Here is a 72,089-nt window from a genome sequence, read left to right as displayed (position 1 = left end):
TCCTTATAATGTTGAATAATAGCCAGAAAAGTTAGGATGTCATGACTATTCAACTAGGATTAAAGACTGTGTGCTAATGGAATATGCTTCCTTAAAAAACTGAAATATGTGCACTTTAAATATGAATTTCTCTGAACGAGTATAAAGCCTCCTATTCTCAGTAAACCACTTCAGACATACTCAGTAAACAGTTCCATGTACATGCACATGGGCTTACAAATAAGAAGAAAAGAAAAATCAATGAAAATGTACTTTACACTTGAAGTGGTAGAAAGAGTCAAAGAAAACAAGACGAGAATCAGGACTCATGTCTGATGCCAAGAGGAAATACTGCTCATCTAAAGCTAAAATTGGCCTTACCAGAAGTGCTAACGCTGGAACTAAAAGTTTTGAGCTCATGAGCCAGTTCTGATATTTTTTTTCTAGGCTAAATGAATTATTGATATGAGGTCACGGCAGTATGAGATTATACTAAGAGATGGTGGAGAATCAGGGAGCTTAAAACAGAATACCAAAGCTAGAGAGTGTCTATAAGATGTATGTTTGTGCTAGTTGGGAGGTGAACCTTTCTCCACTCTGCTTCACTCTGTGTAAAACAAATTAAAACATTCAAACAATTTCTGTGTTTTTCCTTCTGATTTACTCACATAAATCTGACCAAGTGCATTCAATGTTTGCGCAATGAGACTGTGTCGACTGTCCTTAAAGAAATTACAGTTACCCTGCTTTTATGTAGATGCTGTCAACAGCAATTACAGATTTGAATATATAATTGATTTTTAAAAATTGATTTGAAATTGAGAAGATTAATATTCAACTGTGGGAGGAGAGGAAAGGAGCTTAAAATCCCAAGCCTGGTTACCACCAGAAAAATAGTGTTGCTGTGAAAAACTGTGCTGCTGGGGGCAGTTAATGGAGCACTACCTACCCGCAATACTCGATTTAGTGAGGCAAAGTTGGAAATACTATGTGTAGTAGATGTATGCTTCAAATCCCTTGTTGCTTTGAGGAGAGATTAGTTAGTGAATGATTTCCCCAAAATATTTAGAGAACATATGTGGACAGATATCAGCTAAATAACTAAAGGCACTTGGTTTATTTATATTTTTATATTTATACAACTTGTGAGTATTAACAGTGGGCATACCTTAATTACAGTAACAGCTGTTTGTGTTTAAAACATCATATAAACATAAAATTCCTGTCGTGGTCCACAGATCTGATCTGGGTTTTTCCTGGTTTGCTGGGTTGTTTAGATGCCCTATTCTGGCATTTTAAGTTTTGGATAAATGTTTTTATTTCCTTATTATTCTATTGTGACATCACATTACAGAGCCTCTGCTGGGTTTAGTTTATGCTTTTCCTAGCACATGAGTATATTTCTTGGCATTTTCTGGTTCATTTTCACTAGCTGTTTTTAGGCAGACTGCTCTCTGTCTTGTTCTAAGTCCTTGTTCGTTCCCTTTGTGTTGCCTTGTTCTGTACATTTTGTTAAGGATTAGTATTCATGTTAGTACTAGTTTCCTTTGGTGAGTTCTTGTTTAATTTTTATTCAGTATTCCCCTGTGTTTCTTATTCCTCTTGAGTAATTAGTTCTTTATGTGTACATATACTACTGTGTTTCCTTTTGTCCTTTGTTGCATCCTCTGCTTTATTCAATCTGTGCTATAAATTATTCCTGGACTTAGAGAAGAATGTGTGTCTGGACTTGTGGTATAATTTTGGGTGCGGGGTCTTTGTTATATTTTTGGGCTGGATTTCAGTATTAAAGTTTGCCTTCTGTTCTGAACTCCTCCTGTTGAGTTGTACACTTTGGGTCCTCGACACTGTGACAATTCCCCATTGCTTTGACCAATGTGAAGGTCATTTTAGACCTGGAATAATTCAACAACAACTGTGTGGTAAAGATGGCAACCCCTCTCAGCTCCAGAGAGTGCCATCCAGCTTGGAAATACTTTGGATTTTGATCAGTAAACAGCAGAAATGTAACATTGCTGACTGAATAATGATGAAGCTAGTGGCAAAAGCTTCATGCATTGCAAGTCCCTGATAATTTGATTTCCAAGTTTCTTGTTGAGTAAAAAATAATTGTTGTTTTTCAAAGCAGAGGTTTTATAACCCAGTGGTTTTAAAACTTTTTAAAAAAATTTGTTGCCCAAGGCACACCGGAAGGCAAGACAAACATTATGCCATATTGCTCTAATAGTATCACGCAGTTGCTGCAGATCTATCAGCTGAACATCTATGGTGCAAATCTCCTGTTCTACCATAGCCCAAAGGAGCTTTATTAGAATTGGATCTGAGATCAGTTTGATTACAGTGAAACCGTTCAGTCATGTTCAGGAAACCAATTTAAGATTATTTGAGCTTTATGACATGGCGTGTTATCCTGCCGGTACAGCCATCAGAAACAGCATTTCTCAGGTAGGCTGTGGCGGTTGGATAATCCTCAGATGATATCCAAAGGACCCAAAGTATGCTAAGAAAATATCCCTAACCATTATACCCCAGTACCCTTAAACATTCATACAAAGCAGATGGATCCATGCTTTTATGTTTTGTATAGATTCTAACTCTGCAATTTAAATTGCTTTGCAGAAGTGGAAACTCATGATCAGGCAACAGTTTTCCAATCTTCTGGACTCCAATTTTGTAAGCCCAAGTGAATTATAGTCTCAGTTTCCTGTTGTTATTTGACAGACTTTTCTGCTTAACTTGGTTGTAAGAATTTGAGTTTCTTTTGCATTCTTATTAATTCAAAGCCACCTGGTCATCCTCCTCCTACCTCAACAAGGCATTTAGACTGAGGGAATTGCTGCTAACTGGATATTTTATCTTTTGGGGACAATTTCTATCAAGCCTAGACATTTTTATCTCGGAAATCTCAAAAGATCAGCATTTTTGGAAGTACTCATTCTGGAACCAACTATCATTCTATTTTCAAAATCACTTAATTCACCTTAAATCACTTAAATCACCTTTCTTTACTATTCTGATGGTCAGTTTGAATTTCACCAGATCATTTTGAACTTGTCTGCATAAATGCCTCAAGATGCTATTATGCGATTGGCTTAGTTTTTGCTTTGAAGAGCAGTTGATAATGTGTATCAGTAATAGCACAATATATAGTTCTTACAAAATCTCAAAGCACACATACATATTTTGTAATGTATATGTTACAGCTTCTAATAGGCATGTTCATGTTGAAATACATGTACCTGTAGAAAGAGTAATGTCTCTCTCAGTAATGCTTCTGCAAAACACAAACAGTGGAGCTCTTGTTGCTTTCAAGAGGCATGTTGTTCATAATGTAATATATCCATGTAGTATATCCCCAGACCTGTGCTGAACACATCTGGGGATGTAGATGATATTGGAGTTTCTACCTTAGTGCCCTTCCTTGAATTATACAGTTTAAGTATACATCTAGAAAACACTGGCAACAAAGAAGTCAAGATTCTTATGAAAAGATAAAAAGTCAAAATAATTGTGTAAAAGTCAGATGAGGAGCATATTTGGACACGCGAAACAAAGCAGGAAGGCACAATTGGTACTGGTGTATCAAAACAGTTTGAGACCATTTCAAATATTCAAAGTTTATATGTACTAAAAAAATCTATATTTTCAACAACATTGAATTGTAGTTTGTACACAAACTTCTAACTGAGAGAAGATTTGGTGCGTGAAAGTGTGTTTGTCAGACAGGGATGTGGAGTAGAGTGTGGAGGCAGTGTAGGAGGTGGACAGATGTTTGGATATAAGCATGTAAACCTTTAGGAAGCAGTCATCCATTTGAGCCCATAGATTTTCAAGCATAATTTCATCATATTCACATGACTTGACTGGACAAAATCCCACACTTTCGTCAATGTATGCAGAAAAATTACTGCATGAAGGCCTGCAAAATTAATTTTGTTTTGGGTTTTCTTTCAGTTTGTCTGGTCTGGAACATTGAATTTCATAACCTCTAAGTGAGCACTTAGGGGTTTTCCACTCTAAATCAAGACCGGCTGAACAAATATTTCATCTGAATTACTTCTTAATACATAATTTGGATCCATAAAAACTTATTTCAACAGTCTTTCTTTTAACCACAGTTTGAAATTTTTAAACATAAATCAAAAGCAGGGCTCTGAATGATGAATTTGTTAACATTATTTAAAGAGAAGCACACCTGTACTTCCACAGCGTGGTGTTGACAGAGAGGGTCTTGAATGCAGCCTATTTAAAAAGTAATTTCCATGGTTGAATGGGTCTAAAATCAATGATTTAAAAAGATTGGTGTCATTTGAGAAGAAAACATGTAAAGCTGCAGTGGAATAATTCTAAATGTTAGCTTCAGTATGCCATTTAAAGTTCAAAATGCATAATATCTGTATTTATTTAAAAAATGAATTAAAAAACAAAAACAAAGCATAATTAAATTAATTGTATTCATTTCTTTTAAGCATTTCTGTTTAAAATATTTCACTTTATGTGGTTCTAACACATTTTTTGTTTATTTGTTATTTGCTATTAGCTTCTTATGGTCAACGTTTACAGTGCTCGATCTACTTTTGTACTTAAAGTTCAAATTTTATGCTTTGTGACCATAATATCCACTTTTTTTTATAGTGCACCTCTGCAAATGTCACAGAAGATATAATAATGGGCTTACTAAGCCATAAAGGAAATGTACCGCATTGCTGCGTTTGAGGGTGCAATTGTTTCAAATCAGATAATCACTAGGGCTACCAAATGTTAGAAAGCAGTGAAAAGGGTCAATTACCTAATATTCTAAAGTGGAAGTTAAGTTTTTATACAGCTATCTTCTAAAGAGTTTAAAAGCCAAATATTCAGTTTACTTTTATATAAGATAATGAAGAAGTATGGTCTGATCCTTTGTTGAGAAGTGCTTACATGCTTCATCCATTACATTTTGATGGAGCTGGTGGTAAAATTATATTAGAAATAGAGGTGGTTAAAGTGAAAGGTGGTCTTACAAAGCGTATTACTGCGACACCAGAGCCTGAGATGTGCACTGTAAAGTTACCCTGACACAGCAGGGTAACGTTAACCCAAGGTGTCACAACAGTGGTTCAATACTGGGCTGCCTCGTCAAGGTAACTTGAGGGGCTGTGCACCGATCCCTCTCTATGCATGGCAAGAGACTGTGGAAAGCTGTTTAAAACCTTCTCAAAGAAAAATATTGACTAGAGCAGTGGGGGCTGCTTTTCTGTATTAAAGCACTTGTTGACCTTCTAAGATTTCTAAGGCCTCTGTCGCACAGGCCTAGAGAGTGGTTAGTGACAGCCTGGCAACTATGGGTTGCTAAGGAAAAGTGTGTATTCCCTGGCTGCCACAAGCCAGAATTGGTTGCAAAGAGGTATATTGTGCTTTGTGTTAGCAGAGCTTTGATTGCTAACAAACTGGTAGCAACAAGTTTGGATAGAAGACACCAACTTGTTGGCAAACAGTAGCCAATTACTCCCTGATCCAACATGGACCTTGTTTCATTTTGGTTGAAGTGATAAAGCTCAACTTTTACTTTAAAGGTCAATGGGCTCCTTTTCCAGTTTCTGTTGCAATTTTTATTGTTTCTGTGGCGGGGCGTGGTCTGTGGTGCCGTGCAGGGAAGGCGGATGCATCTGCACAGCACCCTCAATCACGCCCTGCCAACTTAAATATTGTACTGGGTTCTGTGTTGGGTTGTTGTTGGTGATGTGTGCAGCTGGCAGCAGGAGAGCTGCGGCCGTTCGTGTGGGTTTAACAGCAATGGTGAAATAATAATAAAGTATGCTGAAAAGCATGTATGTGTCGCCGGGTCGGCCATGGTTATATCCCAGTTTCACTAAGGACTTGTGTGATTAAGACCTAAACCTCTTCAGTGGTTTCATTTTTATTTCATATTTGTTCTTTACTTGTTTCAAGATCATTTAACCAAACCAGGGTCACAACTGAAACAAGAAAAGCTTGTTTGTCTCACTCAAGATGAGAAACTACCTAACAGATCGATATGATATGCCTTACAGTCATTTTGAAAAGAATCAGAATACTTTATTTATCCCTAAGGAAATTATGTGGTTACAGTTGCTCCAAGACAATAACAGTAACAAACTGAACTAAATTAAATAATTAAATATATCACAAAGTTAAAAAATATAAGAATTAGCTCTAATATATACAAATACCTCAATTATTAATACCCACAATATTACAGAGATTAAATATATATGGTTGACATTTTACTCTACACTGCAAAACTTTGTTATTTTCACTGTTGAAGGTGTAACTATTGCATTGTGTACTGTACATTAATGCATTTGGGTAATGTCCTGTCTCTGGCCAGAATGTCATGGAGTGGGTGGGAGGTATTGTCCAGCATTGTCCTTATCTTGGACAGCATCAGCCTCTCTGACACCACCTTAAGGGAGTCCAGCTCCATCCCCACAACATGTCCTTGCAGATAAGTTTATTGAGTCTGTTGATATCTGCGACCCTCATCCTGCTGCCCCAGCAAACAACAGCATAGAGGATGGCACTGGCCACAACAGACTCATAGAAAATCCTGAGCATTGTGTGACAGATGTTAAAAGACCTCAGTCGCCTCAGAGAACAGAGACGACCACGACCCTTCCTGTAGAGTGCAGTGGTGTTTTTAACCCAGTGCAGTTTATTATGTGTACTCTGAGGTATTTAGTCCTAAGCATGTTAAGTCTTCCACACAGTTTTCTCCCCTAGCTTGGGCTACAGCAGCTGTGTTCCTTGTAGTCTGTATTACATCTTGACTTCAAGGCACATCTTTAAGTATAGTTCATTCTTTGTGTGAAAAACATGCATATCTACACCTGTCCAATTTTGCAGCTGGTCATGCGGTGAGAACGTTCCCATTTTATGTCAGTGTAGCTCCATTCAAAATGCACAGACTTGGTCATATACCAAGTGAGTCAGAAGCAGTTTTCTCATAACTTCCTTATGCAGTCACACAAGTCATCCCCTTCTGCTGGCTTTTACAAGGAATGCAATAAGGCTTCACTTTTCAGACTTTTTTCATAGTCTATATACAGTCCATAGAAAACTTGGCTTGACTTAAAGAGTTCATAAACACCATGAGGCTGTTTAAAATAATTGTCAGGCTTAGTGAAGCCAGATATTCTGGGGATGTTAAACTTGTTTTGCAGTATAGACTTCCTTGAGTTCCTAACCAGACTCCCATCTGTAGTTTACCTTTGAAGACAAATTCATGTGAACATTTATTTGGACAATCCTATAAAAAAATAAATTAAAAAAAAAAGGGTTTTCAATAAATTTTCAGTGACATGCATTTCTGGTGTGTTGACAGATGGTTCATCCCAATACCTGCTCGGTATCTTTTTGAAAATGACTCCCTATGAGTGTCATTTATCCACAATCTTTCTTCAAATCTTCCATTAATATGCTTCATGCATAGCTAAGTAACCCGAAAGCTTCTCAAACTACATCTTGTTTTTCCCCTCAGGCACTCTTGTCGTTCATTGATCTGATTGGTGGAAGTCAGACCGCAGTAGACGGTGCTAGACATATGGATCATCCAATTATGTTTTTTAATACTGCCAGCCCTTTTCTAAACAGTTTACAAGAACGCTTCCGATATGGATTTGAGTAATAAAGCTTCTAGGGCATCAGATTACTTTTAGACAAAAAAAGCACTTTGGTTAAAGCCAGGAAAAGAACCTTATTTACATTAAATGTTAATCTGGTTGCTTTTTCTTTATTAAATCAAACCATGATCTTTCTTTAAGCCCAATGAACTGCTGTCAGTGCCTCATTATAACCATGAAGTCTTTAACAACTGCAGATACTTTACTTGAAAATCACAAAATTTTGATTTCTGTGATCCTATAATGTGTTCAGCATCAATACTTGGTTTGCCAATTAACTTTTTCTCTTACTGGTCCTGCTGCTTTTATATTAAAATATTTTCAAGAAAACACGACTGATTGATTGATGAGTCTAAATTGCCTCTGGTGTCAAAATGAGCCTTAACAGCTGTCTGTCAGCCATTAAGAAAATAAACTTTTCAGGTGCATCCTACCCAACAAATGCTACAAAGGAATTGGCATGGTTGGACAGATGTGGTTCTCATCTCCATAAATCCAACTAGTTCTCATCACATGCTCGACTGTTGAACACTCACTAGCACGATTCTTCATGTGTAGCACAGTGTGGGGGAAAAAAACAGAAAAGCAGGGCTGAGCAGTGCTGATAGTGTTATTAAAATGATGAAAAAAAATCTGAGGTTCAAAACATAACTCACAAACAAGAATTAAAATAACAAAGACTGCAAATGTAACTTGGCAGCATTAACAGCCCATTTATCGAGCGCTCATACACAGTGCCTGCTCTGCATCTTTGACTGATGGCTGTAGAAATGATGGTGAAAGGAATCAGAAAACTCCCAGCTTGCCTCTGCGAGGCCAAATAAATCATGCAGTCACAGTAAATGACACAAGCTTGTCATACACTTGACTCCAGTCGGAGAGTTTGCCTCCTGTCATGTGCATTTAATCTGATTTTATTTTTATGTTGCTCTCTAATAGCAATGCAACATTGTAAGTGAGTCACCACCAAGGGAGACAATAACAATAATGCCTCCCTCTGGCTCTTGGTGTGACAGTATTGCCTCCCATCGAGCTGCACTGTTTTCGCCCTGCTTAAAATTCAAACATTCTGTCTTGACATACCAGACGCTTTTATTGAAGTGTTAATAAAATTCAAATCAATTTTTTGTCTGGGTTTTTTGTGGCTGTTGTTGTTGTTTTTATTAGAGGACTCTAAAAAGTCTTTGCTAATAAAGTAAAAGGAAAAAGTGCTATAACGTGTATATATATATAGTTGTTAAGGGTATGAATTAAGTCAGTGGTTCCCAAACTTTTTTTGCCAGGCCCCCTTTTTACTTGAAAAATGTTCGCCCCCCCCACACACACACACACATCCTCCAAACACACACACCCATATTTTGCTCCATTGCGGTTTATTTCACACCTCAAACATTTAGTAAACAATTAAGCAAATACAAGTAAACGGCAATAAATTATAGGTAGTAATAAAATATACTACTAACTCTTTTACGCTACGTCCACACCTACACGGGTATTTTTGAAAACTCAGCTGTTTCTATGCGTTTGGGCTTTTCGTCAACACGTAAACGGCGTTGCGATTCACCGAAAACGGAGATTTTTTAAAACTCCTTTTTTGCGTTTACGTGTGGACGAGGATTACAGAGTTCGTCACGCAACGTCAAAGGTATGTGCCTCTTTTCACGTCAGGCTGTGCACAACGGTTATTGTTTACATGAGATGGATTGCAGAATGGCAGATAGAGACAAAATACTGTTAATCTGACTATCTTCAGGTTTTACACGCTTACATAGACACACGCAGTTACTGTCCCTCCATTTAGAAAGGCAGAGGCGTCACGGTGTGATTATTTTACCTGTAGTTGTTTTTTTTCCTGTGTAATAATTTTCAACATTGCTATCAATACATTTTTCAAAAAATGGCTCTCTGTGCAAAATGGGTTTAAACACATAAACAGCTGTGGGATACTGTTTGTCCGTGATTTGAACAGGGGGAACAAATTACGGCAGGATCAGCCTGATATTATTTGTATCCCACTGTAACTTTACTGCATAAAGAGCTAACATGTCCAAAATGTCAGGAGTAGTTAGTTATTACAAGAAGTGTTTGTGAACTAAAAATCAAGAATGTGGGATACTGTTTGTCCATGATTTGGAGAGCCCAGCGCTGCTCCCGATGCAGGGAAACTAATTTTGCAGGGGAGACCTACCTTGGCACTTGTGCAGGTGAAGCCAAAGGGAAGATATGCTTCACCATATTTTCCTGTCTTTGGCTTGGAAGGAAGTTGGTTTGGAAACACATTTGGCGATGCTTCATCTCCTGCTTTGTGTTTGCTTTGTGTTTGCGTGGGAGCCCCGTCAAAAACTTGCCCACAGTGTTTTCTTTTCATACCGCGCCCCCCCCTGCAATGGCTCTGCGCCCCCCCTAGGGGGCGGGCCCCACACTTTGGGAACCTCTGAATTAAGTGAACTTGTGCCAACTGCAAGTTACTGCAGGAGTTTTTCCTTTTTGTTTTCCTTTAAATTTGGCTTTGCATGATTCACAGTTCACCATAATCCTTTTTATCTTCTGCTGGACCTTGGTGCAGCCTCTGTCTGAACCTTTTTTGATTTAATTTTCTACAGATTGGCTGCCCCTTGAGTTTGAACAGCAGGTGTGAAGCTTCTGCGCTCACAGCAAAAAAATATATGCCTGAGATCACCATACTGGGGATATCCACTCATTGACATCGCCGAGATCTAAGAGTAGAAAGAACTGAAATTTAAAATCAAAAGGGCTCACAGGGATTCCTTGTACATTTGCTGACCTCCTTATTTGAAATTTTAAGTGAAAGCCTAACTCTTTCCAACTCAAGAAAATTTTTATTTTTAAATGACAGAAGCACAAGTTCTTCTTTTGTTATTTTTATTGGTACAGCACATTGACACTGGAGCAACCGAGGTTTATGTCTTGCCCCGGGAATACACCAGGTGTGCATCTCAGATACAGGTTTGTAACTTTTTTTTCCCAAAGCTTGAAATCACATCAGGGGTGTTTCAAAAACACCGGGCTTTTATTTCAAAAGCTGGACAGATTGTCTAACTGTTCTCGTTTCTAACTTCATGCTTACTGCTTCTACTCAGTTCAGCTTGACACTTCTAAAAACAGCCCGTGGCACATGTTGTAATTGGAGGCTCTGTCTTGAGTAGGTACAGAGATGACTTCCATATAGAGGTTATCCCAAATCCAACCTAAATGATATGAGATCTCAGCTTCAGAAGGAACTAGGTGTCACGGCCGTCAGCTGGTGTGTTTGCGAAGCAGATCCAAAAGCAGACACGGAGGAGAGGAAACTAAGTACAACAAAAAGCGAGCCATTTATTTAGGCTGATGAAAAAAAACAGCAAACCAAGGCGAGACAAAACGAAGACGAAACTAAACTAAAAGCTAAACTGGAAAAACTAAAACTACAGTGGCTTGAAAAAGTATTCGGCCCCCTTGAACTTTTCCACATTTTGTCACATTACAGCCACAAACATCTGGAAACACAGGGTCGTTGTCCTGCTGGAAGGTGAACCTCTGCCCCAGTCTCAAGTCTTTTGCAGACTCCAAGAGGTTTTCTTCCAAGATTGCCCTGTATTTGGCTCCATCCATCTTCCCATCAACTCTGACCAGCTTCCCTGTCCCTGCTGAAGAGAAGCACCCCCAGAGCATGATGCTGCCACCACCATATTTGACAGTAGGGATGGTGTGTTCAGAGTGATGTGCAGTGTTAGTTTTCCACCACACATAGCATTTTGCATTTTGGCCAGAAAGTTCCATTTTGGTCTCATCTGACCAGAGCACCTTCTTCCACATGTTTGCTGTGTCCCCCACATGGCTTGTGGCAAACTGCAAACGGGACTTCTTATGGTTTTCTGTTAACGATGGCTTTCTTCTTGCCACTCTTCCATAAAGGCCAACTTTGTGCAGTGCATGACTAATAGTTGTCCTATGGACAGATTCCCCCACCTGAGCTGTAGATCTCTGCAGCTCGTCCAGAGTCACCATGGGCCTCTTGGCTGCATTTCTGATCAGCGCTCTCCTTGTTCGGCCTGTGAGTTTAGGTGGACGGCCTTGTCTTGGTAGGTTTACAGTTGTGCCATACTCCTTCCATTTCTGAATGATGGCTTGAACAGCGCTCCGTGGGATGTTCAAGGCTTGGGAAATCTTTTTGTAGCCTAAGCCTGCTTTAAATTTCTCAGTAACTTTATCCCTGACCTGTCTGGTGTGTTCTTTGGACTTCATGGTGTTGTTGCTCCCAATATTCTCTTAGACAACCTCTGAGGCCGTCACAGAGCAGCTGTATATGTACTGACATTAGATTACACACAGGTGCACTCTGTTTAGTCATTAGCACTCACCAGGCAATGTCTATGGGCAACTGACTGCACTCAGACCAAAGGGGGCTGAATAATTACGCACACCCCACTTTTCAGTTATTTATTTGTAAAAAATGTTTGGAATCATGTGTGATTTTCGTTCCACTTCTCAAGTGTACACACTTTGTATTGGTCTTTCATGTGGAATTCCAATAAAATTGATTCATGTTTGTGGCTGTAATGTGACAAAATGTGGGAAAGTTCAAGGGGGCCGAATACTTTTGCAAGCCACTGTAACTATGAAAATGAGGTCAAGAGACAAGAATATTAAATTGAGCAGGAACATGCAAAAACATGACTGTGAAACAATCCGTGCATGAGCATCCTGCACCACACACAGATCCAGAAGACTGTTAGCATGACTTGACATGAAGACAACAGATGACCTGACAAAGAACAGAAGGAGACAGAGGACTTAAATACACAGAAGACTAATGAGGGAATTGGAAACACCTGGGGAGACACAGCTGGGGCTAATCTGACATAACGAGACAAAGGAAGAAAAGCAGAATACACTGACATAAGACACAGACTTTCAAAGAAAAACAGGAAACACACGAACACAGAGCCAAGGAAGAACATAGACACCTGAAACGTGAGCAGGAAAGCACAAAGTAGATATAACACAGAACACAGAGGAGGCACATGAACAAAACCTAAAGACTAGAAATCAAGAAATACTAGAGAACTCAGGGAGCTAGAAATACAAAATAGAAACAGTGATAAACCATAATGACATCAAAGATTAACAATAACACAAGACACGGGGTCTCAGACACAGCTCCTGACACTAGGTCTCGAGTACATGCGAAGGAGGGGGCATTGTGCGCTGTGCACCTTTACGCCATAACAGGTGAGTTGTAATAAAATTCACACATCGTGCAGTTGTTATACAGGCAGAAAATAGTGACAGAGGCTTTTTTCTGCTGTAAAACTGGACATTTTGTCTCCGGGCATTAGCTCACTTTGAAAGCCAGCCTCAAGTGGCCACTCCAGTTATAATTATTTGTAATTTAAAATTTCACATCTCCATTTGCTGTTTTAAGGACTTCTACATCCACCATGATAACACTCTTGAAACTTGATTAAGTATTCCATTGTTTCAAGCTACACACGTTGTCCCCAGATGCATGTACCTTTTTCTCTCTGCGTGTTTGTGTGTGTCACGGTGAGCCTTTAGGCCCTGTCCCCTCTCCATATGAGCTGAATTTATGGTCCATATTTTATCATATTTATCACACTCATAACGCTACAGCTAACCTCGGCTGACTTTGATAACTCTGCATGGTACTCGTGCCTAGGTGTGTGTTTCTCTGTGTGTGTTTGTAAGGCTGAGTTTGACTTTCAGAGCATCTGCTGGGTGCGGACATGGCAGGGGGGCACAGGTGGTATATTGTTTGTACCCACACACATAGACACACTCGTACACACTGATGAAGCTCACAGATGCTGACCTTGTACGAGGCCAGACTCCTGGACTGTCAGCACTTGTCACACAAATACACACACACATATATACACACACGCGCTAAGATGAGGTGCCCATTTACTCTGGGCTTGTCAGAGGCTGCCATCCTTCCCAGTGGGGGTATATGTGTGCTGCTGGCGAGGAAGAGGGGGCTCGAGGTGGGAGTATTGATGAATAATGCTGCAGGTAATGAGATGGGTGATGATGGGGACAGAAATGCGAGCAGCCAGCAACTTGTTTATATGTGCTTTGCTGTCTTATAACTTTTTGAATTATTTGTCACATTCTTGGGGAGATAAAACCTCACATTCGGAGCTTGGAGTCAAAGCAGAGACACATGAATGCATTCACACGCTATGATCCTTAAGGTGCTCTCAGATAAGCCTTACATAGCATTTCAAAGACAATCTCCATACAAACAGCAGCAAGGCAATGTCCAGGGAGAAGCTGGGGGAACGGAGAGTCTAGTATTTATCAATATTTCTTCTTCAGACTTGCACAAGTGTGCATGTACTTCTCTTCACTTTAGGAAGTGTACTAGTACATGCATCATATAGTAGTGTGACTCAGAGTGCAGTTATTGCATTACATATAAAAATTTGCACATGCAGCTGGTTTTTCTGATTACATTTCAGATTAAAATATCACAATAGAGACTGAGTTAAACTGAATGAGTAGAAAATTAATATTTAGGTAAATCAATACAACAAATGTTAGAGTTTTGGGTCGTCATTTGCCTAAATTTGGTGCTTTTGTTCAATGCAATCACACAATGCTTTATTATTAGGAATAAACATTGGTAACATTGGTATTATTAGCTTGCTAGTACTGGGTTGGAACACTTTTGCCTTCAGAATTCTTTGTGGCGTAGGTTAAATAAGGTGCTGGAAACATTCCTCAGACATTTTATTCCATGTTGCCCTGAGAGCATAGAGGAGTTGCTGTAATTTTGCAGGATTCACATCCAAAATGCGAATCTGCCCTTCCACCATGTTCCAAAGATTCTCTGTTGGACTGAGATATGATGACTGTTGAGGCCATTCAAGTACACTTAAATCCCTGTCATGCTCAAGAAAGAGCTTTATGGCAGGGCAGGTTATCCTGATAGATCCATCCTTCAGTAGATGGGTCTTCAAAGAATGGATGTGATCAGAAACAATACTGAGGTAGGCTTTGGCCGAAAGTGTGCCAAGAAAATATCCTACACACCATTGTGCCAACTGTTGATACAAGGCAGAATGGATCCATTCTGATCCTTCCATCGAAGTGTTACCACAAAAGCCGAGACTCATCTAACCAGCAAAGTTTTTCCAATCTTCTCTCACCCAGTTTTTGTGAGCCTGTGTGAATTGTAGCGTCAGTTTACAGTTCTTAACTTACAGGAATGAGATTTGGTGTGGACTTCTGCTGATGTAGACCATCAACTGTTTGATGTGTTATTTTGGTTTTAAGAAGTGCTTACTACAGTTAGTTTTCCCCTTCCTATTGGCTCAAAGTAGTCTGGCTGTTCTCCTCTGACCTCTGATATAAACAAAACACTTTTGTCCAAAGAACTGCTGCTCACTGGATTTTCAACCTTTTTTTCCAGACCATTCTCTGTAAACCCTGGAGATGGCTGTGTGGGAAAATCCCCACAGATCAGCAATTTCTGAAATACTCAGACCAGCCCATCTGGCACATTCATACTCTAATAAATCACCTTTCTTTACATTTCTGGTGCTCATTTTGAACTTAAGTAGATTTTGACTACATGCCTAAATGCATTGGCTTACTGCCATGTGATTGTGATTAGATATTTCAGTTAATGAACAGTTGAACAGGTGTACCTAATAAAGTGGCCCGAGTGTAGTAAGCATTTTAAGCACAAATGAAAACATTCTCTTGTTCCAGTTTCTCAGTTCATGGATTTGCTGCTTTGCATGTGTGTAATGGGATAATTGCCTTCACTGTATTCTTGTGGTGGTATTAGTTAAACACCAAATGATTTATTTTGGTTTAAAGGCATTTGGCGATTAGTATTTTTTTTTAGATTAGCAGTGAAAATAATTGTTAGTTGCAGCTCTAGAACTGGGATAGAATTCATAATCAGTTCCAAATGAGAACCAGCTAACAGAATGTCTAATCCGCTGGAATCGTGCCACTACGGTTATCAGTGCCAATGTTTTTCTGATAGTTGTATATTACAAAACAAGGACCTACAGTAAACCACCTGCATGTCTTTTTTCTTCTTTTTCAGACAAGAACAATAAATGTCTGGAATGAGTCTAAGAGGCTGTGTAGGTTCCTCGTGTTTTTCTGTAGAGAAACGTGAATTAGGAATCAATAAACAAATCAATACACAATCAGTATTTAAGCACAACTGATAATGTGATTGGTGTCAATAAAATCTTATCAGTAACAATCTGTGTCAATATCCAAGCATGGTTTTGTCTGTGTTACAAATGAAGAAATATTGATTACGTAATCAAACAACAATTTCTGCATCTGGAAGGAAATGTAATGCTAAACAGATTAAGTCTTCTATCAATTAACATAATGAGGAAAATTTATATATTTGTCAAGTTGCAAAATGCAATAAAGGAAATGTTGACTGACAAGTTATTACAGCAGTTGATTGAAATGCTTTATTTTGAAATTCTACATAACTTTGTAAAAGATTTCAGTTGCACTTTTAGCAGAGAGGTGTGTGCAGTGCAGAACAAAGCTGCCTCTGTGCAGAATTTCAGTAAATAGAATAACTCAGACTTTGTGGGGTAAAAACTGAGGTAAGGACCTATCTGAAGCACTCAGCTGAACCCGTGACCCTGAAACAATTTTCTTTTTGCCACAGTTTTTGGTCTCGTTCTCAAACGTGGTTTCTGAATTTACAATAATTTTTAGTCCTAATTAAAGATGACTCAACTCTCATTTAGTCACTACCCAGTTTTGAGAACTTGCATAATGACCCCAATTCCACTGCAGTTTCTTATTACCACTGACTTTGAATTGTTTTCTTTGGGTTAGTAATTTACCTGTGTGAATTCTCAAGGAGACAGATGTTTAGTTTAGCAAAACAAAATGACAAAATCATCCACTGTTGTCACAGTCCTGGGCTTTACATGCCCACCAGCCACTCTGACCACCACTCAAAAGTACCATCAGTTAGTGTTGTGCGATACTGCAAATGTTAGTGTCAAACCAGGTAAACACAGGGCCAGTATTGCTGATACCAACACCGATACTTTTAACCTACAAAGGCAGCTAATGCAGGGAAGAACAATTCAGAAAACAACACAATTCAGTGGAATACATAGTGAAATTAGAGAATAGAAACAAAGTATCAGTCCTATCATGCTTGTATTGATTGATATTGATACTATCCGCCCACCTCTAGCATCAATGCCACAGCTCATACATTCGGGTAAATTTTACCTCTGAATCTAATTGAGTCAGAAATTACATTTTCCCCTCTCAGCGTCATTTCAAAAACATCTTATAAATATAATAACGCAAATGTAAGTTCTGGGAGGCTGGGTGTGGGAGTAAAGCTCTTATCTTAAGAAAGAAGCTCAAATATAGAATCTGCATTTCATAAGCCAGCAACACTGAATAGAGATGACAGTGAACAACAAATGTGGACTGGGGTTTGAAAATGTGTTTGCGTATATTTCTCATTCTTGCAATTGCAGCCTGAACATAATGTGAGGCGGTTGCTTTCTGCTGCCCTCTCCTTTGTACTTCATTTAACTATGTTAATCTTCCTGAACGCTGAAAGCTCTTTTATACCACAAGAGCAACTGACATTATTTTTATTATCCTCAATATAAACCAGACATGTTAATTACACTCTTGGTTACAAGCACGATTCAAAATTACAGCACGTCAAGAGGAAAATGGCAGTAAAGTTTGTCTTTGGCAGAGAAGTCCATCAGGGTCACTGATACATTGACTGTAAAACAGAAAAGTGTCTCAAAGCCTCCATCATATTCACACTTTCACACTGTCAAGTTTTCGCAAATACTCAAAGTCCAACAAAAGAAGATAACTATTGTTATGGATCTGAGTTATTACTTTTGTCTAATTGTTGAATAGTTGAAGGTAACTGCATAAATTTGCTATTTGGAAGCATTTATGTTAACTTGAAAACTTCAGTTTCATTATATTTTATACTTCCACACATCACATGATGAAATAATACTTTCAAATACTTCATCTACATTTATGTTGCACAGTTAGTGGTTACCTTTAAGATGAAGGTTTTAATCAGTGAATAAAATATAAATAAAGAAGATTTTACATTACAGCACACTGTTAAAAGTTATGCTAGTGTTCACAACCCGTGAGTTACATTTCAGATGTCGTAAAAGTCTAAAAGTCTGTTTTTCTTATTTCCTCTGCTCTTACAGCCCTTCAATTACAGCTGATGTTTCTGCATATTAACAGCATATAATATTTATAAAGTATAAATTACATAAAGTCATTTAAACTAGTGTAACTCTATCAGCTACCCACTACAATGCTAATATTAAATGTGTGGTGGCTCAAACAGAATTGAACAATAAATGTTCTGTATTGTAAAAAAAAAAAAAATGTAGCTAAGTAAAAAGTATAATATCAGCTTTTGATGGATTACACAAGTACTGTACCTCCAAACAGAATTTAATACAGTAGTTATAAATATATGTACCCTCTTCTTTCTTTTTACTGGTGCACCTAGAGAAAAGAAATTAAGAGAAAAAAATAACTTGTACAGTAACCAATAAAAAAAAAATAACATCCAAAACAAGACATTTTTATTTTTTGACTGGAATACAGACAATGCAGTTCAGTTCAGTTTTATTTATATAGCACCAAATCACAACAACAGCCACGTCAAGGTGCTGTACTTTCTGTTTTCACTGATTAGCTGTGATTATAGTTTTGAGTTTAGTTAAATCCTGTTTTGTGTGGTAAAAAACAGTTAACAGGAAATATACATTAACCAAGTTAAAGGCTGCAGCTTTTGTCTAGAAGGAAAACAAGACCCATTGTTTAGGACTGGTAGAGGGTCAAAAGGCAGAAACCCTGGTATTTATGACTAATGACAGTGTTCAAGGCTTACACAGATAATATCTTTATGTACCTTTAGCAAGGCAGAAAGTAAACATGTAGAGGTTGGGTGATAGATGGACGTGCAGGGCAGTTGTGGCTCAGGAGGCAGAGAAGGTCATCCACTTATTTGAAGGTTAGTGATGTGATCTCCATCTCCTCCATTCCACATGTCAAAATTGTCCTTGGGGCAAGATGCTGAACCCCAGATTGCCCCAAATTACCCCATTACATCCATCAGTGTAAGGGTGAGAGTGTGGGATAGATAACCTACCTAAAGTGTATGGAATAAAGAACTGTGTGTGAAAGAGTGAGTGTGGCTTGTAGTTTCAAAGTGCTTTTGGTACCATTTACATGCAGCACCTATCTCAGAGACCAGCAGAGTTTCACTTCACTTTGCCGTGATCTATTTTGATAAATACATTGCTCATCTGACAATGGGCAATGCCATTCTACATGTTCAGAGCTTCAGTTCAACTGAGGGAAAAACTAACAAAAACTGAACAAGTAAACAAAATGGGAGCCCAAGGCAAAAGAGTATGGGGGGTGGGGGGGCCCCTTCTCCAGAACTTACAGACACTCTGAGTAAAGAGCAATTTAAGTATGATATGGAGAAACTAAATTTAAAAAAAGAATATTACAAAGCATTCAGAATCAGATAATATTTCCCCAAGGACAGCAGAGGATTAAATGCAGAAAACTGGAACTGAATCACACAGATGACGCATCTCATCCTCCTTATCAATTCGAAACATTCGCCTTACTCATTAGATAAATGTTTAGCGTCCGCATTATCTTTCCCAAAAGTTTAGTTTTTCTTAGAACCATAATAATTTTTATCTGATATTAAGAATGGCATTCTTCATTTTTTAGCTGAGGCGAAGCGTCTTTGGAAAATCCTGACTCTACAGTATTAAAGTGGCTTCTGCAAGCTCTGCAGTTGAATTGTTAACCTGCAAAATAATGATGCAATACATGCAAAGCAACTGTTTGCATGTTTTTAACCTTTTTTTTGGGGGGGGGGGGGGTTATTGCTCTTTGAAGCAAGAATTGATATTTGCATGAAACTGCTCAGCACTGTGCTTCTTTGATTTGTCTTCTGTTAGTTAGAAGCCAGTTCTTGTGTTTAAACTGAGCACAATGGGATGAAAAAAAAACATTTTCCAAGCTTTATTCAGCCATTAAAATATACAGCGATTGGTCCAGATATCGATTCTACAGATCAACTGAGGACAGAAAGCTCTCAGATCTGCCCAGTTTAACCCTGCTGGCTGTCGGTGCTCTGCAGCTCTGATTGAACAGCTGGAGGTGAAATACCTCAGTCAAGGGCAGTATGATTGTACTGTTGAGAGATGATTCAAAAGTGAAATAAAAAACAACTGGCTCTATAAAAAAAACATAAGAAAACAACAACATAATGGATTTAATGTTCTGTCTACCTATGGAAGGATTTTAACCTTTCTCTGCAGGAGTGCAGGAATACTCAGCTGCTCCATTAGTTGCACTGGGGACCCACAGTCGCCCACATTTATTTCAGAAACACAGAAAACACAACACTTCCAGGACACCCTGTATACCACCGTGGTGCACCCATGTAATATTATTTCTCTATGTGCCCAAGGTCATACTTCTCAAGACAAATGTTTCCTTGTCTCCACTTATTGATATTGAAAGCTCCTGAAAACCCACTGTGTGCCAACCTTGAGTTTCTGTAGGAAAAAACACTCTGAACAGAACGAAACAGATAGAAATTGATTTCATGTACTATTATGACTGCTTGCCCCCCGACTGAGAAACTTCTACTGGTATCAGAAACTCAGCTGGTGACTGAATGTGAATGAGGCTCAGACACCACAAAGCCAAGAGCTGATGGTAGATTAAAAACAGCTGGTGTGTTTCGTTGATTCGGTGATCTGTAAACATATCCTAACCGATAAAGGCAAAACTTCACTCTCTACTTTTATGTCATTACCTTGTAGTTTGATTCAATTTCATTGCTTTGGCTTTTTAGGTAATTTAATTTTATCCGGGTGTGCTTTCTTTAATTTAGTTTTTAAAGCTATTACTGTAAATGTCATCATACATAATACTTTGTCTTTTTAAAAGCTTATCAAGCATTATTGATTTAGTTGCTCTTAATTTACTGATATACTGTTAGGTCACACAGTGAAAAATCGAAACAAAGTGGGACAACTTACACACTCGGTGGGTGCCAAATACTTTTTTTGCCCCACTGTATATACTGAAAAACATCCAGTATATTTACAGTAATATAGCTATTTTTACTGTCATACTATGAAAAGTTTCCAAGTTATAGGCCCTCGAAGCACACAGGGGAGGGCTGGAATTTGGTGCGTTCTATTTTGCCAAAAAAAATGACTATTAGAAAATTATTTTCACCCAGAAGGAAGAAGGAAACCAGAAAATGAGCCTAGTTTGAAAATGTAGGTAAAAAAGAGGCCTCTCATATGCTTTAATCTGTTTTCTAACTTTTTACTTGTTTTCTTTAACAGCCATCTCACCCACATTTCGATATGACCCTTGAAGATTTCCGGGAAATGTTTTGAAGTTTCCTCTAATGAATAATCAGAAAACAGATTTCAACAAATCCAGGTTAACAGTACCAAAAAATATGATGTATTTGCTATTGAAATTATGATACATGCCATGATACCGATGTTCAAAGCTCATTATAGAGGCATACCACCCTGAAAAAATAAGATGTTGGCTTTAGATTATGAAGCTTAAAAAATGATTTGTTTGCAGTTTTTAATTGAAAACAAAAGCTTAGAGACATGTAACTCTGACAAGCTTTACAATATGAAGATAAAGTTATGTAATTATAAAGAAGTTATTATACATTAAAGGTGATCAAGGTTGATATTTTTATGGAATGACCCTACATATTTAAAATTTAGCTCTATTATGTTTTCTGTTTACAATCTTTAAGTTGCTTCTCATTGTTTCCTGGATTAAACTGCATGAATAATGCTATTCAAATAAATTCTGAATAATTGAAAATGCACATCTAGTAGCTTTGCCATGTCCTTCATCCTTTTCTTAAAAGAAATTTGAATGTTCTTTCTTTTTTGACAGCCTTTTTTTCTGCCACAGTCGATGAAAGCTCCATTTCAAGGGTCCTTATTCTAAAATAAACTGTAAATTGGTGCTGAAAGAAATGAATCTTTATTTAATAATAGAAAATTAGTTAACCGGTTACAGAGGTAGTCTTTGTGGAATAGGTTGCATCTACACTGCAGTTTATACCACTGAGTAACTATATGATTATATGCCATTCTTATAATGATTCTTTTACATGTTACATAAATGTAGTCTACATGGTCTACATGTAGTCTACCAAGTATACGTAATCCTGTCTGAAACTTGAAATCATTTTCAGAAAATTCTATTTTATAAAACTGGAGTGTTTATTGAATCTTCTCAAAATTAAAGATACATTTGTATCTATGACCTTAAATTTTTTATCATGTTTGTGGAGTTTATTAATTAAAATGTATTATTATTTTGTAGGGGGCAAAAAATCACACCGATGATGCAGAGGTCTTATAAACTCACAAAAACTCATGTATCATATATGATACATTTGGCATTATAGGGTCTTCTTAATCTTTAAGTTATATCGCAGTAACCCAATTTGCAATTGGTACATTCCACCACTGATACAGAGTTTGTAAGGTTATATAGTTTATATACCACTACTGCATGTTTGTGTATCTCGACCCATGGTATCACTACACTGTCCTCCCTCAGCCTGATTCGTGAAAACTAGCATTGTATGGAGTGTAACTGTTCGGAGCTGTCTTAATAATCCAACCAAAATGAGGACAAAAAAAAACTGAATAAACATACCCTTATAAACCATGAGAACTGCGTGACAATTCACAATAGGGTTTCTGTCTAGCACAGAATTGACTTTCAGGGTGGCAAATATTCAGGACAATAAGCATCACTGCATTATACCCTGAAGGGGGAAAAAGAAAAGAAAAAAGGAAAATTATAGATTATTTGACAGGAAATAGAAATCATTGTTTTTCAACTTGATGATAAAAAATGTGTATTATGCTTGAATAGATGAATTCTTATGTGATAAAACTGGTTACATTATTATAACTTTAGAAAGAGATGGTCATTTTCCTTTGGGCTCGGTAACAAAAAGTTAATAGCTTTCTATAATAATACCAATTTTGAGCTACTGTGTTCTTCACACATTTTGATAGTGATTATTTTGTATGAATTTGCACACTTGTGTCATATAGAAAGCATACACTGCATCTATAAAGCTTTCTGGCTGTATGAGAGAAGCTGAACAAGCTACAGCCTGCACCCTAGGAGGTCTCTTCACTGTGCTGAGTGAGTGGTGAAAAAACATTTAGCCCCCATGGCCACTGAATGTGTGTACATAATAATGCACCGGCAGTACTGCAGCTACAGGAGGCACATGAAACATTCAATTTAACATGTCAATATCAATACATGTAAGATCAGAGCTCACAAGTCATCTCCTGTTTTTGCTGAAATAGTCTCATTAATTCTATGAGGTATCCAATGAAAACATATCACAAATGAATATTTATTTATATCTGTTATATTGTATATATTATTTCAATTACCTTAAATAAAGAAAACAAACATTCTCTGTTCTGCCAATAAGTCGCCGTTCTCATGGTGGTCAAGCTATTTTTTAGCAGAAATAGTTTGAGGTGATTTTTTAAAACAAACACAAGAAAAAGAAAGAAACCAAAACAAGAAACCAAAATAAATACTGAATAAAACTGTGTCCACAACTTAGCTAAAGACTCATTAAAGCACATAAAAGTTAAAAACATTTTCCCATCCAAACAATTAAGGGCCACACAGAAGTTTGCAATGAAAAAGTTGCAAATGTTCAACCGTGAGAAAAGTGCATCGGGTCAAGATGCACACTTTCTATTTTCTTCAGTATTCACACCTTTCACGCACCTTTAATTTTTTGCACAGCACATTAAAAATGCCTTTTTTTGTCCACACCAACACAATCGCCGCCCACTACCTGCCTTACTCAACCGATTTGGCTCCCGGCAAGTTAAATAGTTACTTGGTTTTATGACAGATTACTTTTCAATCCACGCAAAAAACTGTTTCATGTTGCTCAAAAGGTCTGTGCACACACACTTACATCCAGATTGCTTTTTGTAGGTGGAGCACCAGAACTTGGTGGAGCTGCAGATTCACATAATACAACAAAAATCTGCCATGTCAGGAACACAAGGTGAGGACTTTTGCACTTTACTGAAGGAAAGCATGTCCAGTGTCTTCAAATATTAGAATCATATCTGATATCGCTTTTGAAATTGTGCATCTGATATGGCAATGGAAATACAGAGGTACCCAACGACTGTGATCACTCAGCAGCTGCAGCTACAAAGACGTGGGCACGGCCGCTTCTCGCTCTGAGACTGTTCAATTAGCAGAATTTGCATTTTGTACCTACGTCTAAAAGGTTTAACATCAAAACATGCTCACCATGCATTAGAAAATTTCTCAATGCTTCGGTTTTTCGTGCCAATATGCCTTCTTCTTTTCACCAAAGTAATTATGCCACTTCTTACCGTGTGCTGAGAAACACATTATCAGGTTACATAAGCACCTTAGCTATCACAGCGAGTGTAAATCCTGCGCTTTAAGAGGGGGCTTTAATTATAAAGTGGTTCCTGCTAGTATTTCTATAATAACCATGTATCAAATGACAACGTGAAAACACGTGACAAGGTAAAAAGGTTCGCTCATACTGAGAAACATACAGAAAATGATCAGCTGAGATACTGCTCCAACATCTTTATAGGGCTTCAATGACCTTACATGTTTCAGCAACATCTGCTGCTTGTGATCACATTGCAAGTATCACACTAGTTTCTATAATAGGATTTGAAGACTTACAGAGCTTGTAGATTTTTTTCTACAGCATCCTCACAAACATGGATCATTATTAAGCAGCACTGATTGGATCAGCTCTCCTGCACAGTGCTTATTATCATAAAGCTGACTGGTCAAAATGTCTTGGTATTTGTCTGTTTGTACATTTATTATGTTACATCAGATGCTGTTTGAATGTAGTCCTTTAAATGGCACACCAGTACAACATTTCTTCCCAAACACAAGCCTTATGACAGGATTACTGTGTAAAAAAATTATATCACCATTTATGTTAGCTATAACCCATTCATTTTCTACCACTGATCTTAGTCTCTTTAGACTCCTGGGACAGTAGTCTAAGCAGCAAAGCCCAGACCTCCCTCTTCTCAGACAGCTGTTTCAGCTAAGAAACATTATCTCTCCAGCGTGATCTGGGTCTGCCGTAGGGTCTCCTTGTGGTAGGGCATGCATGAAACACAGCACCATGCTTCACTTTACCAATAGTATTAAAGGGTTTCAGACCAACAAAGCAAGTGCAAAGGTCAATGTGGCAACAACAAACCACTTTATGGGCAAGTTGGGATGTTGGAGACATAATCACACCACCTTTTGATCAGGAGACTGGAATGTTGAAATAACTTTTCTTACCACGAGAATAAAATATAAACTTGAGACACTTTTATAGTGTTAAACACGTCAGTTTTCTAACTTATCAGAGTGCTGAGCTCAGCCCCTGCTTAAAAGTGATGACACCGGCACATATTTTACATATTCTTATACACACTCAACATAATTTCACAATAAGTGATCAATGGGGTGGAGAAATCTCCTTTTTTTAAAGTTGTTAAAAAATATCCAGCTGATAAGTTCACATCAGCGTGCAGCATAAAGTAATTAAACTACTTGCAATGAGCCGATGAGATTATTTGTCTTTTTGGGTATCTGTTAATTTTGGACTTACTTTCACCAGGTGTCTGAAAACATGAGTCTAAATTAATAACTTGATGTTTTAATAAGCAATAGATATCAAAGAAGTTTGGTATAAAGGTGAAAAAAGGCTTATCTTGTGTTTTTATGGCCTCAAGTGGCAAAAGTATCTGTTGTGCAGCTTTAATTAATCCACTTTTCATAGTCACAGGAGATGTAAAACAAAGCCTTCTTAACTTGTAAACATAATCCAAGAAGCTCCACTGGCTCCCTGTAAAATCCCTCCCTGAATTTTTCTTAAAGATATTTCTTTTCACAAGTCCAGTGATGCCATCTGAGCACTCAGAGTGGAGGTAACTTGTGGTTCTTAGTTTCCAGCTTCCAGTTTTCAAATTGAATTTGGGAAACAAAGATTCTCTCTTTACCTTTAAGATTAGACTTCAAACTTGCCTTTTTAATTTAGAGCTGGATGAAGTATTGCATGTCATTAAATCTTGTCTTCTCTCTCCTGTACTTTGTGTTTGTCCTTTCTTCTTCTCCTCCTTGCAGTTTTCTGTTTACCTCAAGTTGGTTTTAAAGTCAAGCAGAGGCAGTGCATCCGCTGTTCGCTCCACTCAAGGGATGGCCCGTCTGCCTGCAGTGAGCTCTGTTGTCAGATGGAGGCAGTGTACAAAGTATGTGGTACAACCCGTCTGTGAGCCACTCGTGCTTATGCCGTTGTTGGTCCGTCAGTCAGAAGAGCGAAGATATAACATACAAAGAGCTGAAGTGAACCCAAGTGTTACAAACAATGAAAAGCGTCCTCAGCCGCATTTCATGCTGTCATTTTTGTAATATTTTTCACATTTCTCTTGTTCCGAGTGAACTCTACTGTCACCCTTTACTCCACCCAATTTGTCAACCAATCAACATTCAGCAGAGAGTCAGTCAGAGATGCGCAGTCAGGATTTTGGATGCACTGCACGGGGGTGTGTCTGGGGTGTGTGAAAACCCCCTCTCCCCCCTCTGTCTGAATGAAATCGTTTGTGGGACCCATAAAACCAGCTTACCTGTGTAGAGCAGTCTGTTACTGCCAGGGGTTTCTTCCTGTCAAAAGGCAGTTCTTCCTTCTCACCCTCGACATGTGCTTCCTCATAGGGGACACTTGATATATTCTGGTTCTTTCACAAATATTGTTGGGACCTTGTTCATCATTGAAATCTATTGACTTCATTGTCTTTGAGGGGATTCCATAAAAGACAGCCAAAACAGCCAGTATTCAATTTCCTTTTTAAAGAAAAATCTGGATAATACATTTACATTATATATTTAAAAAAACATGTCCACACTGCCGAGAGTGATTCTCAAGTTTCACAATTCAACAGGTGACTGAACAAACACTAATTGCATAATTAGGGAAATCTTGAATTGACTTAAGGCCTCAACAGCAGGCTCCACTGCTGTTCGCTTTGCAAACACAAACATTCAAGCGCTTCAGAGTCCACAGAAGAGAATTTAACCTCTATAAAACAAGCACTCAGCATGTAGTTAAATACACACATCCAGCTGAGGATGTTTAAATACCAATTAAGAAAGCTGCAAACACAGATAGGTAGACATTAGGTGTTTACTGACTTACATTAACTGATGCTGAAGCCTATCCTCTTTTCTCTTCATAGAGGCAAAGTGGTTATCTACTGTCTTTGCAGATGAAATGGTGTGGTTGCTGTCAGAACCTGTTGTGTCCATTTAATGATACTGGCTAACAAAATTAGCTAACTGAAGCCCATTAACAACACCCCCCTTTTTTCATTTAAATTGCTTGCTGTCTGCTTCATTTGTTCACCCCACAGTGTTTTGTTCTGACTGTCCTGGTACAGTTTTTAATCACAGATCCTCAGCATCCCCTGGTTTCCCTTGAATAGACACAAAATTATCTACTATGACAGGTCAATACTTAATGTATTTTTGGAAATTCCTGTAAATTAAATCTAACAGTGACCAAAAATAAAGAAATAGGTCATTGGAGAGGCAATCATGTGCTTAACATGGATGGTAGGTTTAATACAAACTGGAATGCCATTACAGTGTCCTGTCACTAGAGATCTATCCGTTTATCATTTTATTAATTTTGTTCTCCAGTTGAAGAAACCCTTGATTTCCTCAACTTTTTCTCTCTTTTTCAATTATAGCCATTTGCTCTTTGTGAATGCACCTGGCACAGCAAATAAAGACAGTAATGCTGTTTACCATTGTGTTTGATGCTTTAATAGTCCATAGAAATGATAGAAATCGCCGTTTGCTGTATGCTGCTGATAAATGGCGTCTCTGTGTCCACAGATTTTCTTATTGGTTATTTCTATATAGAAATATCTGCTTGGGCTTGCACACACTTATCTGTGTATGCATGTCTAAAACCCATAATCAATACGGCCTTTGCTTTCTCAATATTATACCAATGTTTGCCCTTGGAGCCAGAAGAGAACGGGTCAAAATAAGCTTTTAAATATGCTGCCCATTTTTCCTGGAAAAATCGACAGAAGGTGCTGAATTCGTGAGAACTGGTTATCATGGGGGAGTTTAAGTCAATTCCAAAGGATTAAGAAAAAAGTTGCTGTTGAAGCTGTGCTTCTTCTCAAAATATTGTTGCATATCATCTGGATGTGATGTTCACTCCCTTGCATTGTGTGTCAGTTGTGTTCATTAATGCTGTTAAAACCTCTACTGATTCCTTGTGCAGGTCTCTCTTCAACAACAGATTTTTAATGCTTGTGCTCTTAATATATACAAATGTATCCATCTATGGCCTTCATGGCAGTGAGCCACAGTCCCACTTTCCAGTATTTTATATTGCTGGTTTAGTATGAGGTCTCAAACTCAGTTACTCAGAGGCCAACTTTGAAAATGACAGTCACATCACGGGGTAGGCATGTATCTTTTTTTGGCATGTTTTCATTTAATATAAATGAATATCTCACATAGTCTGCTCATGTACAATTTTGCCCACATAAAACCCTCAACCAGTCAACAAAAACATGCTTGCATTATTATTGGATAAGCTGTCAATCTGTATTATACCTAATTAGATTTTGCTCTACTCTGACCTACCCAGAATCTTAAAAAGCTGCTTGTGATTTAATGCATTAGTAGTCCACTTTAGATCAATAAAATAAAAGTAAAACAACACAGACCACTTTTTTATAACGCACAAGCACGTTTATGTATGAAAAACTGGAATGCATGACTGATGTAGGCATTTCTACATGTGAAATATCTGAGTAAACACTGACAGCATTGATCATGATGGATTTATTTATTGCAGGTGAAGCTGTGGAGGTTTTGTGTGTGTATGTGTGTGTATGTGTGTGTGGTCAAACATGGTGTGCACTTAAATTATGTGGAATTATGTGGATTGGTGCTCTTTTCACTTTGGCTGCTCATTAATTACTGTATATCATGCTGCTTCTAGTGGAGGTGGTCTTGGTCATGAAGTCAAATCCCAAGATATTGTAAACCTTGTGTTTCAAATTATCATCAGGTACTTTTTAGAGATGATTTAAACTCCTGTTCATAACTTTTTTAGGGTTTTTTATTTATTTATTTATTTATTTATTTATTTATTTATTTATTTTAATTTTTTTGGAGTAGCATAATAACAAGGCCTTCCAGGTTTAAAGGATAGGGTTCTTATTGAAAATGAAATCGAATGAGATTATTAAAATTCAATTCAGTTCAATTTTGTTGATATCGTAAAAATTTACAAGCATCTCAAGGTGCTTTATATTGTAAAGTAGAGACACTATAATATTAGAATTTTTAAAAAAATCAGATTTTTATTCTTTTTTTCCAGGATAATCAATGCTTTTAATTCATGAAAATGTATGGACGAGGTGGACTACATACATTTTGTATGGCTGATTTGATCTTGATCCAATTCTAAATGTTTAATTTTTTTTTTATTTTCACTAAATGTTTTCCAAAATTTAAATAAGTCAGTGTATATACAAAACTAATCCCTGTAATCTAAAAGTTCAGGCTTCATACTGCTCGAAATGCTTTGTTTCAGGGAGGTTTGTTTCCTATTCCAGGGTCTGATGTTAGTCAGAGGGAATATCTCTACTACGCTTCTCAGGCACACAACCTTGCCTGTGAGCAAAGAAGCCCCACGCAATCTATTGTCCAGCCAATAAGAAGAGCTGCCCTGAGGACCAGTAAAATATTAATAAGGATTATTTTGATGCAAAGACACTCTAAAAACTTCAAGAATAAAAATATTAAGGCTAGAAATAATAATACAGGACGAAGTAGTGTGTCCACATTTAAAGAGGCAACATCTCAAATCACCTTCACTTTCACTGTCTGTGTTTGAATTCGCAAGTATTCAGACTAGATTAATTGTTTTTAATAAAACAGGAAGTGAGAAAAGAGACACATGAATAAACTTGAGGATAGACCAGTAAACAAAGAAATAACATAAACTCTAATACTAAGGCTAAATTATAATAAAACTAAAGCTTCCAAAAATGCTGAAGAAAACACGAAGGACGACAAGCAAAACTATAACACCAAACAAAGAATTCACAATTAGAGCCCACAGTCTAACCTGGGACAAACACAAAGATTTTAAACTAATAACCAAGAGAAATTAAGAACACAGTTGGACATATGAGGGACAATATGGTGCTTTGTAGCTGTAGCTGGTTACTAATAGATGTTCCAGGCTCTGATTTTGTTGGTACATATCCTTCACTTAAATATGTGAGTCAATTATGTTTTCATTTCCAGTGGTAACCTATTCAATTGCTTGCACTATTTATCATTCTTATTTCACCAGTCATCACTACAGGTCTTTGAAGTTCACTGACATGTCACTGTGGTGTCTGGTCCCATGTAGCTGTTGGTGTCTTCCTGTTTGAATGCACCTTGATGCTGTGTTCAAACTGACTGCATTAAAAAGGCCCATCCTTTCAGAAAAAGAACACACACACAAGTCAAAGGGAACAAAAGTCAAACTTTATTTAAAACTGAAAACCCACAGTGTAAGAAAGCAACAGCAAAATAATCTTCCAGTTAAAACAGGAAATGACCAAAAGACAAAAAACTGAAACTGTGACAGAAAGACTAATATTAAACATGATTAACAAAGGTCTGTGCCTGGAATAACACTAGAGGGAAGTAAGGAAAGCCATGAAAATCAAGAAACCAACATCATGCAGCAATAGCACTTCAACCACATATTCCTGACCAACAAGACTTTTTTACCAGAAAGTTGATTTTTTTTCATTTAAATCATTATTTTAACTTTTAAAGATAAAATAACTGCACAACTGATAACTGTCTAGAGCTGCTGTATTTTAGCCTCTGATAAGCCTTCGAATTCACTGATCCGTTAGTCATACTGGACTTTGGTTTTCATATCTCACCTATCTCTGAAATAACACGCTTCCTCGATCAATTTTTGGGTGTCTAACTTTTAAATTTCATTTGAAATCAAAAAATAGTTTGTGGTACTGCTTAGATAAGAGCAGTTTGGACATGTGAGGACCTCTAATCTATCCAACCTTACACTGTGGAAAATTCAGAGCTAGCTTTGATATATGTCCTGTGTGCTGCGGTTAGATGGCTGTTCAGCAGGTTTTTCCCTTTAATTTTCACCTCATCAGGGAGCTTGGACAGAAAACGTCTCTTATCACCTGTTTTAATGCAACATGTGAAGTTAGACTAAACGAGAAACTTGTCATCCAGCAGCATGAAAGTGGCATGCACGCACACACACACCTGAATGCTCACACAGGTACTAACATAACCTCACAAAGAAGCTGATACATGCATTCCCACATCCATTACACAGAGAGTCAATAACGAAGCACACACAGACCAGGGGGGAGGGCTGGGGAGACAGAACTGAAACACATGCACTCACGCAGTGCACCACTGGGGGTTCGATCGCCTCTCTATGTCGAATCAGTGCATTCCTTATTAAAGGTCCTTTTCTTCTCTCCCCTCTTCTTTTCTCCATCCCCTTTTTTCCTCTCCTTTTTCCTCCTTTCTTTGCATCCTCTTCCTCCCCCCTTCCCTCTCCCTCTTTCCCTTTCCATTCCTCTCTTCCCTCCCTCCCACTCCTCTGTCAGAGAGCAGATCTGCCTGAATAATTTCTTCCCCCTGGACCAGCTCTGCTCTTTAATTCATGAGCCAGAGCGCAAGAGAGTGTGTGTGTGTGTGTGTGTGTGTGTGTGTGTGTGTGTGTGTGTGTGTGTGTGTGTGTGTGTGTGTGTGTGTGTGTGTGTGTGTGTGTGTGTGTGTGTGTGTGTGTGTGTATATGTGTGTGTGTGTGTGTGAGAGAGAGAGAGAGACCGAGAGCGAGAGAGAGCGACAGTGTTTCAGTGTGTGTGTGATTGTGTCAGAGAATGTGTGTGTTTGTGTGTCAGCAAGTGAGAGAACAAAAAAGAGAGCTAGTGACAGAAAGTGTGACACCGGCTGTGTGTGTGAGCAAGTTTCCTTTTCTTTTTTTTGAAATTTCACAAAATGTAATTGTGGTGTTTTGAGATCCCCGTATCTTCATTTGTGTGCATTTGCATGGCGACAGCATGTGCACCGATACCCATGCATATGTGCATGTGGGTGTGCATGCGTATGTGTGCAGTGATCTTCTTCAACCGCTGAAAGTCTATTTTTAACTCCAGGATGAAGCTGGCTCAGAGTCATTTAGGACCGACTCCTTTGAATGAATCACTTGCTTCCATTCAACATTAAGCTCCTTCCACTTCTTCCCAGATAAATCATTTACTTCTTTGCCACTCTCAGAAATTAATCTTTTAGCTCTTTCCGAACATTTCCAAATTAATTATTTGGTTTATTTCAGTTGTTCTAAATTGAGCCATTTAGCTGATTGCAAATCTTAACTGAAACGCTCAGATCATTAACACGGAGTTCATTTCAACTCTAATCAAAATAGTTGGAGTTGAGCTGCATGCTTCTCACACAAGACGTGACTGGACTCCAGAAGAGCATCGCTTCCTTTATTTATTCCAAGTTTAAACAGTTTATGCGTGTAAATTATCCTCCATGTTGTTTTAATATAAACAAAAGAATATTAAAACGCAAGCATGCCTGCAAGGCTTCGACAAGCTGTGACTGGCAGCAGGTGAAATGTTCATCTGTATTGTTTTATTGGCAATAACAAGAGCCTCACTCATGGAACTGAAAGTGATTTACAGGTTTCATTTCAAGCTGCAATAAATTTGTCCTTACTGTCTGAATTTCATCTGTTAATATTTCAGAAACACAGTTTATTAAGTCCTTAACTTGTAACAATTCGCCGAGCAAACGTGACACGACTCCTAACTATAATAGTGCTGAGCTTTACTGCCAGCAATCATCTGCTGGTAGGTGGAATATATATATATATATATATATATATATTTTTTTTTTTTTGCCAAGTGGCAGATATCTAATTTTGGAATGAAAGTCTTCATTTTTTATTTGAAGTCTAATTATCTCTGGGAGTTTGTAATCTCTGAACATTCTGCTATAATAATCTGAGTTTTTATTGTGTGACTTCTTCTCTTGATTTTTTATATTCTTTACAAAACAGTTGCTGAGTTGTGATATGAAAACATTAACTTTTTGGGAAGACATTTAGTTATCTGTTAAATAGGTTTAATCTTTGAGATGATGTACAGTATTGAGTGGTGGCTGATTAAAACTAATCCCACATTATCCGTTCACATGTGTGAAACATTTTGTAATATCTACACACCCCGTTCATTTTCAGTGCATGCCGACGTTTTTTTCATTATTTAATCTCCATAAGGTGAATTGCGTCCAACTTCAGCAGCAGCTGGAGTTTGCCCTGTTGTGGGTGTTAAATTTCCATTTCTTCCAAGTCACATCTCACCCCCGTTTTGGCTAAACATTTGATGGGAGATGAGAAGAAAGGGCTAATATCTGCGCTCATATTATTTTTAAAAATGACGACAAAATGAAATTATTTAAATTTCACATGAAGCTGTCTTTTTTAAGGGATTAACAAATTGCTTAACATAGATCTTTCCTGCAGTGATGGAACCAAATGATGTCTTGAATGTGAGTGCAAATAACTCTTGCAGGTGCCCTAAGTTTTGATGGTTATGTATGAACTTCCTGCACAGAGGCAGTGCTGAAACAAACCTTGTTACTACACCCTCTGAAGCATTATTATTATGTCATCATTCTAATGATGTGTGTAATGTGTGACCAGTAAGTGGTAATGTTATCCAGAAGGATTTAAACCTCAAATGCAGAACACTGAAAAAGTTTAGTAGTTTTAATGAGCAATTCTCTGAGCAACAACAGCGGGGAATACTTGCAGGTAAACAGTGAAACAGATTAGGTAAGTAATCTTTCTGGTAAGTTGATCATTCGCAAGCTGCAGGGGACTTGGACAAGTTTCTAAATAAGCAGGTAAGTATACTTTAGGCAGGGGGCAAACACTGTTACTGCAGTTTTCCTCTCTTTCCTCAGGCTAAGGTTTCCAATATTTGAGTCCTCAGAGTAGAGATGTTACAGCAGCAAGGGCAGTGAGAGCAGGTGAGGCACGCTCTCCAGCAGGTTCCCTGAGGGAAAGGAGGAGGTGGGCAGGCAAGTACAAGGTCCATGAGGATACAAACAAGCAGGTAAGCAAGCAGAGTAATAAACCACCTGAGCCATGCTAAAGCATGCAAAATCTGGCAACAGGTGGTGGTGGAAGCCAGCTTTAAACACTGGTGTGCCTGCCCCGGGTTTCCTGACACCATGCTCAGCACTGAAAGAGACTGGTTAACTCACAGCCCCCAGTCACACAGACAGGAGAGAGAAAGAGAGACAGGCAGGTGCCACACCTGGAAGACTGTGACAGTAAGACTGTATTTTTTGTTCATGTGTAATTGAGGATATTGTAGCATTTACTTAAAGACCTACAAAGACATCAAATTAAGTTTGAGGATGAAGTTTAAACTTCTAAAGTTAAACTTTTCTTGAGATGTTTCTCAGGTGGTGGATTTCAAGCTCAGCTCCAAAACCTAAACACGATCATTTTCATTTTGTGAGCACTTTAATGACTTCTTATCTGATTTCTTTCAGTTTTTTCCTGATCATGTGCTATGGTTTAAAGCCGGGAACACTACTCTGTCTAATGCTTTGACTTTCCCCATCAATGTTCTCACTCATTCATTCATGTTTCCAGTTATCAGGCAGTAAACCCCCACCTTCCAATCTTCCGTGAACGACTGAGTGCGGTTCAATTCAATATTTATTGTCCCCTGAGATGAATATGGTTTGCAGATGGAGTTAACAATAAAATAATGAAATAGGAATACACAATAAAAAGGCACAGAAGGAATGCAATAAAATGTAGGAACGAGTAAAATCACAAAAACAACCAACAGTTTTATGCCACACAGGCAAGCATGAGATGATAAAACCCTGCAGGGAGTCAATAGCCAAAATACTGAAAACCTAAAACTGGTGCTTCTGCTAAAATGAATTGGTGGTAGCACTTATGACTGACAGTAATAGGTTTACAAACAACTTTATCCAATTGTGAGAAGAAGCCTGAGTATTTTTCCTGCAGTGAGTGAATAATGGGACAGCTAGTTAGAGAAAAATCCTGCTGAAAATAGTTTAACATGTTTTAAAAATAGCTACTGGTAAATATCTCAAATGTTTCGAGCCCATCTTCTTGTTTGGTGTTCTGTTTTTCCATAGATCACTCCAGATATTTCCAGTGTAGCTACACTGATATTGAAACTTAAAAGCACTACAATTGGAGTCCCACATTCTTCAGTTATCTGAAACATCAACAGTAAGCTAAACATCCTGTTTTGGTGTCAGTCCCTTGGGATTAGCGAGCAAAGCGCTCCTTTCTAGACTCTTCATTTTGCACCGACTTTCAACTCTCACACGGCGAGAAAGAAATCCACCACGAGAGCAGGAATACACAGCAATCTCTCCACCGACAGTAGCCTCAAGGGACCGGAGTACAATGCATGCAGCAGACGAGTTGTGTTATCAGTAAAAGGATATGATTCTCCCCTTTTCCCAGATAAAAAAAAGCACCGTCTCTCGCTATCACTCCTGCTACTGCTATTGGTTATTACCTGAACACAGAGCATAAAGCTAAATACAACAAGTTCACATCTGTTCTCTTGGGACTGTCAGAAATGTAAGAAACCATCTTATGAAGTAAATGTAGACAAGGCAGGTTGAGGGGAATGTGCTTTACACCAAAAAGAAAAAAAAAAGAGAGGAACTTTAGCACTGAATAAGTCCTGGGTTGCAGGGAGCACCGCGGGATGATGGGATCTCAGCAGTGTGCAGAGAAAAAAGCCGTGAGGTGATGGGTGGTCAAGGTCTTTATGCAGCAGGACACTTTTCCCCAATCTACAGTGGAGTTACATGTTTTTGCTTTTGGAGCAGGAGGTTGCCTGGGTGGGCCTGGCTGGAGATTATCGTTCCTGCCCTTTTCTTCGCCCCTGGTGTCGTGCAGCACCTTGATGGGGAGCAGCTGACAGCCGATGACCTGCTCAGCAAGTTAGCGGTACAGACAAGGTGCTGCAGTTTGTCCTTGGAAGCAGGAGGAGGCCGAGGCAGCCTGAATACCAGGATGCTTTTGATTATTGCCTCAAAAAAATGAGACGGTTACAGGTTGCGCAGTGTCAAGTTTTCTCAGCTACCACGGGAAGAAGATCGACTGTTGTGGTTTCTTAATTAGGCCAGAGATGTTTTCTTTCCATCTGCAGGCATCTCTGGATTCAAGTGCATTCGAGTGTGTGCTTCAGCGTGAGTGTGTGTGTGTATGTGTGTGTGCGTGACATGATGCCCTCTGCAGAAAGGATCGATGTTTGTATGAATATGAAGAGGGAGGTTATAGGGAAAATGCTCTTCTAGCAGATATAGTGATTTATTATACTCCACTCAGAGAGACAAAGACATTCAGAGAAAAAGAAAAAGGAGGAGCAAGAGAAAGAAACACACAGGGAAAGTTTGCTTGAGGCAATATTACCAGCCTCTGTTGTCTTAAAATCTAGCCTTCAGCCATGCAGTCAGCAGTAGTGTCAATATAGGTTATTGTATGCACACACTCGCGCACACATAGACGCACACATATTTGCAAGGTGGAAAAGCACCATGCATGATAAGTGTGTTAGAAATAAAAAGTCTCTGCATTGGATAAAATAAAATAAAGTTGCAGCAGAGCATGCGAGCAGAGAGAAATGTCTGGTAACACATGGCTTGATAACACATTTTCAGCCAAGGATGCTGTTACTAGAGTTAATTCATTGTCTCACTCTGGGACTCATTAAAGTGCACAACTAGTACTGCCATTATGAGAGCACCCAAACTGAGTAAATGTTGTCCCTTACCCTTGAAAACCAGGACTCATTAAAAGACATGAGCGCAAATGAGAGCCCAAAAGGAGCAGGCGTGTGTGACCCATTTTGGCTCTTGTCTGTGCCTCGGTTTCCTGTGCGACACATACACACATTTGCACACACACACGTTGTGAACAGTGAAGTGGCCGATGAACCGAGGCACGATGTGGATGAAGGCCACACATTTCAAATGTGCCAAACGAAATCACATTAGTAACTTAAGTGAAATCTAATTAAATCAAGTTGAATCAGCAGCTGAAGCGGTAAAACCCCTGCTGGTTAGTTCTCCACCTCGCAGCGATGACACGTCTCGTGCGTCTGGTTACAAAGGGGGGCTTTTTTTCCTTTTCTTCTTCAAACGCACCCAACTGTAGCTTTGTTCCTGCTCTTTCTCTTCTTTTTGTGCTTCCTATAATTTTCCTCACAGCAAACCACAGAGGGTTTGCAGATAGGGGCTGATCCATTACTCAGCCAGTAAAAGTCATACCAAAGTTGAAATTAATTGACTAGTGGTCTAATCAAACTGTGAAAAAAAAGAGTTAAATGCTAATAAAACAGTCTTATTTTCACTGGCCAGATGGTGGCTCTCTAATAACCTTTTTTATCTACTGCCTATGATAGAAATACACATCTCCTTTCTGCTGATTTCTCAGTACCTGTGTAATCAAATGCTCCAAAGTCATTCAACCAAACTCCAATTTAGGCATGTGGTCCTTCTCAAGTCTCATGAGTTGAGCCACTTCTTGATCTTTTGGTTGTTGTTTGAGGCAGCAACAATACTTGTAACACTGCAGATCTGTTTTCCTCATTATTCAGTTAGTTTTCCAAAACACAGAAAGTTCGTGCTCTCAAATAATTCTGGGCTCTCTAACAATATATGTCTGAATTTTGTTTACACTTGACCGTTAAATGAGTGAGGCCCTCTTTTCTTAATGTACAACTTCTTGAAGCTTCTTGCTTCAGCTGACATATATTGCAATACTGACACCAGATGGTTAAATCTTATAACTGCAATCAAATGACTTCAAACTCGGTATCATAGTCTGCAGTATATGCACACTGAAACTTGTGAGTAGGAGCCAGATGCAGACACCCAGGCCCTGAGCCTGTTCTTGTTTCTGATGGTGAGACACGGCTGAAATTAACTGCATAAGACGAGACACAGGAAGTGAAACCAAAGGTAAAGCATGAGTAACAGCAAACTCACAAAATAAAGCAGGAGGTGAAAAGAAAACACACTGGGAAAATAAAGACTTAATACAAATTGATACAAAAAAAATGACACAAGAGCACTGAGGACAAGCAACTAGTTTGTGAACACTGTGTGAACTTTGCTTTGGATGGTTCACCCCAGGTATTTAAATTTTACCTTCACTACATCTGCTCTCTGCAGCTTCACTGTTACACCTGTCTCTCTGTCATCCACACACATCTTTTACAGACTTTCAGTCCTCTTCTCTCCAGAGCATAACTCCCCCTCTCCAGACTCTCTTCAACCTGCTACCTAATCTCACTATAGATCACAGTGTTGTCTCCAGACATTGCAGTCCATGGACACTCCTGCCTGACCTCAACTGTAAACCTGTCCATGATCACTGCAAACAAGAATGGGCTCAGAGCTGATCCCTAAATTAATCCTACCCGCACCTTAAACACATCTTACCATCTCACCATGTCTTCATACATGTCCTGCACCGCCACCGTAATGATCTTAAGAAGAAGAATAAAGAGAAAGAAGAGCCTTATGTTTGACACCCCTGAACTAGACGTGTTTTGCAATTTCCTTAGGGATTAATAAAGTATTCTGGTTCAGATTTTTCTCCAGACTACAGTACCCATCCTGCCTCTCGTGGTGCGTGTTGACGTCACAGAACATCAACAACTCACATGTGGCCTAGAAGGCGCTGTTGAGGTGCTAGCAACAACCGGGTAATGTGGAGCTGACTTCCCTGCAAAATCACCATATTAATAAAGATATTGAACAGCTTCACGCATTTTGTTCACAGCTATACCTGAGCCAGCATGCCTCCGAAGAAACCCGCCCAGCCCGGGGGAAATAAAAAAACTCAGGAGAAGAAAAAGGAAAAGATTATTGAGGTAAAAGTTACACGAGTTAGCGTGTCGTTGATTAACCCTAGCTGATAAGCTAGCATACGGCTAACCGAGGCTATCGCAAGTGCTGACAGGTGAATCGTAAAGTTGTTCTGGCCTCTGGGCAGTTGTCAGTGCTTTCTAATTGTTTGGTCCATATTTCGAAGTAGTTAGTAGTATTCTACTAAAGGCCTCTTCGGGTATAGTTTAACCTAAAGCTAGCTGACTGTCTCGATGAAGGCATGTAGCTAACTGATAAAGCTAAGCTGCTATCAGGGCCGTGCCGCCGCATCAGCAAGTGCCCACAGTTATTGCTTTAAGGTTAATATCCCCTGTTGAAGACTCACGTAAGAATCAGAAACATTATGGCAAGGCTTATGTGGTGTTTTATGAGGTTTTCTTCATGGTTTTAAACACAAACGGGCACGAAGGCGCAGAGTGAAAGGCCTGTTTTCTGACCGGCCTCAGGACTGCTCAGGAAACACATTTGAGTCTGTTTCAGTGATGTAAACAGGCTAAAATGAGTAATTTCAAGCTCAATTTGTGTGTATTTAGTTTTTTCCGGACACAACACTTAATATTATCAGCGTCTTCCGGTCGCTTACACGTTTTCTGTTGTGGTTAAGTTTAGCAGCGGGAATTTCAAGTAAATTTTGAAAGGGGCGCAGCTTGTGCTCGGAGTTTTTAACATGCAACTTCATCATTCAGTTTCCTTAACACCAGACAAGCAACTCTTGCTTTCAGTTGCAAAGTTTTTAATTTTACAACAGACACTTGTAGGTGTGACTTTTGTTGTTGGTAAAATAACTATTTAAACACATAGATGAGCCACATACTGCACCCTTGGTTCAGTACCACCTGTTAAAATCAAAGCCTACTGTTATGGTGGATGGTAAATTGGGCCTATGGGTTTTTAATAAAGAATGAACGTGAACTAAATAAAGATGAAACTTGGGATGAGTGCTGCAGGCAAGGTAGTGCAATTATAAAACATTTAGACACAGAGCGATACAGTGCGATACAGAAGGGCAACCATAGCCTTCAGTTCTAATGGCTGTGAAAATTACCCTGAATAATGATGTTTAGTGAGCTAATTTTTATCATAGCTGTATGTCAGATCTTGAACAAGTGTGTCAGTATTTGTTGAATTAGACATGCATTTATGATCTGTTCCTTGTCGAAAGTCTAACTTTTCACAGACTTGGTCTGCTGAGACAAATTTTGGTTTCTTTGAAATCACTGACCACTGGCCTCATGTTGCTGTTAGTAGAACCAAAGAGAACAGATGCCTCATCATTATTCTAAAGGATCTATGCAATAAAAGCAAACTTGGAGGTTATGCTTTGCATAATGAGCCTACCAAAGACTGAACCAAGACTACAATCTCGGTTTTGGTTGTGTGATAATTTTTGCTGTGATATGTACAAAAATAATCAATTCACTCATTCTTTAAGCAATCTTGAAACTTTAGTTTTCACCTGACTAGCACACTTCAACTAGGTATGGTAGTTCTGCAGTGGATGGAAGATGGAACCATGGCCTGATATTGCAGATGTGTCAAGTGGATTTCACTGTACTCCTTGTTGTAGTGATGTAACACTTACTCAGGCTTTGTGTTTGGAATTGTATTATAAAAGTGACAATTAATAAAGATGTGTTTGGGCTTTTGTGTTTGTTTGTTTGTTTTGTTTTTTGTTTTTTTGTAGGATAAGACATTTGGCTTAAAGAACAAAAAAGGGGCCAAGCAGCAGAAGTACATCAAGAATGTTACTCAGCAAGTCAAATATGGACAACAAAGTGCCAGACAGGTTAGCGAACTGTTCTTGCCTTCTGTATTTCTTTCTGCCTTCATCCTTGTGTATCTTCTTAATCCTTAAGCCAAACATTCTTCTCTTACTTTTGCTCCCTGTACTTGCTGTCTTCCTTAAATCTTTTGTAAGTAAAATAATCTTTAAATGTGGCTGAATTTGTCGTGTTTAGATTGCCCAGGCTGAGGCAGAAAAGACCACCAAGAAGAGTGATAAGAAGAAAGAGCTGGATGAACTCAATGAGCTTTTTAAACCCGTAGTTGCTGCTCAGAAAGTCAGCAAAGGTAACACACAGCGTGTGACACACACAGGAGATGAATCATTTGATGTGTTAAATTTGATAAGAAAAGATGATTATCTTTTTTCTCTCTTTATTTCCTGCAGGTGTTGATCCAAAGTCAGTGCTGTGTGCGTTCTTTAAGCAGGGTCAGTGTACTAAAGGAGACAAGTGCAAGTTCAGCCATGATCTATCCATGGAGAGGAAATGTGAAAAGAGAAGCGTCTATGTGGACGAAAGAGATGAAGACCTGGAGAAAGGTTGGTAGACATCACAGTTAACTTGTACATATTGAAAGGGTGTCTATTGCTGCGTGATGTCAACATCTGCATCATGATTTCTCTTAGGAAATCTAATGTTATCATTTTCTATTATTCAGATAAATTAAGAAGACAACCATCTGCTAAAAATGTAAACAGCTTGATTTGATATTTAGTTATGATTACATGGGACTTAAGCCTACCTTATGGCAGCTTTGTTTATTTTTCCTGAGTAAAATAGTCAATGTTTTTCCCCTGTAATGCAAATAGCCCTCATTCTGAGTTAATTTCAACTACTGATATCTGGACTTAAAATTCAGTGATGAACACTTAATTAAATTAACCAGGCCTTTGCCTTATCTCCTTTATTGACTTTACCTGGACGGGTGGTCCATCATGCCTACCATGTTTTTTTTTCTTTGAAAATTAACTGAAATTTCTGCTACGTCTTACTGTCTTAGAGCCCCATTCTCGTACAAAAAAGGCCAATGTGAGCTATTTTATGAGCTACAGGAGAGGGTGTTGGGCACTTCAGTGATTTGAATTCATACCCCATGCTGAAAGACTGTGATGTGCTGCTTTCAGACACTATGGAGAACTGGGATGAGAAGAAACTAGAGGAAGTCGTCAACAAAAAACACGGAGAAGCTGAGAAGAAGAAAGCCAAAACACAAATCGTAAGTCTGTTGTTATGAAAAACAATTAGTGAATGAAGACAAGGGGTCCGTTCTTCGTACCTCGCTAAGTAAGTTAGCCGGATTTGAATGTTGACGATTTCACGTGATCTTGGATCGTTCGGTTCTCCGAAGCTCATCTGGGACTTGCTGTCATAGCAACAGATCCGTAAGCGTAAACCTGCTCGGGAGCAGGTTTACTTTATGTAAACAGGATTAGATCGCGGCCTCTCAGGTATGTCCGCTGCAGTTATATGAAAGCAAGAGCGATATTTCGCCACTGTTTTACCATAAATAAATATTATCAATGTAACTAAAGATAATGCAGCATTTGATTCTTTTATTGATTTCATACAGATACATACAGGTCATTTCGAAAAAAAGGGAAATGTACTATTAATCATTCTAGTACATGTAGTAGATCATGTCAGATGTAATTCATATTTTAGAGTAGTAATAGTAAATTACTACGTGCAATCAAGATGAGAGAGAGACCACGACTATAAAAGCGAAGGTGGATTTGGGAAGTCTGTCGCAGCCATGTCCTGTCCGTTTGTCTGTGCGAGCAAGGAAGGTGCAAGATTGATAAGGAGAGTTTACAGAATTTAGCGTATATTGCGGGATAGACGGGATCCTTTAGCTCGGCGCGACGGTGTGCTCATAGAGAGATATCGATTCTCCCGTGAGGGTATTATTTACTTTCTTCCGCTCTCTCTCTCTCTCTCTCCCTACATATATATATATATATATATATATATATACATATATATACTTACTGTACTGTATATACTTACTCCCGACTTACTGTGCATGCTTCAGTCACCCCTTGCATGGGAACAGGTAAAAGTGATGGAGTGTTATGTCAAACTACACAAAAAACCCACAATGTCAATAAATGTCACAGTACAAAAAGGGTGTGACGAGGGGGTGCAGGACCACCACCTGTCTTTATTTGCTCTGCCCTTTTCTTGGTTGCTGTTATAAACAAACAAACAGATTATTCCAGGGTCTCTTGTCATAGACTAAAAGCAATATAAGTGATAAATATTACCATTCTGTGGAATATTCTTATATTTCACTTTTACTTTTTCCCATGTTCTAGTGGGTCCTGTTGTGGCTCTAATGTGAAAGAGGATATAATGTAATATAATATAATGTGGTATAAAATAATATCACATGATATAATGTAATATCATGGATCACTTACGAGTTTAATTTGTCAGCAACTTTCTGCCAGCCCTCTCTCCTTGCTTTTGCAGCCTTTGCAGTGTTCCCCTGCGTTTTAATTAAACTCTGAAACTCCTGAAATCCCTCAATCAAGAGTTCTTGGTCTGCTGCCGTGAAATACTGTGCGCACTCCTTCGACATCTTCGCCGACCAATCACAGGGTTGCCGATCAATGTTTCTACTATCGATGCGTAGCCCCTTTTAAGCCACCCAGTGATCTCAGATTACTTCATCCAGCTATACTAATCGTCAACAACAGGTGTGTTCGGAGAACCGGATTAGCGAGCTCAAAGTTAGCGCGATGATTTGATCTTGGATGTGTCATTTGATCTTGGATGTAGTAAGCGAGGTACGAAGAACGGGCCCAAGGACCTAGATATTTGCTGGTCGTCTGTGTTTTCATCAGGTGGTTTAATGAGAGTGTGGGAAACAGACTTGTTTATGTGGTAAGGTGAAATGCAGGGAGTTCAGGATGTTTGATGGATAAAGAATAAGCAGAGAAAACCAAATCTAAGAAAAAAATGTGCTTTTTTCCACTCGGTTTGTTCCCAAGAGTCTTTTGGCTCCAAACAAAATTCGTCAAAGACAGTCCCACTAACAGTTCAGTCAACTAATACCAATAATAATACAAGATTTTGTCTGCTTTACTGTTGCTAACTCACAATTGTTTGTCTGCAGGTGTGTAAGTACTTCTTGGAGGCCATAGAAAACAATAAGTACGGCTGGTTCTGGGTGTGTCCCGCAGGGGGCGACAATTGTATGTACCGGCATGCTCTGCCTCCCGGTTTTGTACTGAAAAAAGACAAGAAGAAGGAGGAGACAGAGGAAGAGCTCTCGTTGGAGGAACTTATAGAGAGTGAGGTAAGGATAACTACAACAGTGTGCTTTAGGGAACCTTTGAGGTGAGTAACAGCAGCACAGAGTTCAACTATTGAATGAGATGGACTGGAAGGTGTAAAAGTGAGGTTGCTGTCTTTGGTATTGCTGATGTGCAAACCATTTTTACCATAGACAACTTTGCACTTTTCTCCCTTATCTTCAAAAGGCTGGCTCAGCCTGGTGTGGAGATTCATGTACCAAACCAAACAGAAACTGTGAAACTTTTAACGCTGGTGCTGAATGATTAAATGCCTCAACTCGTGCTCCAAATAGGCAGGTCAATAGGAGAGCAGTAGTCCCAGGGTCCACTGGTCAGTTGTTGCTCGATATGGTCCCATTAGACCAAATTGTCATTGGTTATACAATTACTAGTGTTACTTTCAATATAAGAAAAAAATCGTCTGGGATTGAGCCATTGTATTTTTTGCAGCTAGAGGAACAGACCTTGTATGAACCCACCACTTTGATCCAGACTGATTGACACCATGTTGAAGAAGTCACTGCATTTTGTTAAAACTTTATAGCAGTTTCTGTTGAAATCATGTTGAAGAGTTTAACTATTAAAAAAATGCCATCTGAAACAGAAAGCTACGTTGTCTGTGTTTAGATCTTCTGCCAACATTCATGTCTCCAGCTTAAAGCTTTTAGTGTGAATGTTATCACAACTGGTATTTTGTACTGGTATTTCTGTAATGTCACACACATCACAACCAATAGCAGCAGCCTCACCTAGTCCAAGCTGGATGCAAACATGGATTACAGTCTGTTACGATTTCATTATAAAAGTACGTTTCAAACAGTTTAGTCCACACAGACGAGACTACGTATCATTTCAGATGATCTAGACATTTAATAGTGACAGTAGTGCTAATAAATGTGAGCAAACTATATGACCTCTGCAGGGTAGTGGAACAATGTTTAAACATGAATATAAAACTGCTTAAATTGGTGTGTCGCGGTCAGTGCCGCTGTTTTGGATTATTTTTGAATATGTTACTTGTTAGGATGTTTGCTAACAACTCAACATATGTAATTATGAAAGTAAACTATTTCTACTGAATATTCAAAAACAGCAAAACTTGCTGTTAAGAAAAGACATAAGCTAAGACTGACATATTATAATTGAATGCTAAGAAATGTCTCTGTCTTCAGATATTGTGGCCTCATGCTGTTACCTCAAATTAATTCATTCATTTAAGTGCAGAAACTGAGATTTCTTTCTTTGTCTCTCTCCAGCGTGCAGCTCTGGGTCCAAATGTCACTCGGATAACTCTGGAGACTTTCCTGGCTTGGAAGAAAAGGAAAAGGCAGGAGAAGGTTGGACACATTCAAACATTGTAGTAGCATCAGGTTGTCAGAGCCAAGTCCCCCACTTTTTCCCTGATATTATTAAAGACTTGATGGCTCAGGGGGTTTTCAGTGACTGAGATCATTAAAGCTTTGTCAAATATTTTTATCATGATATACTTGATGCTTTTGTTTTATCAGGTGGACAAAGCAAGGGAGGAAATGGAGAAGAAGAAGGCTGATTTTAAGGCTGGCAAATCTCTAGTGGTGAGTGCAGCTGTTGTGAAATTTCACCTTGGCAGCGGTGCCAAAGCAAAAATATCTAAACGTCATTTGTATTATTATTTGTATTAATTATCTGCAGGTGAGCGGCCGTGAGGTGTTCGAATTCCGCCCAGAGTTGGTTGATGATGACGACGATGAAGCTGACGACACTAGATATGCCGACGAAGAAGAAGAAGAGGAGGAAGAGGTAATTATGAAATTTCCAGCAATTGCATAATGCAATAAACTCACAGATTTTGTTGGAGGCAGTTTGAAAGAGGCTCCCTGTTTTAGAATAGACAAAAACCTCCCACAGTCTTGTTTTTCTGTAGTCTGTGTATGAGTTTATATTGATTTCAGCTCTGTGGCTCTCACACTTGAAATGAGATGTCCCCGCACAATAACCTGTGTTTGGTGTCTAATATAGTTTGCGTTGTTGGTATGAAATATAAATGTTTTGATGTTGGCATGCAGTCTGTTGGTGTTCCCACTTCAAGCGATTTATTTTAGTTCCTCTGTGAGGTCGGTGTAGTCAGGCAGATATATTAAGGTGCTTATTTATACTGGAAAACAAGCATTCAAATATGAAGCCAGTATTTCAGTATTTTATAGCTGGTGAAAAAAGACATATAGGAGAATTAATGTTAATATTAATATTAATGATAGTTGAACCTCCTTATCAGTGATTGGTTGAGCCATGCACAGCTGTGCCACATATCGAGACAATGTCAGTGTTTTCTGTAGTTAAATCCACACAACACATGCAAGTCTCCCAAAATTCCCTTTTTGAGGGTTGTCCTTTTGTTGCCTTTCCAGTGTATTCACAATGGTTTATGCTTCCTAACTAGACTAGTATTCAGATATTTTCTAATTTTATGGAAAAGAAAAAAATGTATACATCAAAGATAAGAATTTTAATATATTACACTTTTTCTTGCAATTTTATTTGGACACTAGAGTTTCTAAAAATTCACATTTCCAGCCTTTCCAGGTTTTCTCTTTCTTTTATAACTTAATGTTTCTCTTGTTTTCTTTTCTTTCTTTCTTCTTTTAAATTTCAGATTGATACTACAGGCGTCCAGGACATAGACTTATCCCGCTTTGTTCCACAAGAGGTCGACAACACAGGTATTACTGTAGCATCCACGGACCGGTTCACCTCTAGGAATAAGACAGAGACGACGGAATCAGACGACGGTGAGAAAAAAAAACACACTGGTCAAAGTTGATGCCTTTTTTGTAAGAGAACAAACACAGTACTTCTGAGTACTTCAGATGAACAAACATCAGCTGTGTGATTAACATTTTTTTTCCCCTCCTGCCTGCAGAGGAACAGCTGAATGGAGCTTGTGGTGGCGCCGAGGCCAACGGGCTTTCAGAGGCAGAGGGAGAAGGGGAGGACGGAGGAGGGGAGGATGAAGAGGAAGTACCAGTCGATGAAAACCTGTTCACGGGAGAAGATCTGGAGGAGCTCGATGAAGAACTCAACACACTGGCGCTGGAAGACTGATGAGGAGGGAGCAGGAGGTTAGAAGTCAGATGGACTAAGTGGCAAAGGGATGGACTGATGGATGCATGGAGCTAAACATCAAAGAGACCAGACGTTTGAATGATTTTAAGTTTCAGAGACTCCAGTAATAAAGCCTGATTATATCTTGACATCACTGCCTGTCTCTGCCCTCTCTGTTTTCACAGTGCATCATTCTGTCCTCTGGGTGTTCAAATTTCCACAGCAGGGCCAACTCCACGCATCTCTGCTGAGGAGAACTTGGCTGTGGTTGTGCACTTTTTGTTGCTTGACAAACTTGATGGCTTACACTGACATTTGGTAAATTAGGCTTCAAGTCTTTCTCTACTTGATCAGTAAAATATTGAATATATTGATTTAAGGGAAGTGTATCGGATTTAAAATTAAAGAGTTATACCTGTTAGACTGTATTATGAAACCACATGACTTCAGTGGCGAAGAATTTTTCACAGAGCTAAGTTATAGAAGTGGAAGGTGAAGACAACTCACCTGCTCTCATGCCAAAAAGCTTTAGTTAGGAGATGCACTTTCATCATTCAAGTAGAGATTATTTCCCTTCAACAGATCCATTATTTCATTTAGCTGAGGTCACAGCTCTGTTGAAAAATCAATCTCATTTTTAGTAATTTTTTTGAAGGAAAAGTCCAAACTGAGCTTCTTAAATGTCAGCTCCCTGATCTGAGACCAGATTTGTTCCCAGTGCCAGCCTGGTATTGTAAATAATGTTCTCATGAGTTGCCTAAAAATAAAATAAAATTACTGTACATCCAGTGTCCGTCTCTTTTTGGATGCCATTACTAAACAGCTTGATGCCGTTCCTTTTCTCTGCTTAACACCCATATTTCACTGACTGTTGTCCCCTCCCCTCCTGTTGTGTACCATAAAATAAAAGCCGCGCATTTTCAGTGGTTCAGGGTCAGCTTTACCTTTTTAGACCCTCTCTCTGGGCTGGGACCGGGATAACACACAACCAGAGCAAATGCTGAGAAAAAAAGATTTGGAGCTCTGTAAACCAACCACCTCCACCCCCAAAGTCTGTGGCCCTAACCGGCGGTTTTAAAGTTGATTAGTATAGTTGTACTTTATGCCAATATTCAGTGTTTTATCTTAACCCACTCAGTTATTTATAACATATATGTATATATTTTATATGTTGAAATCCCAGATGGCTCTTAAGCCAGAACAGGAGACTAGACAAAGTGCTAATTAAGAAAACAAATGTATTTCTGAAAACGCAACCTAAGTGAAAATCCACACAGGTTGAATAGCCAAGTCAAACAGGGCTTCCCCCTTTAGAGCATCAGAGAGACACTGCAGGACAAAGACAAGTACAACAGAAGGAAATGGAGCCACCTAGTATCCAGATGGCCACCATCACATTTTTTTTTATTTTTTTTTAAAGTACAAACTGAATGCATGACCTTTTAATTTAGCAAGCCCCTTAGCATAACAGGTGAAAGGACAGGAGATGCTTTTATAATTTATTTTTATTAGCTGTTCAGGTAATATGTTGTAAAAGAAGAGATGAGACAGACTGAATATGTTCAACTATATTTTTATTGACAAAAAAAAAAAAAAAAAGGTTCACAGTCATTCAAATAACCACCTTTAAACTGAGCCCAGCACAGGCTACAGAGCATACCATCAGACAAATAAGGAGGACCAGATCTGAACTACAAACTGTCCACATCCAAAGCCTGTTTTTCACAGCTTATCAGTAAACTGCAGCCTCCTGCCTGCAGCTTTTCATAAAGTAAAATGCTGCACACTGCCATGAGACTTCTCACGTCAGCGTTTCTTAAATAATCTGTTAAATCAAAGAGCAGTGTCGAGGCTGAAATTTTGCACTTAGAAAGCACGAAAGTACGACACTGACCACAAACTACACATGCTGCTATTCACAGACTGTTCACGATTAAGACTTCAGTTTATTAGTGTTATAACACTGGAGCGTCCTATCAGTGAGTCGCTGCAAGGTCACTGACCGGGAGTAAGGTCAGACAGGTGTCAAAGGTCGTGTCAGAGGTCGGGAGAAGGTCTTGATATCGGTCTGTCAGGTCAGGTGTCATTGTGTCATGGCAACAGTCGCCTGGGGAACAAGAAGCTGCAGTGTTATTCACAGGAAGAGAAACGACTGTCATCAGAAACTTGTTGACATCTTGTTAGTGTCGCTTTCGTGACTCATGAGGAGAGAGCTTCACAGGAGTGCACAGGTGGGTGACGTGAAGGAGCTCTCACACAGTTTATTTAAGTTGCAAATAAATCATAAAGGGCCTTCGCTGTGAGTAACATTGAGGTTAAATATTCTAAACTCTAATAACCTGCAATGGAAGTGGAGTAGGGGTGCAAAGCTTTATGTGTAATGATATAACTTTATAATGATTAATAAATACTCTTTTACTACCTTGAATTCTTTTAGCTTATAATCAGGCTTTGAAAGCCTTCGACACAATTTGAATTTGAAGACCCCACTCTGATCTGTGTTTTTTTGCTTTACTGACCAGACGTAGTATTGCAAGGACACTTATGTACAACACATGCTGTGACATTGCTAATATATCAGGAAAAATCCAGAAAGTTGGTGTTTCCTAGTGTTTTATTTCATAAATACTTTGTTGTACGTGTAGCACTTCCTAACGTTTTCTTTTTGCACGTCTACCTGCCTCCATGATACCACCTGTTGGATCAGACATCACAGCACTGCAGCACTTCCTTCCTTGTGAACTGATGAAGTAGCACTGGTCCTTTGTAGTTGGTTAGCCTGCCTACACACTGAGCCTTTCTTGTCCCTGAACAGACCCTGACAGGTGATGTAGAGAGCCAAGAGTGTGCATCTTCACAGTTACGCTTGTTTCCCACTACGCTGCTGAAATTTGAACTCCCAGATTACTTCAAGCCGTCACCTCACACTGTCACTGATCCTTTCCCTTTTTGTACTTATTGTGTTTATATGCTTCATATTTGCTCTTTTGTCAACGTTTGTTAAGAGCGTCTTTACTTTGTGGTCAGTCAACAAATATACCCGAAGCATCTGACACTAGAGCACAAACACACACACACACACACACACACACACACACACACACACACACACACACACACACACACACACACACACACACACACACACACACACACACACACACACACACACACACACACGCACACACACACGCACACACACACGCACACACACACAGGTGTTGGATTAAATAAATCAGAAGTCCTAATCAAGAATATAAGAAATTATTCTCATCAGCAGTGTGTCTGATATTTTCTGAAACAAACATGTAAACAGACGAATTACGTGTACAGTGTAAATATATTGTTGCCAAAATACTTCCAATTGCACATACTGGTGAGCCTGCAGCAGAAGACTGCACACTTACCATTGGTTCGTGTCATGTAGGCTTCAGTAGGTACGAGGACGTTTATGAGATTCCTCTCTGGGAGGATCAGCCAGCATCACCTTCATCTTTACCCCGTTAACGACGCGTCCGTGGAGCGCTGCCATGGCCTCGTCCGCGCACTGACAGAGATGAACACAGAGATGAAGAAGAGTTTGAAGTTTACTTACATTCTATTCCTTCATTACTAAACCTACAAGTTCATCCTCAATCTGAGTTTTACCTGTTTATCTGCATACTTCATGTATCCAACTTTTCTCCCTGGAACCAAGTGGACTTCAATGAGGGAGCCAAAGCGACTAGACAGACAGACACAGGGAGGCACAGACGAACAAATAACATTTAATTGTAAAGCAGGAACATTTTCTAATTCTGGCTGTTTGGTTTAATAGCAGCTTTACTCTGTTATTTAAGAGCACTTAGCCTGATGTTATCATCCACAGCAGTTTGCACTGATTGAGCCAAGAGTCGTGATCAAGCAGACCTTTAACCGTCCCGGTAATGCACTGGGTTTTTTTTTTACTGTTTTGTGACAGCATGTGTATTTAACTCATCAGCATTTTCTGAAAACGTAGTGATTGAGTCAGACCACAGGGCACTTACCAAAAAACATCCTCCAACACATCGGGGGGCAGCGGGGAGGGGCTGAACACGACAAACAGCCGCTCCTTGGTTTTGCTGTCAGGCGGAGCGAGCTTCTTCAGTGACGGCAGGTTGGCGTCGGTCTGAATTCGAGAAACTGATGAGACAACAGAGAAGCCCTGGTACATACCAACACAGAGAACACAGGATCAGTAATTTTAATGACACATACTGTTCAAACACTGCATATCCCTCAGAAAAGGAGATTCTAGGTTTGGTCTGTTGAACTACTTTTAATCTTTATGTGAGCACAAATTTTTAAAAGATAAGCTAATAAGAATTAAAATATATCTTTTTTAGAAATGTTCTTATTGTCATTGCTAAAAAAAAAAAACATCTGAAATGTAAATAAAATGTGCAGAGTAACAAGACGATGACCTGACACAATTTTGTAAATCAGATGTTGAATTAATGACTCACAGGTTTCATCACTTGGCTGCTGGATGGTCCGTTCCAGACCGCTGACATCATCTGTGCTGCAACAAACTGCATGGCCATCCGACCTACAGGACTACACACAACAGCAAACATACAGGCTGTTTCCAGCTGTGGACACGGAGGGAAAATTAAGTCTACCTCAAGCACCCAGCACAGAGGTGCACTTCTCGCTTGTAGGGCTTCGTCCACATGTCATAGCTAAATAAAATCACAAGGGGGCAGTGTTAAAAATCTGTGCAGCAACTATTATGAGAGCTACTCTTTTTCATGTTTGTGACATTAAAGACAGAAGGTGCAAAAGAACTTATTCTTAGTGAAGTGACACTGAGTGTTTAAAACACGGTGTACTGTGTAGTAGTGCATGCTACTTTAATCTCTGATGGCTTTTTGTGCTTCTTCTTGTATTGCACTGTATTCTACTGATGTGTAATTTTCATGTTCAAGCCAACTTGAACAGGAAAGGAGACACTGGTCCTACATCGCGTAGTCAGAGACGCTGAGGCATAGCATTTTGAGAAACAGCAGGGGGATGACAGCTGAGCATCTCAGCCCCAGTTCACTGTCACTATATAGTCCACAAGCACCAAATTTAAAATCCTGGCCAAGTTAACTAGATCCATATTGCTCAGGATCGTCTTCCATATAAAATGTCTTGTTTAGTTCTTGTACTTCTCCGTGAATGCTAATAACTAATATAGCGAGTTCACACCAAGGAAAGAAATTAACTTTTTCTTCTAACTCACAGGCGTCGAACTCCAGGCCTCGAGGGCCGGAGTCCTGCAGGTTTTAGATGTATCCAACGCAGCTGATTTTAGTGACTAAATGACCTCCATGTCTTGAAGTTCTCCAGGGTCGTTTCTCAATTCTCAAGTACGCGAGTACGTACTCGCGTTCTCGGTGAGTATGTACTCGCCGAGAACGCACGCGAGCACGGACTCGCGATTTGTACAATTGGAACACCTGCGTACGTGATGATGTCACAGGTCCAGAGTTTTTACTGCCGTCCCCTCTTAATTTAACTGTGAGTAACATGTTATGAAGCTTAACTTTAATCACAGCCAAACCGGTTTACTCAGGAACAAATAAAACATTGAAATAAACCAAACATTAACATTTAGAAGTGATCTAAGTGACTTATATATCATTTTTAACCTCAGTAGTGAAACCTCTATTAATAAAAATAGTGTACACATACATACGTGTACATACCTTAATAAAAACAAGCAGGTGAGATGTTAGAACGCTTTTATTCCTATTTTAGTGGACACTCAATACTATAGACAGCTGCTGGGGTTTCTTTAACCTGAGTACTGAGAAGACCGCGGGGGGGGGGGGGTTGAAAACGATGTGCCGGGAGTCCGCTGTTGAGTTTTGGACGAAATGCATTCTGGGATATTTAGCTGTACCAAGTCCACACTGATGCATGCTCGATAAAACGGGCGGAGCGAGAACACATCCGGGACTTTTTCGCGTTCTCGGCTTGATGCGTACTTCGAATTGGAACAGTACTTGGTCTCCGACTGATGACGTATCACGAGTACACGAGAACGCAAGTACGCACAAGTACGCATATTGAGAAATGCCCCAGAAGCCTGGTAATGAACTAATCATTTGATTCAGGTATGTTGACCCAGGGTGATATCTAAAACCTGCAGGACACCGGCCCTCGAGGCCTGGAGTTTGACACCCCTGTTCTAACTTTTTAAAAAACTTGTACTAAAGCTTGATTTAGACTTCAGCGTGAAATCTACATCCTAACTAACCAGAAACTCCTTTTATTCCTACACCGCAAGCTTCGGCAACCACACCATTCAAGCCGTTGTAGTACGCGCTGACCCAACGCGTAGTTACATTTTCTTGGGAGGTGCACGTCTGGTTACGTAAAATATTGTGGCGTAAGATTAAAATGGGCTTCTGGTTATGGCACAAGTTACAGCGTAGATCTGACACAGAAGTATAACTCAAGAACGCTCTTCTGATGTCTTTTACTAGAGAGAGTGTGAAGTTCATGAATATTGTGAATGTGTATCGCTAACAGCTTTGAGATCACGTAAAATTTAAAAAGGCAGTCACGGCACTCTGAAAAAACACTGCCCGGTCACTGCAACCCACAGGGGACAACATTCACCCGTGAATATTTAACAACAAATAAAACATGGCCAAGAAGGCGTGCAGACAAGGTCACAGTTAATTATCAGTGGCATTTTCATTCCTATTTTTTAATTTATGGATATATTAACTTTAAAGGGTGTTTCTTCTCTGAGGCTCCAGTAATTTGTGACCCTTTTGCAGGCTCAAAGTTAAACATATACTGTTGTGTAGTTATGTGTGCATGTGTGTGTATACCTGCCGCGGTCCTCGCCGTCGTCAACAAAATTTACAGCCAGTCTGTTTCCAGGTGGATATTCAAAGCCGTTTAGCTTTTCTCGGGCATAAAGTGCTGACCCAAGATTGCTGTAGCGAATCAAAGCATGGCCTGGAGGCAGGTGACACACAGCAAAGAAAAGGTCTGAGTGGAATATTTTACAGTCATCAAAACAGAACGGACCACATCAACATCCACAGAGAATAGAGACTGCAAACTAGAGTAAAGCTGATGTAGTTTGTAAAATAATCAGCAGCTCCATCCAGTTTTTCAAATGTGAAGGTTTGCTCCTTTTAGCCATCTCATGCAATCAAAAATAGAATCTCTTTAGTCACTCTCTGTCACACTAAGAAAACATTCATGATTAAAATCTTGTCACATTTGTAGATGATTAAACCCATAACATTGGTGGCTCTAAGTTCTGTAAGAGTTTACTTTGAGGTTACTGTTCCCAACAATCTGCTCAGTGTTTAGTGATTCCTTGGCCCAACAGGTCAAGTTGGACAGTTACCGTCCCTGAGCCTCATTCTGCAGATGGTTCGTTTTAAAAGGGTTTTTTTCTCCTCACTGCAACAGATTCTGACTGGTGTAACATGTTGGAGGTATATAAATAACATTGAACTGTTAACCTTTGTTCATTCCATAGGCATCCCTCTGCAGCTCGCAGTACTCCATGCCAGGTATAATGTCAAACAGAGAAAAAATCTGCTCCTGATTGAGTGCAACCCGCGTGGACACCATGAGACAGCGCGTGAAATCACCGTGGCGGTAATCTATGACTGTGTAGTTCCCAGGGTCGCCTAAACAGGGAAGAAGGACACCAGGGTCAGTACCAAGACAGAGGATAATACTAAGACCTTTACCCTTTCCTTTCTGTGGTAGTAAATTCTGATGACAAAGAAACTCGTACCCAATGAGAACGCGTACTGGTTCATGGATTCAGAGCCGCCAGCATAATCATTTCTGGCTGCTGCTCCTCCAGAGCTGTAATCTTCTGTTGCTGTCGATTTGCTTCGAGGTTCAGCCAGGATGGCCCTGTAGGCTAATAACACCATTTCCACAGCTTTAAATCATAAACATGCCCTTTACTAAGTGTTAACTGAAGTGAGAAGTCACCACAGCTGTAACCGTTCACCAACCACTCTGTACATTTGATGTTCATACTGCTGCTTCTACCAGGATTAATGAACAAGTAAATGAGTTTGGCAGACCTACCTTTGTCGCAGTTCTCTATGGCGAGGGCAGCTTGGGAGGGTTTGTAGTATCTTACGTAGCCGAGGCCTTTACTTTCTCCTGTAAACTTGTTTTTGATAATCACACAATACTCAATATCCCCATACTCCTGCAAAACAGAAAACAGAAAGAATCTAAATGAGCATTTAGGAGTGTCAGCGAGTTCTAGAGAGGCTGAAATAAGATGGTCTAAAAGAACACACTATATACACTAAGCATAAGTGGTCTGTATATAGTTAAAGTATGATTTTTTGTTCTTACTTAACACACGTTTATGTATGTTCCTGTTATTTTTAGGCCATTTGATAGACAAATATAAATATATTTAGATTATAGCAAAATACTTTAATCACAGTCCTGGTGCAGGTTCTTTGATAGATGGCCAAAACCTCTTTGGGTGAGCACACAAATATTTTTTATAAAGGAAACACAATACTGACATTAAACAATCAACGCAATTTCCGTTAGACACATAAAAAACACAGGCAAGCAAAGAGCTGCGAAGCCATAAAAGAAGAAGTATTACTTTGAATGTTTCTTTGAGGTCCTCTTCTGAGAAGGATTTGGGGATCATGACAAAAATCCTGGTCAGCTCCTCATCCTCAACATCTCTGTGTCTCGTTGATGACCGTGACTGGGCTATAAACACCTGAAGAGCCAACATTTCCAAACAAAGAGACACAAATGATGCATTATAATAGCGGAAGATACACGTTAATTGTATATTTTCGAAGAGGAATCGCAACTATGATTTTTTCTTATGTAAAGTTAAGAATAAGATTTATCCCTAGCCATGAATATTCCATGTTTTGTCTTCTCAGTTCCAAATATTTAAAATTTAAACAGCATTTTGCACATAAGAGTGAGATTGTAGATAATTGAGGTTATGTGAACTGAAAGCAGCTAGCGATCACGCCCCTTTAGCATGCTAGCTATACGCAAATTATAAATCGACAGTCTGAACTGAAGCTGACAAAATATAATCTTTTTGGAGACCTAACCATTGACATTACCTTAACAGGTTTAGTCCCTTCCACCAGGACTTTGCCATGCATTTCTTCCATGGCCAAGCAGGCCTGAGAAGACTTGGCAAACTTTACGTAGGCAATGCCTTTGGACTCCTTTGTCTGCTTGTCTTTGACAACCCAGACCCCCTGAATGTCTCCAAACACGTAGAAGCTTTCCCGCAACTCATCTTCGGTGATGGACCGACTCGTCACCACGAACAGTCGGCTGTTGGGAGGGTCGTCGAGGTTTTCGGGCACTTGTTTGGAGGGATACTCCTCCATCTTCGCTTCCCTGTAAACACAGCAGTGTTGCTTGCAGTTGTTAGTGCTGCCTTCAGGTGCTCCACGGCATTTGTTAAGTAAATTATAACGGCTCTTGTTATTTACGTGTTTATTTACGTGGTTTGAAAAAAAAACTTTTGGAAAAGTAATTTCCTTCATTAACATTATTTAGATTGAGACTTTTAAAAATTCACGACTTAGCGCTTGTAGTAGTCATTTGCAAGCATTTGATAATTTAAATATTTAGAAAAAGTTATGAATCAGAGAAGCAATGAGATTGAATCGTGCATAGAGAATGCTTATAAGGCAGGAGATTAAATGTTGTTTTAGTACTTTTGTTTTAAATCTTGAAATATTTAGAAAGTGAATTGCTTTGTTCGCTGTCAAATGAGAACTTTAGTGAATTAATTGTAGAAATTCCGACAGTCTTAAAGGCATCCGCGGAGCTGATGACACGTATTTGCGTTTACTGCCCTCTGCAGCACAGGAAGGAGAAATGCAGGTGTTACAAAATACCCTGGTCTTACGAAAAGATGCTGCAGAGAGGTTTTGTAACTAACACGTTAATTAACATGAGTAATGGGACTTATCACCAAACCAGAACACCTGATGGCTTATTAATCCTATTAATCGTGTTCTATAAATACCTGACACAGGATTACACTCTTAGACAACATCAGGTATCAGCTGTGAAATAGTTACCTGAGCTCTCGTTCTGTCTGCCTCTGTGTGTGTTTGTTTAAAGAAATAAGAGGGAACTAGCCCTTCGTTAGAGATGAGAGAGTTAGTCACATTCGTGCTGGGGACAGACGACCAGAAAAGTTGTAAGATTATATCTATAATGGCAGACCATGATTTTTAAATAAAACACGTGCTGTTAAAAATATGATGTGCTGTAAGGGTAGATTATTAATTTTGAAAGCATCCTAGTTTGCATGTGTGTGTGTGCGCGCGCGCTCGTGTATTTTTAGGTGCTTACAGGTCACGTGCTGAATGACCCTTCTGAGCACAAACGTTTAGATTTTATAGCCGCTTTCTGTCATAATAGTATTCCCGTTTCATATGTTGTGAATGATGCTCGCTATATGTCTTTGTGTTTAGTAAAACAAGTCTTTTCTACTATCCTGGGGACACATAGTGTCACCTTGAGAAAACACTCAAGGCTCAGCACTTAACCTTTTTATTTTATTTTTTTCATTTTCTGTCTTTCATGTTTAATATAAATATCATTTAGCCACATAAATTTCACTTTGCGAGTGAGGCTTCATTTTGGGATAAGGATGTAGAGTGCAAAAGGCAATGTAAGAAACTACAGATAAGTAGAAGACATAAAAAGAAGACAATCTATTTTATTTAATAATTTGTAAACATTATGCACACGTTTTCTATTGGTAATTGGTTTGTGGAGACTACATGTACTTAAGAGTATACGTTCATTGAGTGACTTATTAAATTACGTGTCAGTTTTGTTAAATTAAAAGGCTATCTTTTGTTACCAAGTTAAACGCGGAGTACTTTCGGTTGCCAAAATCATTCATGAAACTTCTCCAGAAAAGCAGGTTCCCTTTGCCCTATAATGGCTCTGGAGGGAATGCGACAAGATTCTTGGGGCCTGTACTAAAACTCCCTTTCGTTTTCTTGCTCTCAGCCTCGTCGCCTCGCGTGTACACACATAACAAAACTTGCTGCGTTCTTGGTAAAACCTTACATATAGACACGATATGAGTGTTTTCTGTGTTTAAATTGTATTTTTTTTTCATACAAATTAAACGACTTCTTTATATAAAATTAAAGCTATGACAGGGATGAGGCTACATCAGTTTATAGAAATGATACTACACCGACACGTAATGGTTAAGCGGTAATCTCGCGGCACATGATTGGCTGTGATGACGTCGAAAGCCGGTGCCTCTAAAGTGAAGTGACCTTCTTTGCGACCGTCACAAACCGCTTGTCGGCCGAGGCTGAGCCGGTTACTTACCTACAGCAGAGTATTTTTAACCCGACATCTTCTCATCAAAGGTAAAATTTCATACTTTATAAATTTATTTACAGGAGAATCGAGGTTCTATTATAAGTAACAGGATATGAGCCGCAACAGTAGCATGTAGCGGGAGTTAGCGCCCACGTTGGTGAATAGCCCGGTTGTGCTCTCATTGCGTAGTCCGTTATGGGGGAATAATAAGGTAATTTAAACGTTATAGCCATTTTACTTGAGCTCTTGTGTGATTTGGGAACACATTTGGGCAACACAGCAGCTTTGAAGTGCAATTTTCGTACGCCGACATTGAAGCATCCTTGACAGCCCCGGTGGGCGACCCATACCCGGCTTGTCGTACTACTAGCACGATGGTTGACCCAAGCTGAGTTCAGGTTGAGCTTGAGTCAGCGATTCGAAACGTCAAAATCGGGCGAAAATGCCACATAGACCGCGAATACATGTTGATACATGTTGGTAAATGGTGTACGTCCTTGATATTACGTGAGGAGGATGCCATTCAGCCGGCTGCCGCCATGTTGGAGGCTACGCGTCTATTGTAAATGGCATACGATGTAGTGCGGTTCGTCTCTTAAGAACTAGAATGAGAAAATTAGCCGTTATATTATGTAACTCAAAAAACTAACCGTATAATGATGGTTGATGTGTAATATATGTAAGATTTGTAGGCAGTTTTAATGAAAAAGGGGGCGGTAGAGGATTTTTGGGGACCGGGGTCATGTTAGTGGTGTTGCACTAAAATGTTTCCCCCAGTGATGATAGACCATCATTTTTAATCTTTAAAGTAGAAGCGACTTTATGGCAGAAACACCGGCCGGATCTCTGCCACAGGTGCTTTAGTAATTACAGCATGTTTTCCGCTAAGCACATTAACCTTGACTCCCCTCGGTAAACCTTCTGCCTCATGGCGCAAGATCATTAAAAAGGTCTTCCTTTACTCGCCAAACCTGGCAACCTTTCCCCCCTGGAGTAACTCGAGCAGTGTTGCCAACTTAGCGACTTTGTCGCTATATTTAGCGAGTTTTCAGACCCCCTAGCGACTTTTTTTCTATAAAAAGTCGCTAAAAAAGACGATGAAAGCGCGTATCGCTTTTACTCTCAACAAGCAGCGGGTGCTGTAACGCAGTCAGTTCTTCTTTTAATCTTTTACTCTTATGCGGTTTTGTGGATCACAAGGTTTAAAACTACTTATAAACACACACAAACACAAAGTAACTCCACCAGAGTGCCTATTTCGGGTCACTTTGCCGGTCCAAGCCCGGGTAAAGGAGCAGGGTTGGAATTGTGACATTAAAAAAACAATAATTGCTAAAAGAAATTTAATTGTAGTTCTAAATAAACTCTAAATGGATTTAGGACGTTTTTTACTCACTTTATGTCTCTTCCACGATGTTATTTCTCTCTCCAACAACATAGGTTACAATTATATTAGCGTGACCAATTATGCAAATTAGGTGATGACGTCATTTAGCGACTTCTAGCGACTTTTAGGACAGCCAATAGCGATTTTCCTTACTGAGGAGTTGGCAACACTGAACTCGAGCTGAGGCCCTTCGTGGCTAGCCCAACGTGTTTTAAGGGCGGTGTAGTTTCGGCTTCCTGCACTGCTTTTCTGTCAGCTTTCCGGGTAATCTCGGCGTCGTGCCAGCGCACAGGGCAATGCGATCACTTACCTGAATGCATTGTAAAGTTAGAGCCGGCGATAAGAGATGGTCAAAGTTATGGAGTTGTCTCCTTAAGTGACCTTCACAAAATGGCGCTGGGGTCAAATTAGAGCTTTGAGCTTCCTAACTGGGCTATGAATAGAAGACAGTCTGATGTATTTAAAGAGCCCTTCATAATTCTGTATACTTTTACTTTTGCTTTTTAAACTGCATTTTCATCTCATTCTATTCTTTTTCCTGTTGCCTTTGTTTCTCCAGTCAACTATGGGAGACGCTGAAAAGGGAAAGAAGGTTTTTGTCCAGAAGTGTGCTCAGTGCCACACGGTAGAGCAGGGTGGCAAGCATAAGGTGGGCCCCAACCTCTGGGGTCTGTTCGGAAGGAAGACCGGACAAGCAGAAGGCTTCACTTATACAGACGCCAACAAGAGCAAAGGTCAGTTCACTGGGTCTCTGAGTAGAGTATAAATACCTTTGTATGCTAGATGTAGATCACCAAAGAAGGGAGATTGGCATTGTCTGAAATCTGGGAATTTTTCTGGAAATTGCCTCACTTGAATAAGTGTGTAGTTTATGTTCACAAACTTTTTTCTTTTTTAAATTCAGAAGTCTTTAAAGGGCTGTTTCATGTTTATATATTGTATCAGTAGCTTACAAGCAAAATATTTTTTCTTTTTTTAACCTTTTTTTTAATTTTAAAAAAGGCAAAGGCTTCCCATTTAAGCATCTATATTAAAAGTAGTTAAGCTCCCCACCCTTTTTTTTTTTTTTTTTTTTTTTTGTAAGGCTTTAAAAGTCTCATATCCTCCTCCGTTTTCACATTTTAAGTCTTGCAGGTTCCCAGAATGCATTTTTGTTTTCAGCTCAAATCACACACAGTTTGTACCTGCAGGTGGTTTTTCTCACTCTTGAAGTGAAGTTAATAAAATGGTCTCCTGTCGCCCTTTTTGGAAGAGTGCCATGTCTTTCTTGCCACTGCCTTGGATGCTCTGATGGGGGGGAAAAAAGAAAAGAGAAAAAGGAAATCCAAAACAACATAACGACCTGCTGAGGTTGTCATGTTATGCAGTGCACATTGACTATAATGGTGTTGGATTAGTTGAACATTTCTTTCACATTTTGCAAATGACAAAGCCATTTTAGGTTTCATAAAAGGTCACATGGCACTCTTTCACTGTGCACACAGGCCTAACGATCCCTGTGTCATCCTGACCATTTGTTTTCTCTATAAATCCTGCTGAAGCTGGGGGCCAACACGCTCAAAGTCCTTTGTGTAAAACTGTCCTCGTGTGGCGTTTTTCCTTCCTTCTGTAACTTTCCTCTCCCAACTTCAAACTCAAGAAGGGGCAGGTGTGTGGTATCAGTCAAGATAATGGTAGATGCGATAAAGACGTGTTCTTGTAGCTTAGCAACGGTCAGCTCTTGAGAGAAGTACTCTTAAAGGTTATGGGTGTTTTCAAGGACAAAAGGACAGATCTTTAAAATTTCCGCTATTGTCTCAGTGTGACTGTTTTGACATCGCAGGCTGCTGACACTAACAAATATCCTGTATTTGTGGTGAAGCAGTATGTCATCTGACAAGCCATCAGATACTTTTGGAGTACACAAACAGTTTGTACAATAAAATGTTCAATTGCTACAAGACTGTTTAGAGTTGTAACAAGTCTCTAGTGAGATTCATTCAGAAGAAGGCAAATGAGTATGAGGTGTTAGGTGACATTTATTTTCACCTCAGTTAATTAGTTTTGAGTCTAAACTAGACTTATAAATGGTAGCTTTAATTCCTTTTTTTAAAAGATTGTATACAAGCTAAATGCTTTTTATTAATGCGGCCTCTTTAAAGCCACACATGAAACTATAGTCGCTGATACTTGATGTCACCCGCTTGCTACTTGACTCATCGATGACCATTTTCCCTCAGGTATCATTTGGAGTGAGGACACCTTGATGGAGTACCTGGAGAACCCCAAGAAGTACATTCCTGGAACCAAAATGATCTTTGCTGGCATCAAAAAGAAGGGAGAGCGCCAAGACCTCATTGCATACCTCAAGTCAGCAACATCATGAAAAGATCACTGAGATCACAATATTTAATGTAATTTTAATGTTTTTCTCTGCCAATACACATTAAATATGATTTTATGTTTCTTCATTTGAACAGAAGGTTAATGTATATTCTCAGACTGGTGTTTGCTGTAAGTTTCACTTCCTGTTAAGGTCAGATGAGTTTTGAGCAGCTGTTCAAGTGAACAAACATAAAATCACAGTCCTGTTTTCATTGAGTCTGTACGAGTACATACTAATCACATTATTTAAAAAAGCTCTGGGGAGGATGGCTCGTCTCTCATTCTTTTCCATGACAACATGTGTCTGGTACTTTCTGCTAACAGAGTTATCACCATATACTTTATATTCATAACAATGAATAATAAAATTCATCTAATATCAGCTACATGAAAGTGAAAGGGCGATGAAGCCTGTGTGGAGTTTTGGTGGTAAACTGGTGCTGATTTTGAATCTGCCCTCAGCATTCATATTCAAGTTGTGAGTGTCTGACCTTTGCACAAATGTGATTAAAGACTTCCACCTGCTGTGAATGCTCTTAGTTTGTTGTGGACTGAATTTGGGAAATACCGCTGTTGTTAACACTCCCGAAACTGCCCCTCCAAGCTCCTGTTTTTACCCCCTGCCTGTCATCAGGCTCCTTAGAAGTTTTTTAAAGATTTCTTGCTAAAGGTGATGTATTTATCTGTCTCCTTACAGCCAAGAATTGTGGGATTGTATAAATATTACATTGATACCTTGAAAGCCACCACCATGCTGAGGTACAGTGTGAAACCAGCTGGCATACAAGCATCACGAGCTAATATTGTGGAGTGACTTTATAATGTAGGGAAACTATTGCGGGCACCATCTGGACTGAAGGAAGATGTTATTTACCTGGTTTCACAGGCAGGACAGAGTTGGTTTAATTTCTTTTACTGTAATCAGTGTTTGACTGTAATGTGGTAGCTGTATGTTGTTACAGACAAGATGGTTAAGGATCAATTAAAAGAAAACGTCCAGACATGTAAAAACGACTCTTCATTTCATGGTGTTTGCAGGAGCTGACAGCTTGTCCCTGCAGCCGGGTCATGTTCTGCTCTTTTAAAATTCCCTCCAGAGTAAAGGCAATAAATATCACTGGTCTTATCAAACCAGTAATTTTTATTAAAGATAAGACCAGACTAATTTCACAGTCGCCTCTCAGCTGATTTGTTAAACAAATATGAAGCCAAGCGTGACCCTAAATGTGGATTTGACATTTTCGTGTTCAGTTTATCTGAAAGTGAGTTAAAGACGCCGTGGTGAGCAAATATGTGTAAATTTTGTATTATCAGTGTAGTAAGGTACATTTGCTACTGTAATAACACTATTTGGAGTCTTGTTTCCTGTCTAAAAAAAAAAAAATAGACAGCAGATTAGGTATGAATATATCCACTTAAAGTAACTTTTTGTGTGCACTCCCTGTCTCTTTAAAGAGAGTTGAACTCTCAGTCATACCCAGAGGGCCGCTCGTGCCGGTAGGGTGTCAGTTTACTGCTCATGAAGTCATTCTAGAAAGACAGTCAGCTGATGGCAGCCCAGGCCTTGCTTTACCTCTGGATCAAAGATCAATTAAGAGCAGAGACATGACTGGATTTGTCTTCAAACAGTGTGTCTGTATGCTGCCCGGAGACAGAAGGCTGAGTAAATTTTCTGTTTGAACTCTCAGGCTGTAAACTCATTACATTATTTAAGGATCTAGTTCATGGAAAATCTAATTAGAAGAGCCATTTTCTTTGCCCGCCTTACACCTCTCCATAAACTATGTTGGTTTTGAAAGAGAAGCTGGGACACCCAGGACAGATTGATGAGGATTTGGAGACACCTGCTGGCCCATGAAGATAATACACAACAAAATGCCTTTTATGATACTTCATTGTTCATTGTTGAAAGATAGAGGGGCATAATGTTCTGAACCTCAGATGGAAATAAGGTAAGGCAGAAAAGACCAAGCCTCTGAGAGGCTGATAGGTTCAATTTAATGTCACAATAAACCTACACATCTTTAAAAAACAAATAAATGAAAAGCACAAAAGTGATAAAAAGACACTAATTCATCATCAATTCAGGACAGTCATGCTGATAAAAAAAACTCATTGTAAGGGAGCAGTGATGTGTGAGGGGCAGAGTAGGCAAAGGACTAACAGGGACACGTGTACTGTTCAAAAAGTGTTTTTTATTTTATCCACAAATATGAAAAACAATCATATCAAAAAGCAAAGAAAATAAGTTGTTCTAAGAAATAAGTGGGCTCCTAAAGGAGTTAGCAAAAAACCCCAAAACAAACCACAATGCATAACAGACTGTAAAAGAAACAGCCTTAATAATAGAATAGTATGTAGCTCAGTAAAATAGAATTCATCATCAATATACTTTGAGGTTGTATTATATTTTACAGTGCCCACCAGGGGAAGCACCAGAACTCACTTAAATTCTGTTTCCATGGCACCAACATAACGCCACAACAGCCACCTCAAGGTTCTTTGTGTTGTAATGTAAAGATCCTGCAATGTTAGATAATGAGACAATCCTTTATGAGCAGCACTCGCCATGGTGGGAAGGAAAAACAATTTTTTATTAGGAAGAAACCTCTGGCAGAACCAGGCTCAGGGAGGGAGCAGCCATCTTCACAACTAGTTGGGGGCCGAGGGGGAAGAAAATACAAAAAATGAGACACAGATAGACAAGAACACAATGCAAACTGTGAGGCAGAGTGAATAACATGCAGTACTAGCACATAAAGACATGGGGAGTAGAGAGGAAGTGCGTAGTACATGATGGCAAGTCCTCCAGCAGCCTATCTAATCGGTGGTCAGAGTCACTTAATTCAGCTGTAACTATAAATTTTATCAAAAGGAAACCGGAATACTTAAAATTATACTAGTAATTATATATTATATATATATATATATATATATATATATAATAATTATATATTATACTATATTTTAGAAGGAATCTGGTTCCACAGAAGAACTGAAGATTCTTGCTTTTGGAAACTCTAGGAAGCACGAAGTAAGCCCACAGTCTGAGAGCAATGTGCTCCATTGGAATAATATAGTACAGTGAGATGGTTAAGATAGATGAAATACAGGAATGGGGTCTAATACTGACGTCAGTAGGAGAGAAGCAGTCTTAAGTAATTTTTTTTTTCTCTAGTTGTTATAAGTTTATTAGCAAGAAATTCAACAACAGTTTTTAAACTGGTCAATGAAAATACACCAACCGTTTAGCCTTTGAGCCATTCCAGATATACTCCACTGCTCTTTAGATGCTCTCCACTTTAAATGATTGGCTGGATTTTCTTCTAAACCATATTGAGACACGCCCCTCTTCTTCTGTTTGTAGTTTCACTTCATATTTAGTGTTGAGAAACATTCTTTTACAAGATATGTGCTGTTGTGCCTCTGCAAATATTTCTGTGCAACTTTTAGAGTAATTGAGACACCTTTCTATTCAGGTTAGCTGACAGTGTGACAACTTAGTACTACATCAGTGCATTTTGCCCATAGACTGTTTATAGAATATGGGCACAGCTTAAAAGTGAAGCCAGTTTGCAGTGCTGGTTAGACCAATCCTGGCGTTCACCAGTGGTGCCCCTGAGCCTTTTCAAAGTCCCGTGTCACCTCATTCTCAAGGTATCACGTTCACAAAACTTGCATATCAATGCTTCCTGCGACAATACCCCAGCCCAAAGGCTGAGGGACAAAAATGACGGTTCACTATTCTTCTTATGACCAGCAGGGTGCGACTCATGATTGTAAAATGAAGTCCTCTTGTGGCGAAGTCCATGGTCTCCTTGGCTCTATGACCTCAGTAAACATTTTGCTCTGTTGCCAGTTCATATCTCATTTAATCATTTTGTTAATTTTAAGAATTTCAGCCCCTGTTATAGTCAAAAGGAATCTTTAATATGTAGTCTGTCATGACCTATGAGAGTACAGGGAGTGCAGAATTATTAGGCAAGTTGTATTTTTGAGGAATAATTTTATTATTGAACAACAACCATGTTCTCAATGAACCCAAAAAACTCATTAATATCAAAGCTGAATGTTTTTGGAAGTAGTTTTTAGTTTGTTTGTAGTTTTAGCTATTTTAGGGGGATATCTGTGTGTGCAGGTGACTATTACTGTGCATAATTATTAGGCAACTTAACAAAAAACAAATATATACCCATTTCAATTATTTATTTTTACCAGTGAAACCAATCTAACATCTCCACATTCACAAATATACATTTCTGACATTCAAAAACAAAACAAAAACAAATCAGCGACCAATATAGCCACCTTTCTTTGCAAGGACACTCAAAAGCCTGCCATCCATGGATTCTGTCAGTGTTTTGATCTGTTCACCATCAACATTGCGTGCAGCAGCAACCACAGCCTCCCAGACACTGTTCAGAGAGGTGTACTGTTTTCCCTCCTTGTAAATCTCACATTTGATGATGGACCACAGGTTCTCAATGGGGTTCAGATCAGGTGAACAAGGAGGCCATGTCATTAGTTTTTTTCTTCTTTTAAACCCTTTCTTGCCAGCCACGCTGTGGAGTACTTGGGACGCGTGTGATGGAGCATTGTCCTGCATGAAAATCATGTTTTGCTTGAAGGATGCAGACTTCTTCCTGTACCACTGCTTGAAGAAGCTGTCTTCCAGAAACTGGCAGTAGGACTGGGAGTTGAGCTTGACTCCATCCTCAACCCGAAAAGGCCCCACAAACTCATCTTTGATGATACCAGCCCAAACCAGTACTCCACCTCCACCTTGCTGGCGTCTGAGTGGGACTGGAGCTCTCTGCCCTTTACCAATCCAGCCACGGGCCCATCCATCTGGCCCATCAAGACTCACTCTCATTTCATCAGTCCATAAAACCTTAGAAAAATCAGTCTTGAGATATTTCTTGGCCCAGTCTTGACGTTTCAGCTTGTGTGTCTTGTTCAGTGGTGGTCATCTTTCAGCCTTTCTTACCTTGGCCATGTCTCTGAGTATTGCACACCTTGTGCTTTTGGGCACTCCAGTGATGTTGCAGCTCTGAAATATGGCCAAACTGGTGGCAAGTGGCATCTTGGCAGCTGCACGCGCTTGACTTTTCTCAGTTCATGGGCAGTTATTTTGCGCCTTGGTTTTTCCACACGCTTCTTGCGACCCTGTTGACTATTTTGAATGAAACGCTTGATTGTTCGATGATCACGCTTCAGAAGCTTTGCAATTTTAAGACTGCTGCATCCCTCTGCAAGATATCTCACTATTTTTGACTTTTCTGAGCCTGTCAAGTCCTTCTTTTGACCCATTTTGCCAAAGGAAAGGAAGTTGCCTAATAATTATGCACACCTGATATAGGGTGTTGATGTCATTAGACCACACCCCTTCTCATTACAGAGATGCACATCACCTAATATGCTTAATTGGTAGTAGGCTTTCGAGCCTATACAGCTTGGAGTAAGACAACATGCATGAAGAGGATGATGTGGACAAAATACTCATTTGCCTAATAATTCTGCACTCCCTGTATGTGCTAGACTGAACCATTCGCTTTTCTTTATTATGTGCTGTTCATATGTACGGGATTTTTTTAAGCGTGAATTTTGAAATAAAACTAACATGAAAAATCTTTTTTATACAAGGAGAAAAGAGAAAGCACAATCCACCGGGAGGAGAAGCGTCTGAACAAGCATGCTGTTTGTGGATACTGAAAGACTCCAGCCTGTCTAGAAATAATTACATTATCTATTTTTTTTAATATTTATTCAACTGTATTCTAAGCACAATTATCTGTTAGAAGTTTTGGGGTTTACTAAATTAAGAAAAAATTCAGATTACCGTATTTTCCGCACTATAAGGCGCACTCAAAATCCTTTAATTTTCTCAAAAAAAAAAAATGTATGAATTCTGGTTGAATTCTCACTGACTACAAACCGATTTTATGTGATTTTATGTGTCAAAAATCTGCCAAAAATTGTTTTAGTACAACTTTGGTAAGCTACAAAGCTGAGCATTACGGCAACCGTAGTCACGAGCTTCGCAGAGTAATCTGGGTCCAAAACGCCATCATTTAAGGTCCCAAAGTCATACAAACGCTGCGGCATCACTGAGAGTTAAAAACTGTCTAATTTATTTAATCTGTAATAAAATGATCAGCATTGCTGCTTTACGGTGTAACAATTAAGTTTAACATCCAGGCATCCATGAAAACAGAATTTATTCAATTTAATGGAGCTAGAAGTTAGCAGGAAGTTAGCTCACTAGTTTCCACCTAAACATGATACAGCATGTTCTGACTGAGAGATTTAAAACAACAAAAAAAAAAGTACATCTCATTTATCACTTCCAAAATGACTGAAGACAGAAAACTAATCAGCAGTGACATTTGTAGGGTTACGGAAGTTGAACTAGCTGGTATATGATGATTTGCTACATGATCACTAGTGGCACAACTATGTTAGCATAACATAAACACAGTGAAGCTGGAGAATGAATGCTAACTTTTTTTCAGGAGAATTACGGAGATAATCCATCCACAATACAAGGTTAGTCATTAATATAGTGCAACCACACGGGAATAGAGCAGTAGCAAAAGAATTCAGCATCAATGAGTCAATGGTACGGAAGTGGAGGAAGCAAGAAGAATGAGTTGAGTAAAGTTTGACTTATTGACTGTTTTGTTTCGCTTAATGAGCCTTATTATTTGGTACACCTTATGGTCCGAAAAATACGGAAACATCTGATTTGTGTGGGTTTTTCGTTTTTTGTGAGGGGTTCAATAAGCAGATGTTTCATTCATGTCACATGTAACTGTAAAATGCTTGTTAGAAACTATGAAACACATCGTGCAGACTTCTGGATGTTAGAAGACAACTAATAATGCTCATGAATAAGACTAAAGGCAGGAAAGTCTCCTTTATAACTAAACATGTTAACAGCACTTCCAGATTTGTATCATAGTTTTAATATAGCACATGTATTTCAGTAAGAGCTCATATATTTCAGTATCATGATTTACAGTTCTTATCAGTTTGTCCTTGTAAAGTCCACAACAAGCATGACACAGGAAATAAACACCCGATAGATATTATCTCAGTAAATGAAGTTGGTGTTCAGCCTCTGAGAGGTGACAGTCAGCGGGGGTTATGCAAGTTGTGTGTGTTAAGTGAACAAGAGCTTGACCTCTTGCAAGGCAAGCGGGTCCGTCACACCCTTTACTGAGATACTGGGCTGGGCAGATGTCTCCGAAATCATCAAAGATTTTGGCAAAATAGGCTCTATCTTGGCAAACTGACCAGATATCTGAAGATGAAACCACAAATATCCAAAGTGTATTTGGTGACACACAAACAGGGCTTTTCATAATGTATAGTTTAGTTTAGTTAAATTCCACATGTCGTGTTGGGAAAATGCTCACCGAAAGCATAACCACATGAAAATGTTAATTAAGTATTCAATAGCGCATTTAAGTAATTTGTTTAATTTTAGCACGCCTGGCCCTCCATACTCACTGAGACTCACACTAAGACATGTAAATTTCCAACTGCAACTCGGGATAAACAGACATGGAGACATGACAGAAAGGGTAGAAAAAGGGACGAAACACAGAGAGACACTAACAAAAACTGAGTTCAAGATTAACTCATGTGGAAAATACACAACTAGAACACAAGTTATCTCAAATTTCCAAAGAAAAAGAACAAATAACACGTCCATAACAAACTCAAAAACTGTTTTGAAGATACAGGTCCATGACAAAAAGCCACGGTGTTCAACTTAAAACAAATTCAATAAAAGCTTCAGTTCTCACAATTACATATATAAAATGTTTAGTACTATAAAGCAGTAAGAAAACAATGGATGTCTTTCAGCACCTGGCTTTACTAAGCACATGTGGGCATAAGCCTTTGTAAAATACCACATGGACCTTATCCCGCAAGCTCACAGCAATGATATCTGTGATGGTGCCTGTGCAAGAAAAAAAACACTTAATTTTGTATGAAACACAATCTAACTACAGGGGACATCTGATCTTATTTCTAATGTTACTTGTGTCTTTGGGAATTCTAATCCTCAACTCTCTCTTGGTTTTAATCACATAACACAGTCACCAAAGACACTTAAAGAGTTATACTACATGTGTATTCCTGCAAGTTATGTCTGTATTTCTCACCGATCTTAAGGCATGCATACAATTGAGTTATGCAGTTTTCTATTCAAAGACTTCATGTTATCAATTAAAAGCTTATACTGACTACTAAGTACAATTTTCTGATTCCTGACGCCGTGGGGAGCCAGCACCGAAGTCTGTGCACAGCCCTCTTAGATGAGGAAGAAAGCCCCGGGACATGAATTCGAGTCCGGGCCGGTCTGGTCCACAGCGGTGGGATTCAGTCTGACAATCTGAACCACCAGTGAGACGTCTGAGGGTGAGAAACACTATTTTGATATATAAAACCGCCGCGAAGGTTTTAAGAAACGCGTAAAATAGGTGACAAAATAGGTTTAAGTTTGCCAAAAGGAACTGTGTTTAGACTGGTTTTAGAAGTAGCCGGACAATACTTCGTGACAAATTAGCGCGCAAATGTCTATGTGTGTATGTGTCTGGAAGTAAGTTGATTTTACAGCACAATACGCTGCTGAAATACTTCCATTTTTGTTTTCTTTGCTGAGGCTCACGTACTGGTGACAAAGGAGAACGGTTGAGTTCCATCTCATAAAACTGGTACCGCTTCACTGTTAGAAGTGAAGTCGAAGGTCGTATCAGTAAACCACTCTGAAGTCAAGCATGCCAGTGACGGCCCAGCAAAATCTTTGAAAATGGACAATAAACAAGCAAAATTAACACCTGATAAGGAATGTTTAGAAAAAACAACCAGCATTAAACCAAAAAGATCTAATTTCAAACGGTCTCCCAAGAGCAACGAAAATTAAATTCACCAATGTATATAATGACGCACAAACAATGTTAGCCGAGCATGAAACAGATTTTCATCCAGGACATGATTATGGCTCTGAAGAAGAGTGCGACGGTTGTGGTTCACACCCAGACCCACCACCACCATCCACACTGGCATGTCCATTAGTTGAAGTAGCAAACCCCAGATATAGCACACTCCTAGGTGTTGATCAGGGAGGAGGCAGGGATAACAGACCCACAATTCTTGTGTACCGCCCATGGACACATAAAGACAGACAAAATGTAATAAAAGGCATTCCATCAATACAGGAAGGATATGAACCATGGCAAGCTGCCGTGCAGTGGCATCTAAACGGTCACGAGGTAATGCAGTTATCCAGGACTGCCTAGGGCTCTCCTGGGGAAGGATTAGGGGAGACTTTACCGGCTCCCTACCAGATGGTAGAGCGTTTCCCCCAGGTCATGTTGACCTCCAAGCAGCGTTAATACCTGTGTTTGATAGGGCCCGTGAACAACTAGCGCCAAGAGCCAACTATGGTAAAATAGGGCAGGTTAAACAGAGTGACACAGAAAACCCACATGAATATATGAACAGGCTTAGACCAGTTTTCAGACAGAATTCAGGTCTAGATTATGCTGATGACCCACAATCACCATATCAGCAACAATTTAAACGTGCGTTTATTAAAGGCTTACTACCACACATTAGGTCTCATGTGGAAAAACATAGGGTAACACAAGATACAGGCACAGTAGATGAGGCGCTTCAATATGGTAACCATGCCCAGAATGAATAGAATGAATGAAAGCAGATAATTCACACAAACATATTAAATGAAATAGAGAGATGCATAAGGTATATTAAGGTTGTGTCATTGTTCAGCCAAAGAAAGTGTGTGAAAAGGAAAATGTCTCCAGCTTGGGAAAGGGTGAAACTGCAGATCACCCGCAGCCCTTGGATCCTTTGTTTACAGTAAGGATCAGCTGTTAGCGCTGCGTCCCGCAGCGGTACTGCCGGCGGACAGACCCGA

The 72,089-nt window shown here is 39.2% G+C and overlaps 3 protein-coding genes across 7 annotated transcripts; 2 read left to right on the top strand and 1 right to left on the bottom strand.

The window, feature by feature from the left end:
* Positions 1 to 38,587: 38,587 nt before the first annotated feature.
* zc3h15 (zinc finger CCCH-type containing 15) lies at positions 38,588 to 47,801 on the top strand. Its single transcript, XM_031726650.2, has 12 exons — positions 38,588 to 38,671; positions 38,749 to 38,839; positions 40,540 to 40,641; positions 40,814 to 40,925; positions 41,026 to 41,178; positions 41,764 to 41,855; positions 43,758 to 43,940; positions 45,195 to 45,275; positions 45,447 to 45,512; positions 45,610 to 45,717; positions 46,571 to 46,706; positions 46,838 to 47,801. Exons 2-12 carry the CDS (start codon positions 38,765 to 38,767, stop codon positions 47,017 to 47,019), a joined length of 1,290 nt encoding a protein of 429 aa, XP_031582510.1. The 5' UTR covers positions 38,588 to 38,671; positions 38,749 to 38,764; the 3' UTR covers positions 47,020 to 47,801.
* Positions 47,802 to 48,572: 771 nt separating this feature from the next.
* On the bottom strand, positions 48,573 to 56,473 carry rbm45 (RNA binding motif protein 45). 3 transcript variants are annotated; one of them, XM_039621673.1, is made up of 11 exons: positions 56,136 to 56,473; positions 55,649 to 55,771; positions 55,105 to 55,231; positions 54,800 to 54,931; positions 54,519 to 54,689; positions 53,871 to 54,000; positions 51,507 to 51,597; positions 51,048 to 51,205; positions 50,668 to 50,743; positions 50,427 to 50,566; positions 48,573 to 50,074 (listed from the first exon to the last, which is right to left on the bottom strand). In XM_039621673.1, exons 1-10 carry the CDS (start codon positions 56,409 to 56,411, stop codon positions 50,450 to 50,452), a joined length of 1,401 nt encoding a protein of 466 aa, XP_039477607.1. In that variant the 5' UTR covers positions 56,412 to 56,473; the 3' UTR covers positions 48,573 to 50,074; positions 50,427 to 50,449. The 3 variants fall into 3 exon arrangements, with proteins under 3 accessions (XP_039477607.1, XP_031582505.1, XP_031582504.1); XM_031726645.2 differs by having other exon boundaries at positions 48,573 to 49,837; XM_031726644.2 differs by having other exon boundaries at positions 48,573 to 49,126.
* Positions 56,474 to 58,276: 1,803 nt separating this feature from the next.
* LOC116309922 (cytochrome c) lies at positions 58,277 to 63,148 on the top strand. Of its 3 annotated transcripts, none has more exons than XM_031726647.2 (3): positions 58,277 to 58,433; positions 60,333 to 60,507; positions 61,993 to 63,148. In XM_031726647.2, exons 2-3 carry the CDS (start codon positions 60,339 to 60,341, stop codon positions 62,136 to 62,138), a joined length of 315 nt encoding a protein of 104 aa, XP_031582507.1. In that variant the 5' UTR covers positions 58,277 to 58,433; positions 60,333 to 60,338; the 3' UTR covers positions 62,139 to 63,148. The 3 variants fall into 3 exon arrangements, with proteins under 3 accessions (XP_031582507.1, XP_039477608.1, XP_031582506.1); XM_039621674.1 differs by lacking the exon at positions 58,277 to 58,433 and adding an exon at positions 59,922 to 60,037; XM_031726646.2 differs by lacking the exon at positions 58,277 to 58,433 and adding an exon at positions 60,067 to 60,229.
* The last annotated feature ends 8,941 nt before the right edge of the window (positions 63,149 to 72,089 follow it).

Source organism: Oreochromis aureus, linkage group 13 (assembly GCF_013358895.1).
Source record: "Oreochromis aureus strain Israel breed Guangdong linkage group 13, ZZ_aureus, whole genome shotgun sequence".
Lineage (NCBI taxonomy): Eukaryota > Metazoa > Chordata > Actinopteri > Cichliformes > Cichlidae > Oreochromis > Oreochromis aureus.
Note: the sequence above shows the minus strand (reverse complement) of the source record. Positions and strands in the feature narration are given on the sequence as shown.

Coding starts and splice junctions, on each gene's coding strand:
- zc3h15 (XM_031726650.2), top strand. CDS start 38,765: ATGCCTCCGAAGAAACCCGCCCAGCCCGGGGGAAATAAAAAAACTCAG. Junction 45,276..45,446: donor AAAGGAAAAGGCAGGAGAAG/GTTGGACACATT, acceptor TTGTTTTATCAG/GTGGACAAAGCAAGGGAGGA. Junction 45,718..46,570: donor AAGAAGAAGAGGAGGAAGAG/GTAATTATGAAA, acceptor TTTAAATTTCAG/ATTGATACTACAGGCGTCCA.
- rbm45 (XM_039621673.1), bottom strand. CDS start 56,411: ATGGAGGAGTATCCCTCCAAACAAGTGCCCGAAAACCTCGACGACCCT. Junction 55,232..55,648: donor ACCTCAAAGAAACATTCAAA/GTAATACTTCTT, acceptor TCTGTTTTGCAG/GAGTATGGGGATATTGAGTA. Junction 51,206..51,506: donor GCAGCCAAGTGATGAAACCT/GTGAGTCATTAA, acceptor GGTATGTACCAG/GGCTTCTCTGTTGTCTCATC.
- LOC116309922 (XM_031726646.2), top strand. CDS start 60,209: ATGAATAGAAGACAGTCTGAT. Junction 60,230..60,332: donor TGAATAGAAGACAGTCTGAT/GTATTTAAAGAG, acceptor TTGTTTCTCCAG/TCAACTATGGGAGACGCTGA. Junction 60,508..61,992: donor AGACGCCAACAAGAGCAAAG/GTCAGTTCACTG, acceptor ATTTTCCCTCAG/GTATCATTTGGAGTGAGGAC.